Source organism: Melopsittacus undulatus, chromosome 4, assembly GCF_012275295.1.
Source record: "Melopsittacus undulatus isolate bMelUnd1 chromosome 4, bMelUnd1.mat.Z, whole genome shotgun sequence".
In the NCBI taxonomy this organism is placed as follows: domain Eukaryota; kingdom Metazoa; phylum Chordata; class Aves; order Psittaciformes; family Psittaculidae; genus Melopsittacus; species Melopsittacus undulatus.
Window position 1 is genome coordinate 74,871,252 of NC_047530.1, and position 72,089 is coordinate 74,943,340.

At 37.2% G+C, this 72,089-nt stretch overlaps 1 long non-coding RNA gene across 4 annotated transcripts; it reads left to right on the forward strand.

Moving 5' to 3' along the window:
* The first annotated feature begins 2,173 nt into the window (after nt 1–2,173).
* Nucleotides 2,174–41,670, forward strand: LOC115947298 (uncharacterized). Of its 4 annotated transcripts, XR_004081243.2 has the most exons (7): nt 2,174–2,218; nt 3,244–5,701; nt 19,700–19,761; nt 20,400–20,470; nt 24,324–24,439; nt 29,377–29,436; nt 31,358–31,458. It is a non-coding gene; the product is annotated as an uncharacterized lncRNA (long non-coding RNA). The 4 variants fall into 4 exon arrangements; XR_004081245.2 differs by lacking the exons at nt 24,324–24,439; nt 31,358–31,458 and adding an exon at nt 39,693–41,670; XR_004081242.2 differs by lacking the exon at nt 24,324–24,439.
* The last annotated feature ends 30,419 nt before the right edge of the window (nt 41,671–72,089 follow it).

Here is a 72,089-nt window from a genome sequence, read left to right on the forward strand (position 1 = left end):
AGCTGGACCATTTCTTTCTTGTGTTGGGGGCCCCAGAGTTGAATGCAGTACTCCAGGGGGATCTCACAAGAACAGAGTAGAGGAGCAGAATCCCCTCTCTTGACATGCTGGCCACGCTCTTTTTGATGCAGCCCAGCATAAGGTTGGCTTTCTGGGCTGCAAGAGCACACTGATGGCTCATGTTGAGCTTCTCATCAACCAACACCTCCAAATCCTTCTCCTCAGTGTTGCTGTCAATTCATTCTCCACCCAGCCTGTATTTGTGCTTTGGATTGGAGTCTCCTACATTGGAAATATTCAAGGCCCGCCTGGACAAGTTCCTGTGTGATGTACTCTAGGTTACCCTGCTCTTGCAGGGGTTTGGACTAGATGGTCTTTCGAGGTCCCTTCCAACCCTTGGGATTCTGTGATCCTGTGGGATTCTGTGACCCAGATGCAGGGCCTTGCACTTGGCATTGTTGGACTTCATGGGCCCATCTCTTGAGCCTGCCAGGGTCCCTCTGTGTGGGCTCCTCTTCCTTTAAGGGCTGTACTCAATGATACTTCACCAAGAAGATCCCTCAAGAGGCCAGAGTCCTCTCTTCTCAAGTCCAGGGTACTGAGCTTGATGCACACTCTCCTTGCCACCCTAATGACCTCACACTCCACCATTTTGTGGCCACTGCAGCCAAGGCTGCCCCCAAACTTCATATTTCCCATCAGCCACTCCCTCCTGATAAGGACAAGGTTCAGCATAGCCACTGGCTATCTCTTTCATACAGCTTTCCCCTAGATACAAGTGTTGAGAAGCTTGAAGAGCACAGCAGGGCTTTGCTACATCCTGTTGACATGCTTAGTTCAATAAAACAGATGACAGTAGATAAATATTGGCATATCAATGTTTGGATTTTGGAAAATGTGGCAGTTTCAGCTTTTGCTGCTTTTGTCGGGAAATTTGTCATCATTCTTGAATGGAATGAAACTTTCTAACTAAAAATGTCTACAAGATAGTTGGCACCCAATACTCATATTTTAAGGCTTGCTTTAGCTTGTAGGAGATGTACACTGTATGACACTTCAGCTTACGAGCAGCCTGGTCTACTTGATAATGGACTTGGGGGTGTTAGTCAATGAGAAAATGAACATGAGCCAGCTTCAGTGTGCACTCAAAGCCCAGAAAGCCAACCATATCCTGGGCTGCATCAAGAGGAGCGTGACCAGCAGGTCGAAGGAGGTGATCCTGCCCCTCTACTCTGCTCTCCTGAGACCTCACTTGGAGTATTGTGTGCAGTTCTGGTGTCCTCAACATAGAAAGGACATGGAACTGTTAGAACAAGTCCAGAGGAGGGCCACGAGGATGATCAGTTGACTGGAGCACCTCCTGTATGAAGACAGGCTGAGAAAGTTGGGGCTGTTCAGCCTGGAGAAGAGAAGTCTGCGTGGAGACCTCATAGCAGCCTTCCAGTATCTGAAGAGGGCCTACAGGGGATGCTGGTGAGGGACTCTTCATTAGGGACTGTAGTGATAGGACAAGGGGTAATGGGTTAAAACTTGAACAGGGGGAGTTTAGATTGGATATAAGGAAGAAATTCTTTACTGTTAGGGTGGTGAGGCACTGGAATGGGTTGCCCAGGGAGGTAGTGAATGCTCCATCCCTGGCAGTGTTCAAGACCAGGTTGGATGAAGCCTTGGGTGATATGGTTTAGTGTGAGGTGTCCCTGCCCATGGCAGGGGGGTTGGAACTAGATGATCTTGAGGTCCTTTTCAATCCTAACTATTCTATGATTCTATGATATATTTAAAATTGGGCCTGGCTTTATTTCCTGTTTCACAGAAACTCTAATGCTTGACATGTAAGATTTGTTTATCATGAAAGTAAGTTGTTACAATAGCAATGCTGACACACCTGTAGATGGACAACAGTAACTACTTAATATGGAAAATCTTGGATCCAGCACAGCATTTAGAAACTTGCTCAATGGTTTCTTCATATGAAAAAACCCTCATTTATTACCTACATGCTGTGAAATTGCTTCATCCTTATAGTGTGAGATCACTCTAGCAATGGAATAGCATCAATTTTTTATTGGAAAATGGGGCAAAAGAAAATAGTTTTCTCTCTGTGATATGCAAAATATGTTGTCTGCTGTTTCTCATAATTTACTTCCTGAATAAAAGTGTTTTCTGTGCTGCAGGTGGCAGGCATTTGTGGAGGCACCTTGTACTCCTGATCATCCAGGTAAATCTGTTAATGTAATTACTCATACACTTGACTTCTGCAGCTAGTAGAAAGAGCTTCCTTTAGGGAGAAAGTAATTTATTTTGTGGCCAACTAGTTTCCCTGATTTTTGGGCGCTTTAAGAAGTGGAGAAGAAGGAGTTTATGTTTGCATGAAGGTGGCTGCAGAGACAGTTATAGAGAAAATAGGCAAAAGAGTCATATAAAAGCCAGGTTGTAGTGCTAAAGACTTAATAGCTATAAACTGGTAGCTAGTAGCTTCTAATTGCTATCAAATAATTACTGAATAGAATAGTAAATGTTATTAGCTTACATATATATAATATATATTACATTCAACATAAAACATTGCTTCCAACAATAATTTACTCTTTGTTCAGCTTTAAAATATATGGGGCTACTTTGTAAGCATCCTTAATAAACGTGATTATTGTCAGAGTTCTGTGAATGAGCCCTATAAGCTGCATGCCATATTCTGCTTGCATTGAAGTTAAACTACTAGTCCATTTATTGTAGAAGCAAATTTCAATATTGAAAAAGAAAAAAAAACCCAACAAAAAAGAACAACAATAGGAGAATAGGTGTTAGATGTACAAGTATGGTACTGATTTCCAGAATTTAGGAACAGTGTTATAGCTCAGGTGTTACACGTGCTCTCTGCAGAGCTGTAATTTCATTTGCTGGCCAGCTTCTCTGCTGGTGATTTTGACTTACTGTCAAGTACATATCTATATATTAGCAAAAGGAGCTGATTAGTTTGTACTGACTTAGTGGCCTATTGCATCAATTTCTTTGGAGAGTGTTTAAATCTCTGCCTCCTACAACAGACACGGAACTAATTTTTTTCCTGGAGGAAAAAGGTTTGGGTTTTGATGTATAAAAGTTGACTATAGCTTTAGGAGATCATGTGATACCCAGAAAAATTTGTAACCTTCAAAGTCCCAATAGGAGGGTTGTATTTATAACAAATATTTATTTTCCATCAAATGTCCCCTTATAATATTCTTTTTTTTTATTTTTCTTCAGAACCATGGAATAGCCAATCATATAGTGCCACAACTATCAAATAATGGAACATCAAATAGTTGGTTTGGGTTTTTTTTTATGCTGCATCTCTTCTTATGTTGCTCACCTTTTACAGCCTTTCAATTCAGTACATTTTGTGGATTAAGTTTTAAAATTTCTATTTCTGTACATTTCATTCAGTCCATTTCTGGACTACTTAAATTTATCTTTAAACACTGAGATCTCCACTAGAACAGTGTTTTCAACCATTTCTTGATTTGCCAGCTCCCTCTAAAATGTAGATTTCTAATACACTGCTGAATTCTCCCTGTACATAATTTGGTTATATTCCTCAGCCTTTATAGTAACAGCCTCTTTTCTCATGTGTTTTCTGTTTTCACTTTCAACTAAAAGCATTGAGTTGATTTTGATGTATCTGTTGTGCCATTGTAGAGTCATGTGGATGAAGGAGGATGGAGCACTGTAGCTTTATTGTATTAGTAGAATAGACAGGGGCAATTCAGAAATTATTTCTTTCTCCTCTTCCACTGTCATCTAAACCCTGGTCCTTCACCTCATTGTTGTGCAGCATAAGTATATGTCTTCAGCTTATGGCCTTCCAATTTACATTTTATTCCTTTGCTTAGGGTATTTTGCTCTAGGCAAAAAAGATGTTTTTATAAATCCCATTCACCTTTTTAGCCAGACTTTGAGAGGCTGACATTTAATTTGCATAGGGGAAAGGGATCAGCAAGGCATCTTTGCATGGCGAGTTTACGCACATGTATACCTATCTGTTGCATGTAGTTACCCAGTTCCAATCCCCAGATTCTGCTTTATATTCATATAGGAGGCTGCCTACTCCAGAGCTTAGTGGGATGGGAAAGGGAAGAGACAAAAACAGGTACTAGAGCTCATTGCCAGCTCTTCTAAATGTAGCCCTTTATGCATTTAGCATACATTAATCTTGTTTTCTTTGATTTCGCCTGAGAGTGAGAATGGAAAACTTTTTGCTTTTCTATTTGTAATAATGAAGCTTTCCTGATGTGGACAATTAACCACTTTTTGTTTTTTTTGGAAATTATATAGGTGCGTCACTCAGCAGTCTGCACAGCTGCAGCACCAGCCAGCTCTGTGCCAAAGGCACCTCAGCTAGTTCGTGAAAAGAATCAACACATCTTGTACTTAGAGTGGCATTATTTAATTCCACATTTCTTTCTATTTATTTTCTTTTTTTCCTGTAATTTCAGCTTGCTCACAAAAGTGTGCACCAAGCAAGAGACAGATAGGCAGAGTGAGAGGGCAATCACGGCACGAGATGATGAGATGGGGATCTTCAGTTCTGCCAGAGCCCAGGAATCTGCTATTCCTTTTAACATCCTAAGATTTATCACAGGATTCAGTTTTTTTACAAGTATTGTTTGTCATTGAAAGAACTCGAAAGAACCATATTCTGAAAGGTTCTGGCAGACAGATTTTGGCCTCTAAAGCTATTTCAAAAGTGTGCAGAGAGACCAAAATCTGCATTTAAACTTCATATAATATTGTATATTCATAACCCAATCCTTCCTTCCTCCAGTGCTGGGTAAGTACACTGTTTCAGCACTCTACCATTTTTAAACTTCATCGTTGGCGATAATCACCTAAACACATAATAACAACATCATAGAAGTACTAGAAAATATGTTTGATATTTCCTTTTTATTGTAACATAAGATAGTGCTTCCAAAATCCTGAACTGAATTGCTTTTCAGTAGATAAGCATCAAGAAATACATTTCCTGCTTTCGGTGAAGGTGCAATAAGGTGCTATATCAGTGTAATAGTTCAGAATGATATGCTCTAGTAGTATTTTGATGAATTACATGATTATAGCTAAAATGAACACTTTCATCATGCCTGAATTAATAATGGTGGTATGATTTGGCAAGTACTCCTGCAGTGTTCTTTAACTCATCACTTCAGAAGACAGAGTTTTAGAGCCCATCCTTTGTCTCAGGGAAACACAGGAATCCTTTATGGTTTAAAAACACAAGAAGTAGGAGAAATGTGACAGCTTAAAAAGGGAAAAAGAAACTAATGCATGCGTACCTTCTCAAGCTCATCATGACTTAATTGGTTTATTTTTCACTGCCTTTTTCCAATGTCTAAGGCACATATGACTATGTCAAGAAAAAGATCACTATTCTTTCATGTGAGAATTGGGTTGGTGTATTCTATTGCTAAATGCTGTGTTTCCACATGATTCCAAAGGCCTCTTAAGAACATCATTTTGTCTTAAACCATAGATTTTACTTACAGCTTGGGTAATCAATATGTTAATTTCTCTGTCTTTCACATTATTTAGTATTGACTGATCCTACACCAGTACCTCAGCTATCTTGAGTGAAGCTGTCTATAGCTGTACCCATTTCAGGGCTCCTGTGGGTGGTCCAACCACATGCGTCAAAATTTCCCACACTGGGGGCTTCCATAATATTGTGAGTATGTGTGTTGGTACAGCACTGAGAAAAACCTGCACTGCTGATTGTGCTATAATAATACTTGGCTGGTAATAAATGATGGCTCTTAGTCTTTATGGCTGTCATCTAGTACCTTTAATGAGCATTAATTTCACTTGAAATAGTAAGAATAATCAATCTGCTGTAGGTAAGAAATGTAAAGTTCTGCAGGCTATTGTGAAAAATGGTGATGCACAGTGCATCAAAAACATCTGGAACAGATGTTTCTGTAATTATGATGCACATGACGATTATGCTGTGTTCACTGGCCTTTGCTGATACCCTCGAAACTGGGTGATGTTACAAGCTTGTGGTGGTGCACTGAACCGGAATAAAGCACTTAATGTCTGGGGCAAGAACTGTCCTCTCTGTTCTCCGAAGTGCTTTTTGCCCATTGAATTTTTGCTTGTGGTTAATTATTATCCTCCATGTTTGTATCAAATAGTAATTTCATGCCATGAAATATCTCAAGTCTGCTGATGCAGAAAGTCAAGCAAACATAAGCATGCTATTTTCTGAACCCAAGCTATAGAAAAGAGTAATATTTGGTGCAGATGAGATTATAAAATAATCTTGTGAGGTTCAGTTTAGTTATGTATATTATAATTATGATATTATGATCTATGTAGGAGTACATGATTTTGTATCTTTCTGTTTAAAGAGTCTTAGAGTTGAAGGTAAAATATTATACATGATTTAAGTGATCTGAGTAGATCACCTAAGATGAGAGCAGAGGAAGCTCAAGAGTGCTTTATGTATCTTTCCTCTAGTGCTGTTAGAAATCTCAGTGCAACCCTCTTTTGTGCCATGGATGGCAGTGACAAGGGCCAAGTACTTCTTTTCCTCGCTACAAGAAGAAGCATTTAACAACCTTTCTGATTTCTTGGTAGGACTACAGATAAGCCAGGTCGATGTGTTTGGTCCCTACAATATTACCCATTTGGAAGTGTGTGCTTGTCAAAGTCTGGTTTCTGTCCCTTATCCTCGGGTGGGTAGAGAAATGTCAGGCAAACTGCATGGCCTCATCTGTGGTCCACAGAAGCTAAATGGCTTAACTTGGGGTTATTTTTAGGTATTGGTGCAGGTTTTATTAATTTTTGGCACTCTAATAGTGTAAAATCTGTGAACAGCTTGCATGTAGAGGCACAGCCCCGATTTAGCTCCTGTTATGATGAAACAAATTGTAATTCTTAATTGACTTCTATGGAAATACCAGCAATATAAATTACAATGTCAGTAGAAAGGGGGGTGGGGGGATTGGGAGGATGAGAAGGGGGAAGCCCTTTTTACATGCCTCGGGATGAAAATTTATAAATAAAACTAAGAAGGCTTAATGAAAAATCCCGGTGGAATCTGGCATTAATAGCCTTTACTTTTGATCTGGTACAATAAATCTTGCAGCTATGTATCCACAACAGAATAATAGAAACCAGGCCAAGCTGGAGTAGGTATGGGGGAGTTGGAGAAAAAAAATGCCCTTTCTTTAATTAATAGTATATGGTGATTTTTCTGGTATTCCAAAGTCAACAAGTCATTGCTGCCAACATTCTGCCAATCAGTTTGCTCCAAAGAAGGGGTTTTTGGTTGCAGCATTGCCAAAGCTTCAAAAGCCACATGTTCTTTAGGATTTTCAATATTCATATTGAGAGCTGGTCTTCAGACCCCAGTGCTGTAATTTCATGAGAATCTCAGATTTCTAGCTGTCCTGTGAACTGCAGTGGTTTAAAAGGAAACCTAGGAGTCCAATATTAATATTTTTTATAATATTGTGAATTTTTGAGAGGTTTTTTTGGTTTTGCTTTTTAATGGGGTAGAGGATGCCATCAAAAATTTCTCCAGATAGAGGATGCAGTGAGTTTCTGCAGCATAAATGCTGACCAAGAGGAGAGTAGATGTGGTCTCCTCTGACACATGATGGTTGGTGGGAAGAATAGGATGTGAACAGGTCCTTAACAGTGTGCATAGCTGCTATCAGAATGAAGAAATTAAATCTACCACATATATTGCACAGCAGTAAAAGATTTTCATGGCCTCAGAGTATTGCCAACACCCTATATTCAAAGATCTCTTGCCAGAAATGAGACAAATCATGTAATGATCTGAAACTGTGATAAAACCCAGGACATATTAGCCTCTTTACTTGTTTGCTATAAGGATGGTCCTAAGACACTGATTTTCTCAACAATGATCAGGGCCTGGGTTTCAGAATTATTTTTTCAGAGATACTATCATTTTGTATAGCCTTGATTTTTTAAATTCTTGGTAACATAAGAGAGAATTAACTTTTTTTCCCCACTGTCATCATGGGGCATGATAGAAGCACTGACAAATCTACTACAAGTTTTATTTTTCTATACTGGTCTTTGACAACCTAGAAGCATGTGGATGCGGACATATAGGTTTTTAGGGTTATTGTTGCAGATTAATTTTTGCTTTTTTGGGGGTTTGGGGTTTTTTTGTCTGTTTTGTTTCCTGCAGAGAAAAGCCTTGCTCTGTCTACAGATTTTTTTATTTGTTTGGTTTTGGTTGGCTGGTTGGTTGTTTTGTTGGGTTTTTTTGTTGTTTCTTTTTTTCAAATGATGGTTGCTCCTTCCAGAATGTCCAATCACAAAGGTCCAAATTTAAGCCAGAGTCTTCACTTTTTTCATGAATAGTGACTTAGATTAAAAAAGCTGCCTATCCCTTTAAATACTTTTGTGCGATAAACTCCAATATTGTGTGCATGCACAAACTCATACTCTGTATATGCAGACTGTTTCCAGTACTTAACAGTTTAAATAGAAGATAATTTTCAAAATTAAAGTTCAACACTAAAATGATCTAAAAGTATTAAGTTTATAGGACAAATGAATGTAGTTGCTCCTCAAAGCAGAGGGAGAAATCATAACTTAGATTTGATAAATATTTCTTTATACTGAATTGTGAAATTATTTGCATAGTGTGACTAAGCGTACACATACACATACTTGATTCGATCCCTCTACACTGACTTAAGGATAATGACTTTGAATAAAACTGTAAAGCAAAGAAGTTCCTATCATGAGCTTCAGAGTTAGACAAACATAGATATTTGAGGTGGAATTTGTCCTGTTACTTGCATGTGAAATTCCTGTTAAGACAAAACTGTCCTCTGTGTATTTTTTCTCAGTTTATAGTGCTATAAACTATGTTTGGAATCACGTGGCTGGTTTTTATTGCATCTGATGACATATACTGAAGAATAACCCTGAGAAAGAGAAACTTTGTAAAGGAGAAATCTTACCTTCTTTTTGGGTATTTTCTGCATTGTAAATGGTATGAACATACATGGAGTATGTACAGATCTCCAGCATTTGACAGAGTGCCACTTGGTTTTAAAAATGTTTACCAGGGGAGTTATGCCAAGGCTTTTTCTGTGCATAGATTTCAATAACAGCAACTGAAAAGTGGCATAGACTCAAGTCTGTTCCTAAACCAGGACAAACTGAGAAACCCACAAAGTCAGTGCCTAGGTTGACTTTGCTTTCTGGAATGTAAAAACATCTGACCAAAATTGTATTAACTGAAGATTAAGTGCAAAAGTGAAATTTCACTCTTTTCCAGAGAATAGCTCTGCCAGGAGCAAGCATTATTCCATTGTCATGCACTCGGTGGTAATTGCCCATCTGACGGGAGAGCTGGAGATTAACATCACAGTTCTTAAACCATAGGCTACATATGCCAGACTCCAGCGTGTTGTGTCAAGCCACTTAGGCATGAACCATCAGTGTACAGAGTGTTACTAAACACTCTTATTTTTAGGTCACGCAGATGCACATCATCCTGAATATTTCTCTGGACAAATTGCTAATCGCCACCTTATTCAAAATCTGTTGGACATTTCCTGTGTGCTGCATCTGATTGCTATTTTTTTAAAAAGAGATACGAGCAATAATATAAAGCTCACTTATGAGGCCTGCATAATATAGTGTATAACAACCAAGTACAGTAAATTAAACATGATACTCATTACATAAATACAATTATATTTATCAGCCTTTTATAACCACACAAAGCATTTACCAGTAAGAGTTATTTTGGAGTAGATAATTCCCAATTAACTTTTACTACTTTATTTTTGCTAATTTAGTTAGATTTAATTTAAAAAAAAAAAGCTGTATCAAATGACATCTCTAACTATTACACTGGAGATGAGATATAATTAAAATGTTATGTATATGGATTGCAACTGATGGGAACCTCAGCTTAAACTCTTATTTTCGTCTTTATTTGATTGTTGCCTGCACTGCACTGCACTGCAAACATAATTGAATTGCAAGATAGCTGTGTGCCCATGGTGCCAGCACCAGGAGCTTGGAGAAGAGAGGGAGAGGAAGAGCTTGAAAGAAAAATTATCTGGAAAATCAAACATGTCAAGGTCTGGCCTTAATTGAGCCAAGGAATCCTGTGAGAATCCCTTCTCCTATGACACACTGTCTTTCCTCTGTGGAGCTGGTCATATCTGTGGGGCTGGGCATGAGGAATCGTGGATTTCCATGGGTCCAAGGTGAGAGTGGCAGAGATACTCAAATGCCTTTCTGCACTGTGGACTTGAAGTGACTCATGCATGAATTTTTCACCAGCCTATTAATAAAACTTGTGATTCCACTGGCTGGTTTGCTACCAAGCCTGAACATCACTCAAAGCTTGGCAGTATTTGCTCTATACCAGGAAATGTCCCCATATCTCAACCTAGCTGTCAGTTTACTCCTTGGAAAAGGGGAGTCACATAGAAAAGTTGAGACATAATGGATACAAGTTATTCCTGAGGATATTCCAGTTGGACGCAAGAGGAAAATGTCTCACAATGTGAACTATCAGCCATTGGAATAATCTCCCCAGGGAAATGGTGGACTCCCCAGCTTTGGACACTTTTATGATTGGGCTGGAGAGGGTGCTGAGCCATCTAGTCTAAGTCATGCTTTGCCTAGAAAGGTTGGACCAGATTATCCTTGAGGTCCCTTCCAACTTGGTATTGTATGATTATATGATCCCAAGAGACTGTCTCTCACCGCTATCCTTGAGAAAACAGTGGGCTGAAAAGAGCCTAAAAAACTCAAATCGCTGAGAAAGATACCTCACCGAAGTGAGCCAGCTTGGCTTGAACTCTACCTTTTGGTGTCAATTTTAGATGGAGTCTTCATTGACTAGTGCACTCTACCATCAGCCAGGCTGAGACATGAGGATGTCTCCTGGTGGAATACACAGGGAATCCACTGACATCAGAGTTTTGGTGTACTCTTAAAAGAAGTACTTCAAAGTGAAAGGAAGGACAATTCCAAAAAAGACTTCCTAACGACTACTTGCTTTTCTGGTTTTTGCTTTTCTGGTTTTTACTTTGCCTTGAGACATAGGGCTTCAAATCTGTAGCTAAAGTTGAAGGTTTTGCATTTAGTGATCAGAATCCTACAGATATGCTGGGTCTCTATTTCCCCATCTCTAAAGCTGTTCTTCCAAAGAATCCCTCTCTTGGCAGGGTTAAACATGATGATGGCTGTTTCAGTTCAGGACTAGGCTTGAGGGCTGGGGACGTTTCCACACCCCGGAATGTCAGGTAGACACAGTAATTTTTCATGGGGGAGGTGCAGTGGCAATGTATGGTATTATTAAACTGAACTTTTCTTAATTTCATCTGTCACTAATAATTAAAATGCAAATGCAGTGTTGCTAATTGTGTTTCAGACAATATGATTTTAAAAGAAAATAAATGTGATCTCCAAGTGTTCAGCATCACTCTAAGACAAGAATTAATGTATTTCACTGGGAAAGGGAGCCTTTGCTGATGGTAAGTATCAGAGCTATCCTTCTAAAGGCGAGGACAGTTATAGACCCACTGTTCATTACTTTGGATGTATCACATTTGCTAGTATGACAAGATGTATTATGTACAAGGAATTTTACAGATGGAGAGAAATATCCATGTAAGTTGTTTATTTGATTTTTTTTTCAATATTTTTCTTTCCTGTACTACCCTGTCCAACCTTGGGATAATGGAATTATTTTATGCCTCCTGCACTATCATCAGGCTTTGGATGGCTGCACAAAGGCCACTGGCAACAGAACAAGATGGCTGTAAAAAAATGCAAAAAATTGGGATAGAAAAAAAAGGTACAACCAATAACTTGCCCTTAAATTTAAAAGGAACTAAATGAGGAACTTCTGGACAATTTATCTTGCTGTTTACAGATAACAAGTCACTTTGTTTTTATGTGCTCAGTCTAGTATTCCATAATTTATTTGAAAGAAGATGAGAAATAATGTAGATAAATGATGAAGTGTCAGGGTCTGACGCTCTTAAATGAAGCTATTATGGTCAAAGAGAAAACGTAAAACCTGCGGCTCATTATGAGAGCGTTCTACTTGTCAGTTAAGTGAAAAGGCCTGGAATGATTTCCAGTTTATTTGTCATTGCAGTTATTAAAGCTGTCTTTTTGGTGCCATGAAAATGAATTGAAGACTTTATTCGAAGTAAATTTGTACTAAAGCTTTCAGATGTATCTTATGTGAGTTCAGTGAGGCAAGAAAACAGCTTAAAAGCTGAAATTTTACAAGGAGGCAACTACTGAAGTCCTGAAACGCACAAGAATATAAAGTCTGAGGAAGTTACACAAATAAATGAGGTATTCTGTCTCTTGGGAAATAAAGTTTAGTTTTACTATATTGTACACTTAGACAAAGAAATCAGCCCTTGTTAGTGGCAGCAAAATATTGTCTTTCACAGACTTGTGCCTAGTGCTTACTTTTTTATCAAGCTATTAATTTTGGGACAAGTTTTTCAGAGAAGTGGATCTTCTCTCTTTCAGTCAACATAGAACATCTATAGATGTACCATCTCTGAGTCAAAGAGTAGAGCTTGTATCAATGGCAAGATTAGGCTTTTTATGGTCATCTTGACTAATGTGGTTCAAGAGCAGGACAAAACAATGCATGGGGTTGGTATCATCCAACCAAGAGGATCCATTTCCCTAATTGAATGACTGGTCTGCAAAGCAGGATATCTGACTGCAGGGAATGAGAGATATTATTGACTTTTTTATCCCTCTTTAAATAGTCTTAAAATATTTCATAAACCTTGTACAGCTTCGAAATTAGGGTAAAATTTTAGTCTGCCATCAACTGAAGTCAAAAACCCTGCTACTGAGGTGGTCATTGACACTCACTTCATTGCAACCCCTTCTTAACATTATTTCTACTGAACTGTAAATCTCTGATTTACGCAGAGATGATTGATAGGTCTATTTTATTCTGGTTTCTCTATTGCTCTGGATTTCTGTTCCAGTAGTCGTGTTACCCACTACTACTTCATATTTGCCAAGACAAATTAGTGTAGTTATACTAGGTTTGGACTGTCCAAAAGGAAATTAAGATTCTTTTTTATTTTAAATTGAAAGCCATAGGAGCACTAAACTGAAAGCTTAACTCCAAGCTCCAGCAGTCTTACAGCAGTATAGTTGACACTTTATTGCAGTTATTACAAATGTTATGACATGTCTTCAGGGTCAAGTTAAAAACAAAAAGGGTTCCACATTCTCATCAGAAGTAATCTGTCAGTTTTGTCATCAGATGTGATAGCAGCCCTCAGTAGCAGTGTCACAGTCAAGGGTTTATCAGGCTCTGTAGTATACGTATGCATACTCTGATTTCCAGGGGTTTATATCTGCAATAAAAATTCCCTTTGGGCTAAAACTTGGCATTCATAGCCCAAAGGGATTTTTTTAATTAAAAAATAAAAGTATAAGTGAAGTCTTTCTTGAATGATAAGAGCACAGAAAATATCTATTCTGCATTTCTAGAATAAATCTTTTAAACTGGCAGACTTCAAATATTTAAGTGGCCAAGTCTCTTTACATAAGAGACTATTAAAAAGGACAACCCAGGAAGGGGGTAGGTGGCGGACTAGACAAGTGCTTTGTGCTCGCTGTGAGTATAAGTGTTGAGCATTTGATGAGATGTATAATTAGCCACACATTTCTAAAGCTCTTGGTGTCTCTTTCTATTGAAACTGTGCATGAGGGAATTAGGATGTCTGATGCACAAATATAAATCATTTCTTCCTCACCACCCTCTGGCATGGTCCTGCAGAACAGTGTTTGATATGGTGTATGCTGCTCAGATCACGGCAGCTCTTCTGATACACATATTACATCTGTTCTGTGTAGAAACAGAAGACTTCCATTTTCTATGGCTGCTGGTCTGGTACTGGTTTTGCTCCTATTTCCATTACAGTAGCAACCAAAATATGCAAAGCACAGCAGGGACATTTACAGTGAAATGCAGAAAAAAAGGTCACACAAAAAGAAATCCCTAAGCAAATAATAGTTATGGAAAGGATGCAAGTACTGATGGGTGAGTAGTGGTAGCTAAAACAATTTACCCTCAAAGCTCATTTATTGCCAACTGATGTTGTAGGGTTTGTCTTTGAATAACTGGTGAAGAAATTAGGAGCAACATATTAGATACAGAGATGTTTGCACTAAAAAGTGATGAAAGACTAACTCTTATCACTTTAAAAATTCTATCCTTTGCTTGGATACAAACCCCAGACTTTGTATGAGTATTTGCAAATGCTTTGTTTGGCAGTGTGCTATATACCTCAGGTAGCACAAATGTGGCTCATGGACAACAACAGCAAACAGGATATATTGAAAAGTTACCAGGGTTCTCCATAAAATCCTGGTAAACCAGCAGAAAACAGGCACTGCTGTGTAACAGGAAGCAAGGGAAACATGACTGTGGTGTATGTTTGCTGGTTTTTGTGTTGGAATTCACTGGAATTCCTAAGGGGGAAATAAAAGAATGTGAGTAAAGAAAACCAGCCCTGGGAGGGTTCCCTGCCATGTCCACAGGGAAATTGTTCTAAGACAAACCTGCACATTCTCCTTTAGTGCTCTCACAGAGGCCAACCTGTTGAATTAAGGGGAAAGCACAGCTAAGACCTTCCATTGGAAGAGTACAAATGGGCTCTGAAGGTTCTTTCTACTCTTTATGTATGAATTCTCCACATCTGAATTTAGTTTTGAGTTAGCACCACCCCTTTGCCACCAGGAACCGCTTCTGAAGAGAAGTTCTGAGACTGTTAGGAAATGAGGCTGATGCCAAGGATATTGTAATTATGGGGTGGCTTAATTAACCTTTTAAAAATGTTATTTATATGTGTTTGATAAATCTTTTGTTTGTTATCAAGAATTTAATTTTTTATTTTTCTGTGTGTTTCCACAGGCAACCAGACCAAACAGAAAGGTGTGGCAGATTACCCTTGATAGGGCCAGTTTGGAGACCTTAGAAACAGATGTTTTTTTCTTCTTACTCTGCAAGAGTTACAAGCCAATAGTGCCACAATCCAAAATTTTTACATCTGCTGTTGGATTTTTAAAAATGTCCTGTTCTTAGTGCCTGTGTTCTGGAAGTCCATAGAAATCAACTGAGAAGAGACCATCAGCTCTTAACCTCTTTCACAGAATTGGTTTGTCCATCCATAAAGAGTCTCAGTAGCATTTGTAGGAACTGAATGCAAGTGAGCATAGTTAGATATAGTGTTTTCACTGACCATCATAACCTATTTCTTGCATGATCTGTGGCACAAATTTCCCTAGTTTTGGGTGACAGCTGCCTGTGGTGTGTCATTAGATCTCAGGAAATGTCTAAGATTCTCTAAGTCTTCCTGAGAAGTTCAATGTGAAGGCTGCTATTGGAAGAAGATGGGGACTCTCTGAGTTGCACACTATCTTGTATTTGAAATCTGCATTGCTTTTCGTATTGCTGTAGCAAATGTACAGTTTAGTGCCATTCTGTGACATTTTAACAAATTTCCAGTTTCTGCATCAAGCAGACTAAGACTGATAGTGACAAGTTTGATGCCCTGTACTGGGATGTATGACTGGGGAGATGGAAAAAGAAAGGACTACCTCAAGGGAATAAGATGGTTGCGGTATAGGCCTGTAAATGCAAACCTAAATACTCTTTTTAGTAAGGCTGGTCTATTATTGCAACCTAAAGGAAGTTCATTTAATTAATAATTAAGGTCCTCATCTGCAAGATGCTCTCAGTATGAACTTTAGTATCAGAAATGGCCAGGAATTTATTTTATGGTGCAGCTGTGTTGAGAAAAGTCAGCATCATCAAAAATACAAAACTGCTGCCAAAAGCATATGCCTATCCTGTAAAGATTCATCAGGTCCAGTACACTGATTAAAGACAGAGAAAGATACCAGAATCCACACTAGAAGAACTGGTATCAAATAGCCACCACAATTACTCTTAGCTTTAATGAGACAGCATAGAAGTGATAATTATATTTTCCCTTAGAACCAAACTACTTATTGAATTGGCAGTATCTCCAAGTGCACATACTGCAATGAGAATGAAAAAAACTGTTCCAAAGTCCTTCCTGCCTGGTGAGTGCCACGCCAGAGCATTCTGGATGAACACTGTGACCAGCATCCCAGACAGCACTGGAGCCCAGCTGGAGCAATGGGTTTCCCTGTGCTCTGGGGAGTCACAGGATCAACTAGGTTGGAAAAGACCTTTAAGATCATCAAATACCACTGCTGCCCCAGGACTGCCAAGTCCACCACTAAACCATGTCACTAAGGGCCTCATCTACACGGTTTTTGAACACTTCCAGGGAGAGTGATTTTACCAATTCCCTGGGAAGTAGTGTTGACTACCTTTTTGATGAAGAAATTTTCCTTAATATGCAGTCTAACCATCCCCTGGTGAAGCTTGAGGCTGTTTTCTCTTGTTCTATTACTTGTTACTTGGGAAAAAAGACCCTTTAAGCTTCTTTTTCCTGTCTGCAAGCTTTACTGGTAATGGTTAATCTGCTAGGATTTTAGACATCATAACCAACAGAAACATTAATAAAGTCCTTTAGATTTTCTGGATTGAAGTTTCTACATAAATACAAATTGTTGATTATGTTGTCATCTGTCCATGTCCCCTGACCTCCCAATTCCTCCCTCTGCCCACATTTTCTTTTATATTTAACAGTTTAGGTGATTAAGAATTGATTCTGCATTGTGTTCTGGTTTAGCTATGCTCCTATTTTCCTCTCTCATGTTATCTGTTGTGCTATGGTTCACGAGCTTACTCTATTTACTCCTAAAACACTGGTTTACTTGACTCAAAACCTCTTTGAATAGCTTGCTCCATGTGGCAGCTGTATGCCAACAGAGCAGTTTTGCCTCACATTTCTATGTATCAGTAAACCCTTGTGTCTTTGGAATGCAGAAAGGGAAAAGGTTAATTTCTAGGCTCGGTGGTTGCTACTCACCTGGGTGAATATTTTGAACTGTAAATATGACACCATCACTGTGGAGAAAGTATTTCCATACTCTATAATTCACAATAATTAATAAATTACAATGTATTTTTATTATTATTATACACATATGATTTAGAAGATGCATACACCTTGTGATTTTCAAGCTCTTCTGTTGGGTGAAGCACTGAAAATCTGTGTTTGGGGAGCAAGAAACGAGTACTCAGCACCAACCATTGCTGCTGTGCTCTTGGTTTGATCTGGTGCCCAGAGATGGAATGATTTGTGTTGGCTTTGTATGCTGTTTGATTCTGAACAGTCTGATTGCACAATGTTAACAACTCAGATGCTGAGGATCAGGGTCAAGAAAACTTTTTTATTTTGTTTCATGATGTCATCAGAGATGGGCGATAGCAAATTTCTTTTTAGCTCATGCAGATGAATAAAAGCCAAATGGAAGAAGACTTGTCACATTGTAGAAGAGGGAAACAAGCCAGTAGTTCAGAGTAAAGGAGTAATAATGTGTAGCCTGTGAAACTGTTATGCTAGAAAATGGGGATAAAATTATATTGCTTATTATCTGCCTTTGCTTTTATTATTTTATAAACTTCGCTAACATCCCCACACAAATTATTATTATTCTGGGAAATTTTTAGCTGAATGGGTTGAATTCCACAAAGATCACTTTGTCCTTTCCATGATCACTCTTGGTAGGTAATGTTCTCAGAAATTTTGAAAGCATAATTTGGATTTTTTTCCTACCAAACTTCCCAGAAGAAATACATTCTGGATGGAGCATTGCAGCCTGCTATCTAGCATATGTTGTTTACTGCAGTCTTGGTGTTTTTTTTTGGGGGGTTGCCTGTTTTGAACTCCATGGTGTGGCTTTTTGCATGAATAGGGTGAGAAAGCTGCTCCTTCCCACGACAATCTCTACTGTCTGTCTACTGTTCGGTCTTTCTTAGACATGCCTTCTGGTTCAGTCTTCCATACCAACTACATTGCACGTGTACACAGGTATCATTAAAAATATAAGTAAGAGTGCTATTTAAGAATTTCTTACCTTTGAAAGCTTGAAAGTTCATTTTCTATGACTTTTCTTAGCACTGAAAAATTCACTGGTAGATTAGGTACCATTGTCTTTCTGCATCTGTGTCCCTGTATTTTTTAAACATAAAAATGCAATAATTTTTCAAAATTCTGTGCAGCTCTAATACACATTTTTAATTAAAAAAGCTAAAAATTCAACAGGCAAAAATTCAAGATAGAATGAATCTAAAATTTCCTTTTCTCATGATACCATTTCCATGTAGAAGTGGGTTTGCATCATGATAATTCACAGATAACCTTGTGAAGCAGGTAAATGCTCTCTGTGATTTCAGGTAAAAAATCATTGTTATTTCAACACACTGTGTACTGCTTCAATAGTGCTCACTGCCCGAAAATATGCAAAATTAATGGGGTGAACATCAGTAAAAAACAGTTCATGAGGCATCCAACCTACAAAGATAGAAACAAGTGAAAGATAAAAATCTGTGACATTTGACTGTTCTTTTTCCTTGCCTGATTTATCTATAATTCAGACTGCTTAACTTAACTTAAACACAGATACTGTAGTCATAGTATTTGTTAAAGCACTAAGTTGACAAGTATTGAGCACCAGCCATTATTTCTGTTTGAGAGTCAGAGGTTTGAGCTATTCATTTTGTAGCCCGACGTACAGCATCACAATTCCTTGAATTCCCAAAGCTTTTCATATGGCTTCCTCAAGGACAGCTATCATGTCTTAGCTGCTGCAGTGACAGATGGGATACAATGTGTCATGTGATGGATAACACTGGAGCCACAGTACTTAATCCTTCTAATACTAATAGCGGCATTATCATAGAGATTTATGAGAATGTCAGTTCCAAGTTCCCAGTTCCATTCATGGGTTTTTAAAACTTCAGCTGCAAAAAACATGCATCCATCCCATTAATTCTAATTATCATGGTTCATCTTCTTCAGCAGTTTTGTACTCCGGAACCTTTCAGTGCAAATTAACGTACCAAAAAAGTGTATTAATTAATATTTGTAGCTTTTAATTTCTGCAAGAGTGTTGTCTGGAAGCAGCTGGCAGTACAGGGCCGCTGCTATTGAATCTTTGCCAAACAAGTGCAGATGTAATTTTGTTATCTCTTGCTTAGTCATTTACGCAAATTAATTTGAACAATTAGCCTTTTACTGGTCCTTCATGAATCATGCAAAAGGGATCTGCCAAAAAAATTGCTAGTTGACAGAAAAGAATTGGTTAACATTGTAAATCTTACAAAAAGGTATTAGTATGTTTGGGATAAAGTACAACTTCAGAAAAAATTGTGTTTGGTTTGTTTTGTTTTGTTTTTTTTTTGGTGCCTCATCTATTTCACTTCACACTGCTGATTATTGTTGAAGAAAAAAATCAAGAAGAACAGTAAGCAGTAGAAATTTGGGAACTTCATTTTGGATGAAAAGCAAAAAAGTTGTGTTTCTTGCCTAAATGTTGTCTTGTCTTTACTGCTTGCAAAGCTGCAATGGGTTTTGTTTGAGAGGAGGTCTGTAGTGAGGTCGGGCACTATAAAGCAGATTTGCTCATTATCTGAAAAAACAGCCAAATCTTTAGTTTCTTTGGACATTGTTCTAAAGGAAGTCTTATCTTACCCAAATGTCTCTCCTCTTAGTAAAACAGACTTCTGCATATACGCCGAAGCCTTGACTTAGAAATGCTGGGATTCGTCTTCAGGTAACTCACAACATGCGTATTGAGCTAAAACTTGTATTTAAGTAATGTTGAGAATGCTAATAAGCTAAAACTTGTATTTAAGTAATATTGAGAAAGCCAACTCATACATGAAAGCTAGATTTAAATGGCAGTAAACTCTGATTTTCAAAAAATTGTATCACTGCTCTTTTCTTAAATATCAAACTTAATTTTAGTTAGTTAAGCCAGATAATCAAGCTTACCTGGGCTCAGTACCATCCAGAGTTTTTGAATAATGCTGCAACCGAAATTTTTTCTCTTTTACTGTTATTGTAGAGTAAATGATCTCACTTTTTTCATCAAAAATTTTATATGTAATTTTGGTTTAAATTGTATTGTATAAATCTGAGCTTTGTGATGCATATTCAAAAATGTAACTCTCAGGTTGCTTTTAAGATACGACTATGGCATGACAGCCAAGTTAATTGATACCTGTCCCTTTGATTGCACATTTGAGACATTTCTTGCAATTTTGCAGTGCAACTGGAAGTATTTTAATGTGCTCTAATTTAATTAAAAAAAATAAAAAATCAGTGGCTAGTGCTCAGTTGCATTGAGAACCAAGGGCATGGGAATGATCTTACTGATATATTTAAATAAAACCTTACAATTTTGTCTAGCCACTTCTGTTCACTCATCTTGAAACGATGCTAATACACTGCTGCTAACGTGGATTGGTCCTGCAGAACAGGTAAAGCTTTTGGGGCTTGTGGGAGTGCTAACAGTTCTGTTTTGCCGGGGGCTTTCCTGAAGCATTGGCTGTAGCTGTAGAAATAACTTCAGAATTAAATCTTTGTTTTGTGGAAATCACACTCAAGCTCAAACAAATGCTGACTCTTTCTTAGCTGAGCCAGACTGTCCTGTGCAAATTCCATCACTCTAGCAGGGTAAGGTATGGGTCCCTTTCTCTCTAATTGTTTTTTACAAGCTGTGATTTCACAGTCTGTATTGTTATTTCCATTTGTCCATTTGATTGCAGAGAAAAGAGACCAGATGTTGTGTGACAAATCATAGCTATTTGCAATCTGTTGGAATTCTTATAAATTGTACCGGGGATCATTTTCTGATAACTGATCCTGCAATCACTTATGCACGTGCATCACTTAGAGCATGAGATGTCCTATTGAAGACTGTGGATCTATTCATAAGCTTAAATTAAGCACGCATCATGCGCATTTGTGTAAATGTTTGTGTTGTGAAATATGCTGATATTTAGAACTTGCCTGTTAGATTCACCATTGCATTAATTTGCATTTAATCAAATCACATTATTATTACACTGTAAAACTTGAAATCAGTTAACGTTTTTATTATGTTACATATGGCTCAAAATTTGGCTGAAGTTTATCCTGCAGCAGAGATCCAATTCTGTTTACTAATTCCTAATTCACAACAAATAGTTCCTTCAGTAAAGTGCGTCAAACCCAGCCCTGTTATCCATCTTCTTTTAGGGTCTGTGGCTAATCAAGGAAGTGGTATCTCACTGGTGCACTGATAAGAATTAAGTTAGTTCCTCTGTAATTGAAAGTATCAGTAGTAAACTTGGCTGGAGCTTGATTAATGGTTTATTAAAATCAGAGTCTTCATAGTGAGTGCTAGATAAGGAGTTTTGGGCAAATTACTTGGTTACTGGGAAACCTTTAAATTTTAATCATGGAGACACTTCAGCATCATTAGGAATTGAAAAAGACAATGGGCACTGGAAGAAATTGATGTGCTTTTCAATCTCTTCTTCTGTGATGATATTGAGTGATGCATAGGCTGCAATCGAGAATCCTCTTGCTCCCCATGCCTTTGATTGCTGTTGTTATAATTTAATATTATACAGTTCTTTATGATCATGGAAATCAGATGAGTTAGTTGCAAAAGATGGAAGGTTTTAGTGTAAGAAAAATTAGTTAAACATCCTGGTTCCTCTATTCTGTTTTGTTGCATAGCAAAATGGAGGGATGCTGTAACTTGTATTCAGAACTAGTGGAAATAGAGAAGCAGGCTCTTTTACATACATTCATATTTTTTATGTGATAATGTTATAAATTCCAAAGATACATTTACACATAATTTTGAAGTCTATGTTTAGATAGTGAACATGTGCATATCTGTGACTTATATGGGTGCATGTATATAGCATCTATGATGTATCTGTATTTATAGAGATGTGAAGTACTATAATAGTGCATTTTATGAGGATATATATGGAATGTAGACATCTCTCCTGATGTAACAGATCCCATTCAAACAAGTATGAATAAAACCAATACACTTAACTCGTGCTGTCACATCTTTTGTTTCGGCTTGGGATTTACAAGAGTCTAAGCATGTCCCCAGCTTTTCCAGGTAAGCATACAATGGAACTGGGCTCACAAAGTGACCAGTCTAATTTAAAGTCAAGTAATTTTTTCTTCTTTTTTGCCTCCACTACTACCATGGGAGAACTTCTCTCCTGTCTGAAGATATCGTTTAGACATATCCTTCTAATAGTCTGAATTTATTTGTAGCTAGTGAATGCCTGTTCTTATTTGCACCAACATTGTCTAGGGATTTAAAACAGTCTTAACCCCCAGCCTTCATCCATTTTACTGGGCTAAGTAAATTTCTTTGTTTCATTCTCCTCACTTAAGAGAGGTTGGACTTTTGCCTGAGTATCCCTTTTCCACGTTTTGATGAGTTTTCCTCCTGTGTGTGAACAATCTGAAATGCTTGGTAATCCCAATATGGTGCTACACTGGGCTTGTACAACAGTATGAATATTTCCCTGTTTCTAATGACAACATTTACTTCCCTATTGTAAGATGTGCCTATCATTTGTGTTCATGGGTGCATTGTATCTGTGGTTAAAGTCAGCATATTGTCTCCTCTTTCATTGCCACAGAATAAGTTCAAGCTGTCAGAAAAAAATACTTATTATTCACCCCTAAATTCCAGAATGTGCAGTTTTGTACTAGTAAATGTTATCCTACTTCTGTCATTGAAGTCCCCAGACCATTTAATTTACCTGTCGTCTAATATTCCTTTGGGTTGGTAATGCCTCCCAAAATCATGTCATGAAAAAAAGTGTAATTGGTATACTAGCCTTCTCTGTCAAATTAATTATCAAAATCATTAAATAAGATCAGATCTGACACCTGAGCAACACAGGATTAAAAGCAATTTGTCCAAAGTCACATTGGAGAGCTGTGAAGAAGATGGTCTAAATCTCAGTGTGTTTGCTATATTAAACATTCATTGTCTTTCTGCAGGAAAATTTACTAGAAAACATGTACTAGAAATCTGTAAGCTGGGAAAAACATTTATTTCTAGCAAAAGCAGAGCTTGCTGCAATGCAATTATTTGCAGAAAAAGGAACTTTGTTTTGCAATATATGCATCAGTTATTGTAAGAGATGCTTTTAGGCTGGAGTGGAGTTTCCACTGTGCCAAAGCAAACAGCCTGTTTCACTGGCTTAACATCCAGTGCATAAGGTGTTCATATAGGCTGTAGGAATCAAATATCAAAGCTATTTGCCTTGAAAAGGTATTCTAACACTCTACAAGGAGGTCTTTCCCTGTGACTATCCTATTCACCCATTCAGTTGTTTTCTTGCTGATACAGCTCAGAAACATTTTTAAAAGGAAGAAAGTTTTCATTGTGCAGGAAATAATTTTCCATTCATAGACAAGAGGCTGAATTCCGGTCACAGAAGAGAAAATGACAAACCAAAAAGTGAGAGGGAAAGACATATCTTGGCAGGGTGATTTGTGCCTTTTTGGTTTGGTTTTGTTTTTTTTTTCTTTTAATAAATAATGTGTACTTAGGACTTGAGAATATTAGTACAAGCCCTAGGGGAAAATGGATTTAATGGGAGGGGATGAAGTTGTTTTGGAAACATATAGTTTATTAAATTTTCTCATTCAGGGGTTTATTATATGATTTATGATAACTTAAGCTGATTATGTGCCCCTTTTTAATTTGTCACATAATGATTATGTATATCTATACAGCCATGTTGTGAGTGAATTCATATATTCAGAACAGATAAAATGCCAGAAGAAGCCACTCTGATCAACTGATCTACCTTTATTTACTGTGAAACCCTTTAATTTGAACCAGTATCAGGTCATTCCATATACATACATTGCTGTATAATATAAATTTATGGTATGTGCAGCACCTATTTCAGAAACATTCTTGGTGTACAGGATTATAAAAATAGTACTGTGTAGTGTTACATGGATTTTTGTGTGTACACATGGCCAAATATGAATAGGACCATATTCTCAGTGATGCATAATCTCCTGTGATATCAGACACTTCATTTTATGTTTACCAGTCTAATTGTGAGCTTAAAACTGGAGAAATATTTTAGGCCTCTAATATTGTAATGCTTATTTAATGCAGCTCAGATTTGCTTTATCAGTCTTGTTGAAGAGTAGTCTCTGTGAGATAGGCTTGGGTTATTTATTAGGTTCAGACTGTTAATACAGAAAGATGTATGAAAAGTTGAAATAAGAGACAGTTGCATTTCAAAAGTGCAAGAGCTGAAATGTTTTTAATTGCCTTTGCAGCCCTTTGCACAGCTGAACCTGGAAGACACAGAGATTATGGAGGCATCTAAGCATCAAAATGTGCTTGGCAGCTTCATCTTGAAGTGTTGCAGCCAGTGTCCCACCCCAGTGTGAATGTGAGCCATGCATGGTTCCAGTCTGACACAGGGGAGGCTGCAAGGGATGTTCGCGGGGATGAGGGACAGAGTTTGCCTGTATATGAGGGATGCTTGGCAGCTACAGGCAGGGTCTAAACTTCTGCCTGGTGGAAAGAGACAGGACTGGAAACAAGGGGCCAGTCCATGTCATTACACCCATCCACTTCCTAAAACTGTGTAAAAGGTTTATGGCAATTCAGAGATAATTTTTAATTTTTTTTTTCCCTCTCTTCTCTCCTCTCCTCCACCCTTTTCTCCTCTCCCCTTCTGTCCTCTCTCCTCCCCTTCCTTCCTTCCTTCTCCCCTCCCGTCTCACTCCTCCCCTCCCCTCTTCCCTTTTCTTCTCTCCCCTTCTGTCCTCTCTCCTCCCCTCTAGTCTCGTCCTTCCCCTCCCCTCCTCTTCCCTACTCCTCTCTTCTCTGGTCTCCTCTCTTCTGCTCTCCTTTCCACTCTCTGCTTTCCTCTCTTTCCATCTCCTCTAATTTCCTCTCTTGTCTATTCTCTCTTTCTCTCTCACTTTTTGTTTATATATCTCTCAATTTCTTTCTCTTTCTTTGTCATCACATCACTGGGAGAGAAGAATCAGGGAAAGATTCTGATTAAAGATCCATCACAAATTAATGAACAAAAGTGCAATCCTAGCACTTCATGCTAGAATGGAACATTTTAAAAAATCATGAAGTGAAACATAAGAACACTACAAAAGTTTGGATTGAGGTATAAAAATTATTTGGTAGACTGTATGCTAATCAACAGTAAATGTAAGAATCGGGTTGATAGGGCAGTGAATGACTTGTATTTTTTATATTGGAGTTTTTCAATCAGCATTTTTTGAATGTAGTTCCTCATTATTATAATGATGAGATTAATTATTACTGTGAGAACAAGTGATAATGGTACTTTGAACTGTATTTGTCACCATGACACTGACTATTACTCGTTTTTACATTCTCCAGGATGTTTGTGAATTGAGAGATGCTGACTTTCTCATGGAACAATGGGCTAGCTGGGGAGGAGATGTGAAAGGATGACTAGCACTGACTGGATAGGATGTCTGCCCTTTCACAGAGTTATTATGTGGTTGCATTAGGATATCACCAGGAAAATCATAGAAATTAGTTCTTGGGATTAACATTTGGCTGCAGCAAATGCTTTAAGTATGATGTCTAAGTGAAAATACGTGATTACCTTCTAAGAAATAATACCCATACATAGATCATATTTCCAAAGGCCATTTGCAAAGCAATTACAAAATTAAGAAAGTTTCTTTTAGCCCATACTGGAAGGGGAGCATAAACCAGACTGGTGAACAAAGTGAGGCAAAGTAATGTGGCTACAGCGAGAAAGTGCATTTCTCATCACTGGGAATGCATCCATGAGTCTCAGATTGTTTCTCTGCAGCAGAAGCAGTGTGGAATGGCCAGCATAGGAAAAGACAGGTTAAACCCTGTCTTTTTGTCCACATGTGAGCTTCATCTAATGAACATCTTACAAAAGCATTTGAACAGAAAGTGAAAATATAGTAAACCACTAAGAGTGTTGAGAATTAGAAATGTGGGGTGGGATGTCCATGTTTACAACTAAACTGTTCTTGAGTCACAGCTACAAAATATGGATAATCCTGGAAAAAGCTAACTTCTGATTCTCCTATACATACCTAATGAGTTTGCTCACAAAAAATAAAAAAAAAAAACAACAACAAAAAAACCCCCACCAATCAACCCCCCCCCAAAAAAAGCACAACAAAAACAAAGCCAGAGACTTGTAAAACATACTTGAAATTTATTTTGAGTACAGTTTTATCCTACAGTATTCCTTATGTGAATTCCAGAAGCCATTTTTTATCTGAAGACCTTCCTGTTTGTTACAATTTGTTTTTCATGTGAATGATTACCCATACAGAATAATGTGCTCCTGAACTTCTTTCCTGGTAATTAAATTTATTCAAGGGATGTGTAAGCATTTTCTAGTGCTATTTAGTATCTCCTACTATACTAACTAATTAACGTATAACTGACATACATGTAGTCTGTTTTCATAATGTTATCCGATTAATAAGCAATAACCACCTCAGTAAATCAAAATTAAGTGCCTAGTTACAACAGTAAGTTTAGAATCTTCCTGCCTAGAGACTTTACATTGATTGATTCATTAAATGTTGCACTGTCATATGAAGATCAGTGAAAAACCCTTGTGAGCAGCTTTGCCTTTTGGTTTATATGTAAAGTTTTACACCAATGGTTCACTGAGGAAGTAAGAGTTCTTGGCTAAGCAAAAGTGTCTTGAGGCACTGTCAACATCAGTTGTCTACCAGGAGCATGCCTGACAGCTGGCTGTAGACAGGGATGGGATGTCCTCCAGATACAGTTAGAGAGGGAAGGAGGGATATCAGAGTGATATATCATTTCCATGAATTTATGAGCCCATTTTGCAGCTAATTAATGCTCCTGATAGAACTATCCAAAATCCTTCTGGTGATTTCATAAAAGATGCTGGAAGTTTGATTAGGGGTGAAGAAATAAAATATCTTCAAGAGGTTGGAAGAAAAGAAAGGCAGCCTTCTTTTGCAAAGGCAAATGCCTCTGGAGGAGAAATTTAAGCACTCACTTCTCAAGAAGATTCATGAAGTTCTGATTTTCCCATGGACCTCCTAGGAAAAAGTGTCAGAACGATATGAGAACCCTCAATTTTAGGTCACAGATGAAAACTCAATAAAAGAAGCAATTTTGAACCTGTTCCTTTTAGTGTGAAGTGTTCTATTCCAGCTATACTAGACTATTTTGGCTACCTTCCTGATGTCTAATAAAAAATGTAGTTGTTATTTATGTTTAATGAATATGTAGTTTTCTAGTGCAATGAAACTACCCTATAGAGAGATACACATATTCAGTATTATATTAATTTTTTGAAATACATTTCTCCCAAACTTCCAGACATACAGACAGCTTCACCACATAAGCATTAAATTTGTTAGCTATTCCAGTATTTTTCATACGTTCCAATTCACACTTTTTCTATTTTATACTCATTAAACTTTTGCAGACGTTGCACAGAGTGCAACTTACATGAAAATACCTTGAACAATGAAGGCCAAATTTATAGGGTGATTAGTTCATGGGGATGTAGGTGGGTAAGTGAAGGAATGTGAGGAAATGGGAAGTCAGATGGTTAGCATAATATCTTTCTTCAGTAATATAAATGGGTTTATGCAGAAAATTAGAAAGAATTACAGTGATAGGTATAGTTCTTCACCTTTCAAATGTAACAAGTTAAAAAATCAAAATGTTTTTTTACTGCCTTGGTTTCTAACATTTTTATATCTTGGCATTTATTTACAGTCTACTTTCTATATTTAGTATTTTTTTATCTGGTATTGAAAGCTATTCCTTTTGAAATAGAATAAAAATTAATGAAATAAAATATGTAAGTTGCATTTCAGGTCAGGGTAAGCCTCTGCTTATAGTAAACTTTTGTATAATAAAATGTGTTGGCCTTGAGCTTACTTCTACATTAATGAGGTTTTGGCTGTAAAAAAAAAAAAAAAGCTATTCTAAGGACAAGAATCTAACACAATGATTATTCTTTTACTTTACTGCAAAATTATTTTTTGTCACTGTGTTAACCTGAAAAAGATGAAGATACATCTTGGTTTTCCTTTAAAATTTTCCCTGTCATTTCTTTTTAACTCATTCTTACAATAGTCCGTTTTAAGCAACAACTCTGACAGCAAAACCTATGAGGGTTTTCAGATTCAATAACCAAGACTGGAGAGAAGGCATCCCTCATCTCAACTTTAGCTGAGTAACTGCAGATTCTTAACATTACCCTCTACACTGGAGGTCTTCAAAGTCATCAATCTGTTGGAAATATGCTGACAGCTCAGAGTGGTTCTGTAGTGTCTAAAATGTGCTGTGCTGCTCAAAGAGTGTAGTGTTCTTAGATCACTTTGAAAGAGATGACTTATGAAGCAAAGGTTGAGCTGTCTGTTTCCGCAGCACCTTACGCGTGTGTTTGGTAGCACTGTGTACATGGTTCCAATATACCATGCTCTGACAGAATGGTATGATTTTGGTTATCTCTCCAAGGTCAGGAAATGCTAGGTGAGAGGATGGTAGTGCAAGTGCACTGGTCACCAGTGAGAAAATTTAAATATTTTTTTAAAAATGTGTAAAATATAAACCTATATCCAAACCTGTACATCCTCTTTCTCATCCTCCTACACCTGCAAGAACACTTTCAGGATTCCAAGTTTCCTTATGTAGAGTTACTTTGAGATGGTTTGAAACAATTACTGTGTGGATTGTCTCTGGGTCTTTTATTGAACAGACTGAGTTGCCTGTCTTCAGTATTATCGTTTCTGTGCAGCTCTGCCTTTCCCTTCCCTCTTAGAAGGATTTTTCTTAACTTACAGGCTACTTGCAAAGATACAGGGATTACTTTGGAATAAAATTTCCATATTTTTGGAATGGTCTCTTTTTTGTTATTTTACAAAAATAGTTTTAAACAATTCTCTTAGTTGAAATAACTTCCTCATGTAAGATAGTTATTTTTAGCTATGCCAAAGAAAGTTGTGTACAGGTGCTCACAGTACACATTATAAGAATATATTGCAATATTCATATGTGAGTGAATTAAAAAGGTGCAGGATGTGTTCTGTAAAAGTGTATGTATCTCTCATTCCTTTGTGTCTCTAGCATATGGCATGGGTCCTTTCAGGGTAATAGGAAAAGGGGTTTCACTTAAAGCTTATCCCTTTTCATATAGCAGAAGTATTTAATTTGTTTTAAGTTCCACTTGTAGAGGAATCTTCTAACGATTCTTGTTAGTGCACCCAGCTATAAAAATATTTATGTATACACACAACATTGTTTTTTTGTTTGTTGCTAATCACTGCTTTTTTCTGTGGTACTTTTTAGACTAAGCTGCCAGTTGTTTTCCCCAGCAATAGTGAAAGACCTCTGGGTATTTACATTCTGGTAAGAGATACATTTTTTTTTTAATATACATGTGTGTGTGCGTGCATTTAGGTAAAGACAATATTGCCTCTTCTTCAAAGTATTTGATATAATAGGGAATAGACTGATATTTTTTCATGAAATAATATCTGCCGTTTTATATTCCTTACATGTAAAAGGCCTACATCTGCCAGGAGGAACATTGTTTGGTGGTCTCTTAGCAGAGGTGGAGCTCATGACAACAGAAAGAGCAGACCTGCATGAACTTTCTGTCCATGATTTCTACAGGTCAATGCAGTTGACAGCTTTAAAAGTCAATCTCATGTCAAAATTGATTGCTTGGTTGAAATAGAGTTAGGTGAAACAGGGTTCTATCCTGCAGTAATGTTTTGGCTCAAGGAGAAATGTTTCTGCCTGAAGTTCACCTCTTCCATCATGGTAGAGAGCCAGACACATATGGCATTCCTGGGGATATTTGAGGTAAGCTGCTACAGAGCTGTTTTCCTAAGCAGAAAGCTGATGAGCTGTGGTAATGGCTCCTTATCTCTAAGTAGGATCAAATCCTCATGACTAGGGCAGGAACTAGAAAACAGTTCCAGCTCTTGAAAGGTTTGAGTTCTGCATGTTCCCCAGGGAATGTGTTGATTCTTGCTAAGACTTCCAGATTAGTTTGCAGAGGAACTTCTTGCTATTTGAACTTGCTTCTTTCTTCTGTCAGCATCACCCAACATGGTAGTTGTATACATAGTTGACAACTGATCTTCATTAACTTCACCTTCATTACATCTCTTCAGATTATTTACGTGTGAATTTTTAGGCCTCACAATATCATCAGCTAATTGTCAGTTTTAAAAGAATGTTAAGATTCTTCATAAAAGTTATGTTAAACTGAATGGCAATATTCTTTCCACATGAAAATTCAAGCATATATTAGAATATTGCATAAAAATGCCTTCAGAAAGCAAGATGAGGATTCACCATGGGAATTTAAGGTTGTTCCTTTCTGAATATTGCACTCACAATGTTGATCTTCACTGTAGTATAGGATCACCTGCTCCTTTTCCACCAACAGAATATAATGATATTCACAGTTAATTGTGTCCATTTTTAGTTTGAAAAACAGTGGGTTCTCTGTACTTTAAAAAATCACAAGGGAAGAAAAAGCAATCTAGATTAAGCATTATCAATCTCAAAGTGTACCATTTAGTCCTGGAGCTGATTAATGTTTCTCTTGCAAATATCTGAAGGGGTTGCATTCTGATGTTTCTTACCTTGAAGACTAAGGCTAGAAGTCTAAAGCCATGTAAGTTAGTCACATACCCAAGAAACTTCAAAATGTAGTAGGAATTGGGTCTTTAAAGCACGTCAATTTCATTTTTCATTTGAGGCTTCTGCTTGATAAATTCCACCACATATCAATAATTTTTGCCAAACAGGAATACTTCTTAGGTTCAATACTTTTATGATATTTCTCCTCCCCCCACCCCCCACCTCGTGTCTCCCTTGCCTTTGGTGTCTGTCTTTAGTTTGTCATTGGCCACCAAATGTAGTTTAAGTTGCCTTATACCTGTGTCCTGCTCCACAAAACCCACATGTGCATTTTGGGCCAAATTCTGACTGCCCTAGGTTGAAAGTCAGATTTCCTATGTGCAAGACAACTGTTATTTTATGTCCTCTGTGTAAGGTCATATGGATGACATGGTTTTGATATGTTAATACTATTCTCCAAGTTAGTGGAGCTTCTCCACCAGAAGCTACAATATGTAAGTAAGTGACACACTGCAGAAATACTGGTTCTGACCCCAACTCTCCAGTATTAGTTGCTTTTCTGCAATACCTTTGGGCAAAGCTATTCAACCGTATCACAAACAACTTGCTTTAAGATGTGTGCATACTGTTTACTATATAATCCTCTCTAATGCTCTCTTTTTTTTTTCTTCAGAAAAGATTAAAGGACAGAATTACACTGGAACTGGTGGAGGCATGATCCATGCCCCCTTGATTATATGGAAACATTAAAATATCATCAGCATGTTAATTTTATCAACTGAACTGTGTGAGATTTATTCATACCTCTTATCTATTACATTAGTCTGGAAATACAATTTATTCTGATGGTGGGAATGTCAGACAGAGAGACCAAAAACATCTGGACTTCTTAATATGAAACAAATTTTCTAGATGTAGATTGCCACTTTAAAATTAATTCTGCTAATAAGGAGACAGAAATTTCACAGCCTATTGATCTTTCAAAATAGGGCCCTAGCCCTTTATTTGTGTAAAACAGGTAGATGCAAGAAAGACTCCTTTGAGGATCTGTAGTTCACATGTATCCTGTTACATATTTGAATATCAAATGCAATAGATTATTTTAGCATCCTAATATGAAATAGATAACAGCAGATAAAACCCAGCCATTGCAAACTACAGGATTAATAAAAATCGAAGAAAATTCTCCTAGAAAGCAACAGATCTTAAATATTTTCCAGGTCTGAGTTGGTGTATTTCCTTTATAAACATGTAAAATCAATATTAATTAAAACCAACCATAATAAAAAGCCCTTGCCCATTGAAAGACAGTTTTCATTAAAGAAATATATTGCATTGCATAACCTAGATTATCACAGAACCTTTTCAGCCATGGAGAAGGGTGAGTAACATTTCTCCTCTGATTACATGATACTTAGGGGTACTTGTGCTGGGAAGCACATGGAAGCAAAAGGCATACCTGCGGCTCTGTGCCTGACCAGCATGCTCTGATTCCCTTTTTACTTAGAGCACTGAGGAAAAAGCAGAGCAGTGATCTGTAATTCAAAATACCCCTTTTAGACTGCTCTGGGATGACTGCTTTTACATGCAGCTTCCCTGGAAGTTCCAGGCTAGCCCATAGCAATAACTTGATAATTGTTCTGGGAAGAGACTCAGAAGAGTTATCTTATGCACAAGTAAACAGGCATCTATAAGATTAAGAATTATATGCCAGGGCTTTGACACAACAATCAGTTATGCCAGATGCAAATAATTTATTCTTTGTCAGTTCAAATATACAATCTTGTTTGGATGGCTTAAATTTATACTGGCACCAAAATGCAGCAAACATTATTATTTGTGTGGTGTTGAAACCACAGATATGCAACTCAGATGACCCAAAAAGTGGAAGAAAAATGTTAGTTATATTTTCTGAGAGTAACTCATCATGGTTATGTAATAATAGCTGATGTAATAACTTACCCTTGTGGACTAATATGACATCAGATGTTTGGAGATGTATCCTCCTTGACATAAAATCATAGAATCCTTTAGGTTGGAAAAGACCTTTAAGCTCATTGAGTCCGACTGTTAACTGAGCACTGCAAAATCCACTTTTTAAACCATGTCCCCAGGTGCCACATCTATGTGTCTTTTAATTGACCCCAGGGAGGGTGACTCCACCACTTCCCTGAACAGCCTGTTCCAATGCTTGATGACTGTTTTGGTGAAGGAATTTTTCCTAATATCCAGTCTAAACCTCCTTTGGTGCAACTTGAGGCCATTTCCTCTTGTCCTATCACTTGTTATTTGGGAGAGGAGACAGACTCCTACCTTGCTACAGTCTCCTTTCAGGTAGCTGTAGAGAGCAAGAAGTTCTCTAGAATGAAGCCTCCTTTTCCCAGGCTGAGCAATCTCAATTCCTTTCCTCAGGTCTACAGACCTGCTTGGTCTCTAGATCTTTCATCAGCTTGATCTTGTCTGTACCTGCTCCAGCACCTCAATGTCACTCACCTCATTGTTATGTAGTGAATGAGCAACATATTTGCCAACTTCCAGTCAACTGAGACCTCCAAAGTTAGCCAGGACTGCTGATACATGATGGAAAGCAGTTCAGTGAGTACTTCCGCCAGCTCCCTCAGTACCCTTGGGTATATCCCAACCTGCCCTATTGAGTTGTGTGTGTCTATGTGGGGTTCATTCTGTTCCCCCCATCCCTGTCTTCCAGCTTAGGAGACTGAGTACTTAGGGTACTCAGAGAACAATTTCTCTTACTATTAAGGACTGAAGCAAATAAAACATTAAATACTTCAGCCTTTTCCTCATTCTCTGTCACTATGTTTCCCCTCATGTTCAATAAGGGATAGAGATTGTATTTAGCACTCCTTTTGTTGCTAACATATTTATAGAAACGTATTTATTGTCTTTTGTAGCAGTAGCGATGTTAGGTTCTAGCTGGGCTTTGGCCCCTCTAATTTTGTCCTTGCGTGGCCTCACAGGATCCTTGTAGTCCTCCTGAGTTGCCTGCCCCTTCTTCCAAAGGTCATAATTCTCTTTTTCTCCCTGAGTTCCAGCCAAATCCCTCTGTTCAGCCTGGCTGGTCTTTCCATACATGGGGACAGCCTGCTCTTGCTTGATTTTCTTCTTGAAGAATGCCTGGCCTTTCTGGAGTCCTTTGACTTTCAGGATTGCGTCCCTAGGGACTCTGTCAACCAGTCTTCTAAACAGGCCAAAGTCTGCTCTCTGGAATTCTGAGGCAGCAGTTCTGCTGACCCTGCTCCTTTCTTCTCTGAGAATCAAATCCTATCATTTTGTGATAACTATGCCCAGGAGGGCCTCCAACATAAATGGTATCCAGGCATTAGCAGGTGCTATTGCTATCTGTGATGACTCAACAGCAAAAGGATTGCTTCTCCTCTGGCCTTATTTAAAATACAAAGGAAGTGACAATAACTGACAGATACACCTTTCTTCTTTTGTTTTGACTTTACTAGTTTTATTTTGGGGTTTTGGTAGCTGTTGCATCAGCGCTTTTGGGTATGGAGCATCATAAATCAAGGAGGCATTTACTTTTGGAATGCAAAATTGTCAGTTTAGGTTTTCCAAAGAAAAGCAAAGTATATAGAGAAAGAGCATGAAAGAAATTAAGGCAGTTGCTATTGAAGAGCATTTTACAAGATGAAGCTGTGTTGGATACTCAGTTTGCTTGAAATGTGAAGAGGTTGCTCTGATGTTGGCTTAGCTTTGCAAAATGGGAGGATGTAGAGATGTTCAGCAAAAATATATGGAACCACTTAACATTATGCACAGTGAACAGTCTAGTGTGTAAAGTGAAAAATATCTGCAGGATTAAAGCCTTCAGCTTTAAATAGTACCTAAAACATTTAGTTTATATTTGGTGAGATAGTAAAAAAAATTGCTCCTGTGGCATCAGCTGAAAGTTCTGCTAATTTTATAAGGTTTCAGCTTACATGGATTTAGTGGACAACAAAATAAGTGAAATTTAAGACACACATCTTAAGCTGAGTTCATAACGGCCCACATTTCCAATAACAAAACTAACAGTGACAGTGATATATGGCTTTTTTTATGAGACCTGATAACTGATGGATATGTGATCTTATAAATGCTTAGACAAACTAATGCACATAATTATATTTTCCATTTGAAGTCTATTGCTAGGCATTCTAATACAATATCATTAGTCGAAATGGCCACAATGATACAGCTTGGGCACTTTGTCACAGTAATTACGGGGTGATTATTTTTGACTGGAATAAAGATTTCAGTTTTAGTATGGTAGAAAGCATAATCACAAATTAGAAACAGTATCAGAATAAAAAAAATATCAGGGTGAGGGACTTTAAATATGGATTATAGTGCAATTCTAAAACAATTTCTTTTAAAAAGTGCACTCATTTGGCTGAATGTGTGACTTTTTTTAGGTTTATACCAAGTTCCTGCCCAGAAGGATGACACTTAGCTAATTAACAGTTCCAGTGCGTAAGGTTTTTATAAAAGGAAAAATCTGTGCATCATGTGGAAGGCCTGTCTTATAATTTACGTAACAGCTAAAATAGGCTTTCTTTTTTCAATCGACAAAAAAGTAGATCATTTGTCTTCACCATTTTCAGGATGGTTGATTAAAGTAGACAGTGTCCTAACATCTGTATTGAAAACTATATTAATCAATTGATTAATCACAAGGCATTAATCAAAATCTTCCTTAAGTGTTTTAGTTTTGGAGCAGCTCTTCGTATTTTCTATCAGATTCCTTTTAAGGTGTCCATTATAAAGATTAAATTTGGGTGGTAAATATTGAGGGGTTGAAGCACATGTGGCTTTCCACTTGAAGGTCATAGCCATTGCTCATTAGTGTTACTTTTAATGGGATAAGAAGCAAAAGTTTTTAATATGTGACTACATCAATTAATCAAATATGCATTTGATTTCCTTTCCAGTAAGCAGTCCATATTTTCAGCATATGTAAAGAAATTGCTAGTGATATAAAACCTTGAATACTTCAGGCTGTACTGGAGAATATTCCATGTATTTAAGGAGCTTGAACATGCAAATACAATGAACCGATGCACTAACTATGATTTTGTAAATTATTCTATGCTGTTTTTAAATACTCTGCTTTGCAGAAAAATCATTTGAAGGTATTAAGTTTCATTAAGACTGTATTTAAATAGCCTAATTTTTCCCATACAATGAATGTGAACCTTCAGACTACTGTTACAAAGTGGTTTAGAATGAGAAAGTTGTTTTGAGTATTTAGTTGATTCGAGTGAACCATAGAGGACCTATGCAATGAAGCTGATCATCTGAGAGTTTAACTCTGAGTTATTTTGTTTTGTTTTTTTTTCTCATTCCTATTTGTTTTTCCAAGCTGAAACATTAAATACTGGTACTCAAGCAAATATTTTTAGGTTTGTTGTTTTTTTGTTGTTTTTTTTTTTTTTAAAGCATCACTTATAGTACAAAAGAAAATCACTCACTACACATCTCTTCATGTCCATAAAAATGTTTCATATCGCAATCCCTCTGTAAGGGATTTTTAAAGAGAGATTTTCTGAAGTCTCATTGTGGCTGCTCTTATGACAGACTAGAAATACTTAAACTTCTACTAAATGCTTTTTCCATAGGGGGAGGAGTGGGAGGAAATACCAAGACCAAGTAAACGTTACTTGTATTTATTTAGATTTTAAATTATACCAAAATAATGTGCATCTGGCATTCACATCACCTTTGGCAAAAGTTTAAAGAAACAAGAAATCAAAGCACAGCAAATTAAATCCTTCAACCACTTCCCTGTGCCTGAAGAAGCTGCCTGAAAAAAAAATCACACAAAAATGCTTTTCTAGGTAGTCCCATTTTTTTTTCAGCCTGTAGATGACCAACTATTCATTTTATAGTGCACCTAACTGTTCATTTTTAAGGTGATGTATTTAAGGTGATGCATTCAAGTTGAACAAAGTGCAGGCAGAGGTCTATTAGATCAACAGCTCTTTATTTATTTGAACAACAGAGGTCCCTGAGGTTGTGCAGCATCAGGAACCCCTTTGGCTGGTGACTCCAGCAGGAGACCCTGCCTGGCCTTGAATTTTGGTCTGCAGGGGCAATGGCAGGTGAAGATCCCAGCATGCCACTAGGAAGCCTGGCCAACCCAGAGATGTGCACCAGCCAAAGGAGTGGGACTGGGAACCAGCTCTCTCCCTGCTTAAATGCTCTGAAGGCAGAGCATTTAAATCAGCACTTCCAGTCAGATTAAGGAAGCCAATCACTAGTGATTTGCACTACCTACTGATTATGTTATAATTCTTAAAAACCACTTTGATGTGTGTTTACCAGTTTCTATATACAGCAGTAGAGTTATGTATTTAAAGCCATTAAAATGCACGAAAAATTTTGTATGCCTTTAAAAATGATACTGGGCTGCTTGTCATATAATTATGTAAAAAAGAAACATGTGTCTTAAAGTCTTGAAATAATCAACAATACACAATTGGAAATAAAATAAAACCTGTGTTGTTCTTCCACAGCTGAGTTCTGTTTTCATTTTGCTATTGATGGTAAAGGTTGGTTGCCTTCAGCAGGAAAGGAAATACAATCTGCATAATTCCCATTAGTTCTTCATTGTGCAAATATATACTGATAATAATTCTGTAGTGGGTTAGTTTGTGGCTAATCATGTTTATACTTAGCAGCAGGTGCTGTGGTGGCATTGGAAGAAGTATCATGCATTTTAGAAATTACTGCTGTACAATTTATCTATAATGCACCTTTCTTTTTAATAGAATTATGTTCAACAGTTCATCAGTTTAGCTCAAGGAGAACACTACTGTGTTCTCCATGTGGCATGTAGGCTTTATCAGTATTTTATTACTGAATGCCACTGGAGTTTTCTGGGGGGGTTTGTTGTTTGTTTTGTTTTGTTTTTTTAATTTTATTTTATATGGAAACGTGGTCCACAGAAAGGAGCTACTGAAATATGTGAATAAAGTTAGTAGCACAGGCTATTCTGCATTTTAGATTACAAAGAAAATATATATGAAACAGTTTCAAATGAGACTGAGTATATGTGTGAGAAATAACTTTGCTGTTTAAAGTCAATATGGTTCGCTCAGAAAAAACCTGGGAGGTGAATATAGGCTTGTGGAGAAACAGACCTGATCACTCCAATGCTGTTGCTTGGAATAATTTGGAAAAGAGAATATTAGACAAATTCTTTCATCAAAAGCCAGTGGAGTGGTTTAATAAAATCACAAAGATCATATGTAAATTCCCCCTTCCCGCCCCCCTCGCCCTTCCAAAATTCTTGCAGTGCCTGCAGTAATCACTCTGGAAAAATCTGGAAGCAGTGCAAGACAACTGAAACTTCTCATGTTGCCTGAGTTATGATTTACAGCTCTCCTCCTAAAACACAAGCTGCCTTCATTTCTTCTTTGCTTTCTTCCCCAAGAAGACAGCAAGAGACAAATGAAACTTAACCTGAGCACTGTTTATGACAAAGGAAATAAATGTGAAAGAAAAAAAGGAAAGTGTGCATTAAAACATTTAAAATACTAGGAAATAGAAACATACAATAAAATTGAAATAATAGTCAAAAGAAAATATGCAAAGGTTTTGGGTAATGAAGTGCTGGGTAGAGGGGAGGCAGTAAGAATACAAAAAATGAAAAGATAAAAGAAGATTAATTAAAAGTGTTAAAAAAGAGAAAGGTGGCAAAAGTAGTGGGCATAGTATGAGTTTAAAATTATTTTTAGCAGACCTATCAGCAAAATATTTTTTGTAACATTAAAAAACTCATCCTGTTGCACTCATATGCAATAAAACCATGCTGAGTCTGCATAAAGCATGTACCCTTCAAAACTGAGAACCTGGAGTTAAACAGTTCCATTTTGTTTGATGAAAGTTGGACAAATGCAGTTGTATTCAGAAAAACTTGCCATAAAATCTAAGCAGGTTAGAAAAATCTTATTGAAAGTAAGTTGCTTGGTTTTAATTATCGGAGTAGAAAATTTCAGCTGTAATTAAAATACTGTTTACCTAAATTGAAAAACTAACTCAAAAGTAAATAAAAAATAGTTTTATATTTTTTTTTGTTTAAAAGTATTTTTGAATGAGAAAAAATATAAAGGAAAACAATATCATCTGCTCATTCTTAATCTTCATTAAAATACAGTTTTGTATAGAAAACAATTGTAATAGAAAGTACTGACTAGTCACTGAGTACATTTAAAAATTATTTGATTTCTGAGATACTGTTTGATGATACCAGCTGCAGGTGGGGGCCTTGGCATTTCTGAAATCCCAACTAGATAATTTGATAATCAAAATAGATATAGAAGCCTACATTTTGGCCCCAAAGTGGAAAATTTAATTTTTTTGTATAAGTTATAGATCAACTGGGACCAGTTTTATGAGAGATCTTGCTCTGAAGATTGAAAAATTATTCATGTGTTTTTTAAGAACATAGTATTTATCTAAAATTTTATCCTGAATTGATTTTATTTTATTTTGTCATGCATTATACATTATTCTATTCTCTTCTAATCTAATCTGATATGATCTATTCTTTCACGTGGCTTTAAAAATATATAATTATTATTAGACTTCATTCTTTTAAATTGCTTTTAAAATATTTGCTTTTAAAATGTTGCTTTTAAAATATTTGGCCATCTCTGTTTGCAGAATGCTAATAAATGTACTTCTTACTTTATCTGACATAATTCTGAGCATTTTTTTATTAGTCCTTAGCACAAAGCAAGCAATGTGGTTTAGGGTTGAGGGCCTGCATCAAACAACTGTTGCTTCGAATGTCTATCTCTCGGATTCTTCTTTTGCTCTACAGCTAACGAAGATATGTTCTTTAACAGCAGTGATATTTATTTAAGCCCCTGTTTTTTGTTGTTTTTTTTTTTAAGGGATCAGAAACAATATGGGATGCTTATGTTTGAGCTAGAAAATCTCAATGTAGACTGTAACTAATGTCATATAGCTAATTTAGGTGTCTCTCTGTTTAGGTCTCTCCTTACTGAAAAGACAACAACAGAGGAGGTGGAGATGCTGTTTAGTGGTGTTGATAGAACTGCTGACATTTTGTGGGATAGACTGTTTAACCGGAATATTAAGATCAATTGCTATTACCCATTTCATTAAAAGAAATAGGAGGAGAGGAAAAAAGGAAAAAAAAGATGGGCATGGATGAAATGTGAAAATTCCCTGTCTATGAGACAACATATGCATAAACCGAATATTTTCATATTACCAGCTGACTTCTATGCAAGATTCTTAAAAGAAGTAGGTGAGGAACTCCATGTGCTTCTACGGACAGGGTGTTAAACATTTTTCAGTGAAGCCAAAATGAAGAAAATATGCTTGCAAGCAAATTGGGCCGTCTGGGACATTGCCCGGACTCTTTGACACAGGGACTTTGAGGCCTCCCGGGAATCTGACCAACCAGCTGGTTCACATGAGCCCTCAGGAGAAACTTACTGCAATCCCTGAATTACAAAAGGGGACTATCACCCAGAGATAGCAACTGATGGTAAGGGGCTGCAGGGCTGCTCTTTTATTTCTAGTGTCTGCACTTCCAGGAGGAACATGAACTTGCTGACAAGAGTTCACATGATAACTACAAATACAAACAGTTTTATTTGAGAATGAGCCTCACGATGTGAGATGTAAGGAGGTCAGCCTTCATGTCACTGATGGTTTGGAGGTGACCTGTGTGCCTTCTGAGCTGCTTTGGAATGGAAAGATACTGACTGCTCTTGGGAGGTTTTGTTTGTTTTTCTTTTTACTTTGAAGACAATATTGGAAGTTGAAGTTAGGCCACCTCAACCTGGAATTGAGACTCAGCTTTCCTGGGGAAAGAGTGACTGAATCGCAGGGAGGTGGTGGACTATTCTTTCCTTCACATCCTTAACAAGAGTTTAGTTGTTTGTTTTGGGGTTTTTTAAGATAAATGTTTAGTTCAGTTTCTACAGAAAACCCTAAGGCTGGTGTTTGCAGAAAGCTAGTTGTCCTACCAGTTGATCACTGTCATTGCTGTGATGTGTGGAGTAGGTGTTTAATAAGTGAATCCAAGGTGGGATTAAGAAAAATGGGAAGTAAGAAAAATATTGTATTTATATTGGAAAATATTTTTTTTTGCATTGCCACTGCATATCAGGCCTTGTAAAGAACTGTTGGGTTTATATTCTTTGTAATTCTTTGTAAGAGAGAGATGAATTTCATGGAAATCAGTTGCATTTGAGATGATTCTGTAACTATAAATCAACTGCCTGACCCAGACTGATGTTTAATCTGGTGACTGAGCAGTGGGGCTTGCCAAGCTCATGTTGATGGAAGCTCAGACCACCACAGTCCTCAGTTTTATCTCTATATATATTCATAGAACCACAGAATCATAGAATGGTTAGATGAAAACTCATTGTAGTATCCACACTTGGTTCCTGGTAGGCTGTGCCATTTCTTCCAAGTTAAGCGTGGACCAGTGTACAGACATGTATTTGCAGAATGGCTACAATATTGAAACCCCAAGTAAAATTTAATTAGGACATATGTTTTGCAGAGGATATTTATTTTTTTCTTGAAGTGGGTTATATGAAGATAGCAAAAGAATCTAGAAATGGGGCAAAGACCATCCACACCACAATTATAAGAAAGCCCCAAATAGCCTAACTGTGTTTATTGTTATTTTTATTCGTAGTGTAACTCATAGGAACCATACCATTGATACCAGCTAAGGACCCTTCCTGCCCCTGTGGTCCTCTTTCCTCCAATATCTAGATGAGCAGAAGCATTCCTCTGGATGTCCTGAATGCTTGTGTGTTATTAGTACTACTATTATTGCTAATTATTTTAGAGTACTTCTATGGGATTATTTCAAAGTTTGATCTAGCTCAGCATCTTCTATGGCCAAAAGAATATACCAAGGGAAGAATCTATGAACAAGGCAACTGTATACGATACTATTTTTTACCCATTTTTAAAATCCAGAACAAACAAAAAAAAAAAAGATTTTTTTTTTTTTTTTACTGCTTAAAAAAAAAGAAATAATCTAGGTGTGTGCCCTGTTTCAGCCTGGAGTATCTTTAAAGCAAAATTATCAAGCCTTAAAAATGAAGACCGCAAATGAAAAAAAAACATGGATACAACTTTAATAATAGCATGGGAAATGTCAGAGGAATGATAGAGCTACTGCATTTGCTATAGCTGCTCCTTAACTGCTCTTCTTTATTGACATGTGTGCCTCAATTGTTCAAAATACACAGTGTCTGAACATTGATGTCATATTTTTGTTATTTCAAAAAGCCTACATTTGACCTTTCTCTGTAATTGTGACACTAGTTGAATTCTGCTTCAGTTCATGGCAATTTACTAAATCCTTTGAGAGTTCACTAGTTAATTATTGCCAAGTGAATTTTTAATTTGCTCCTATGATTACATTGGTGAATACAGTCATTAGTGGGAAATTTATTTTAGAAATTGGCACTAGGGGGAGCTAAGTAATTGTATCATTTATGTATCTAGAAAGGGAAAAAAAAAGAACATTCATTAAAAACTTGCCTTTTTCTGAACCTGCTGATTTTACAAATATGGCAGCTATGCCTCAGCAAATTATAAGTGATAATGAATTAGTTAATTTTCCTTACTGAAAACTGCTATAGTAAGATTATTAAATTACTATATTTCTGTTTAGTGAAACTAGCTACCAGTCACTAAATTAGGATTTCTAGGACTCTTTTGGGAGGGGGAATTTTTTTGTGACTATTATCTTTGTTTATCATTATTTTGGTCTTAACAGAATTAAAATGCTCACAGATACCCTCCTGAAGTCTAAGATTTTTCCCAAATGCATTGCAGGATGGATGGCCTTGTCAGATGCTGCAGCTCTGTAAGAGGAGCTGGAGAAGGTGCCTGCAGTGCAGACCCTGAAGCCTTTCTGGACTGTGCCACAGCTGTGTCTGAACACAAAGTGCTGTATTTTCCAGCCCAATGTCCACTTAAATCAGTAATCACAGGAGTCCCATCTTTATTTAGTGACAGCTGACTCAGCACATTTATCTTCATAGCTCACAGGCCAGCCTCGTGCTGGACCCAATCCCTGGTGTACTCCCCAGACCTGCTGGGTGTGTAGGTTTTCCTGGAGTTCTGAAGATCCCATGATTATCCCTAAATTTCCATGCTGCTTGTGCTCCACAGCTCTGTCCATCTGAAGGAATTGTGACTTCTTAGCATTATATAAATCTTCTGGTTCCATGTGAAAAATTGATTATTTGACCAATTTTAGGTCACTTGGAAGCCCCCTGTGCTTTCTGGATTACAGCTGAATGACTTCTTGCTCCCAGTTTTCTACACCTCTTAAAGGAAATAAAGCCCCTCTATTTCTCTGTAGTGGGATGAAGCCCATAGGAAGGGAATCACTTGTCTCTGCCTTTGAGGAGCACATATCTACTTCTTGCTTCCCTTCCATGAACCCATCCCTAACATGGGAGCACTGTGAACAAGTGCAAAGGAATAGTTTACTTGCTAGTTCCCAGCTTGCTGACCTTTGTAGTGGCTGTAAGTGTGAAAACATTGCAAGAATTGTCCATCTCTAAGAGCTGATGCTTTCTTTCTTTAAAAGAAAGTAAACACAATACCAAGTAGACAGATAGTAATGCAGACAGTTGATTAAAATAGATGAAAATACTGAATCTGAGATATAGCAACTGGCCTTCTTTGACCAAGGAGAGCAACATCTGGCCTTATTGTGAAATATTGTGAAATATCATTAAAACAAATCTGAAACATAATATCTTTCTGATCCCACATCTCTTTATTATTTATTCCATGTTTTTTTCTCTTGTCATCCTTTATTCAAGCACTGAGAAAACATTACCCCCACTACCACCACCTGGATGCAACAATGGTTTCACCTGCTGAGCTGACCTAGCCCTGTCGGGAAGCATTTGTGCTACTGCTTACAAGTTAGCCACTCTACCCATGGTGTTTTGTTTCCATCAAGGTATGGGATTAGTATGCTGTCCAAGTTGCATTCAATGATGCATCCTCTTTCTTATACTGACAGAAGTAGGTATAATTGAGGTCATAAATGAGGATAATGTCCTAATTTTTTTTTATTATAATTTTTTCTTCTTTTTTTTTTTATTTCTTTCATGGAATCTTCAGGATGTTCTGCACCTGCAAAGCTGAATGGGTATGGTTTGCCATTCCTTTTGTCATTTACAAAATCTGGGCTCTTGGGTACTGTGAATATTTTTGCCAAATTCCTTATGCTTGTTGTAGTACATTTCACTGTGCATAATGCTTTCTTGATGTAGTGATATGAGCTGAAGTTGCCTGAATGAAAACTCATCATGCTTTGGAAGTCACTTCTTGAGCATAATGTCCTGTGAAATCCTGTGAGAATTAAACACCACATTTTATACTTTTACACTAGATGTGTTGTTCAGTAATTTAAATTAATGTAAGTAAAATCACCAATACAAGGCTTTTTCTTTTTTTTTTTTTTTTTTTTTTTTTTGTGTCATATGTGCATTATAGGCAATCAGGAAAAAGATTTGAGGTCCTATTGGTTTGGGTATCTTTCCCCAGTGATGTTATTTTCATACTTGGCTAGACCAAGACATCTTACCTTATGCTTCTCAGATGTGAACTATGGATTAGGTTTAGACATCTGATGTTATTGTACAATAACAGGGTCCCAGAACCAATGCAAATTATTTATATCCCCAATAAAATAGTTAATGTTAGTAAATATCAAGTGATTTCTGTCTTTCTGCCTCTTCAAGCAAGTGCAGAAGTTGTGAATTTATGGTGGACTAAAATCTGTTTCAGGAAGAGTAGTGCTGAAGGCATCTGTACCATCTATGAAAGAGTTTATTTCTTAACTCCTTTGCTGTAGCTTTATTCTGTACCGAAGGTCTGTACTATGAAGGTCAGAGATTATAAGCAATACGAATAGAGGGAAGAATATTGTCCTTCTGGTTTCTTGATAGTAGCAATGGCTCTGGAAAAACTTTGTAGCACTGTGTCTAGTTTGTGCACTTTTTCCAAATTTCATTTGGAAATGAGGGAATCTTGTAGCATCATTTTCTTAATTTTTCATAGAGAATCTCCCAATAGACATAAACATGATATGCAAGTATGCGCATTGCTAGAAAAATTATCTTTATTTCCTGGCATTAATCAGGAACACAGAGAAGAGTTGTGGAAGCTTGTATGGGCTACGTATGTGCTTCATATTCTGCACAATTATTATGAACTACTCCAAAACACAGAGGGCAGCTTTCTGTCAACCTAGAGATGGAAAACAAGTGCATTAAATCCAGCCTGGGTGTTTGGCCTGCCTGCCAGGTGTGTGTGAAACTGACTGAATTGCTGAGAAAAAAACATAGCACATGACTGTTCAAGGTGTAATCAGCATCTGATGACTTAGCAGTGGTGTTCCTTTGGGCGGATGCCGGGGCCTGTGCAATTCTGTAGGTGTTGTCCACACCTGGAAGATGACATCAGGTGCATGGAGGCTCCTCTCAGAGCTTATCCACTCTTGCAGGTTTTCAAAAATCATCTGTTCTAGGTTCTCAGAATGTGGGATTTGGGGGAGTTTTAGAGTTTTTGGAGTGAAGAAGTTATGTGAGGTGGAAAGCATGCATGTGCCTGTTCTTTACAGGCAGGACTTAAGCAGGAAAAAGGAAGACTTTTGTAGTTTAGCTAAAAAAAAAATAATCATAAGAGATATAGATTTTATATCATTTCTGAGAGGACAGGAAATAAAAGGGTAGTATTTTGAGAGACAGGTTGAAGGAGGAAGAGGTAGTAATGATGTGGAGCCATCTTTCCTATTACTTGCATTACTAAAACTAGTCAAACTGATCATGCTGAAAATGCTATGTTGTAGCACTCTTGTCACATGGCTGTTACTTTCCTCAAAACAGGACAGCTTGGTTTTTATTGATCTACAGCATAAGACCACAAAGCCTGATGTTGTTTCTGTACATAATAAATTAACTAGCTCTCTGTGTCCTATCATGCTCGGAAGAAGCATTCCTTAACTTTTACAATCGTATTTCAAGATTTTCCTTCACATCCTTACTTAAAGCAGTACTTTTCCTAGCTTATAGAAATGGCTAGGGAAATTTAATAAAGGTTAAGTCTGTCACATGTATACTACTGATGCCTCAGTGTAGTTTACTGGTTTACATCCAGCTGTACACATCGCTCCCTGTATTTTTAAATAGGGACTGTATTTTATGTTTTATTTCTACAGCACCCAACCTAATGGAACACTAGTCCTCATGCAAAGCCTTGGGGGCTTTGGTCAGGAAAATTACCCATTAAATATGAGAGTTATTCAAAGTAACTGAACAGGTCTATTTGTTACCTGTTACCATAACCACTATTTAAATGCATTAGGTGAATTTAGTGATTTTTTTTCAGTAGTTAAAGTTGAATAGTTTTGTCTTAGAAAAATAAATAAGGCAGAAGTGACAGAACAGGTATGACTTCTTAAAACATGATAGTGGATGAGGCATTTTATGCTACAATAGTAATGTTGGCATAACAAATAGGTTAGGAGTTGGAAAGCCAAGGTGAGTGTAAAGGGAAATAGATAATTGAAATAACTTTTGTATCTACTTGGCTGTGGATAAATGCTGAAATTTAAACAAAGAAAAGCACTTAAGTAACAGCAGAGCTGTGCTGAACTTTGCTTGGGAACTGAACTCTCCTGATTTCAGATGGAGGCATCTCCTGCTGATTCCTCATGGTGGACTGCTCCTATCCATAGCTGAGTCAGACTCAATTTTATTAGCAATAGAAACATTTAAAGATTAAACTATTGCAATATAGCAACAAAAGTGTGACATTACTTTAGATTAACTTCCCCTTTTCTGTAGCATTGACTTGTTTCATAAGAATCTGAACTGTGTTTCAACCTATCTGTAGGCACTGCCAAAACTTTTTTGTACCCTGTATGCCCTGCTGATATTTTGAAGGGTATTTTTACAGCTGTGTGGGCCAAAGATATGCAGGTGGTAGTTTGCTTGGTTTTTTACTTCCTTTGCCCCTTTTCCCCCCACTTTTTTTTTTTCTGTTAGGGTATGCTTACATTGTGGGGCACAAGATGGCAGCATAAGGAAAATTTACTAATCTCAGAAATAAGTGACTTGTCTAAACTGCAGAAGTGTGTGAGTACTAGTTTAGTTTTTAAAATGATTTCTTCAGATTTAGAAAGATTTAATGAAACTTCTTACTAAGACAATCTATCACTTGATCATCTTAAAAAATCCCCCCTCTCAAAGCCTCAGTGAACTCATATCTTATAAAAAATTTGCTTTCTTAACTCAAATGTCATTTTTAATAAACATTTTTCCTGATTCCTCTTCCTCCCCCCCCAGTTATTTATTTTTGTCTGGAGTAAGATCTGCAGGAGACTTAGACTTTATAGACTTTACCCAACAGCATTTTTGTCATAAAATGTCCTCCATATTCCCCTTTAGTATGTACTTGTCATGGCACAGTGTGCTGCTTCAAACAGAAAGCTAAATTATGGGAAATTAAACACTTCCATGTTAAATTTAGCAGTGTTAGTCTCTGACTTTGTTTAACAAAATATGCAGCTTTCGTATAGCCTTTGACTTTTTCTGGGTAAAGAAAATGTAGCTCTTTACTTTCAATTTGCTTAATTTCTTTTGGCTTCCTAGCTATGATCTAAAATATAGGGCTTTACTGTGCATTTTCATGCCTCCAATATCTGCAGCAATGTGTTGAGCTGCATTTTGTTTCACTTAGAATATATTCAAGGAATAAAAAATCAAAATGAAAAATCCAAAGAAAGTGATCCATATTTCTGTTGTTTATACAAGTGTCTATGTATGTATAATGCCATCTTCTGAAGATGGGATCTGTCCTATTAACAGGTTTGGGATATTCCAGAGCATGCTTTCATTCACATTGCTTTTTGTGGCAGTGGGGTTGGAACTAGATGAGCTTTAAGGCCCCTTCCAACCCAAACCATTCTATGTTTCTATGATTCTAGGCTCTACCCCACTTCATTCCAGCACAGGCAGCTCAGCATCTTTGGCTGATCCGCATTTCAAAGAAAGAGAGCATATATGCTCAAGATGAATGCATTTATTCCAAACACTTTGATTAACAGAGTTCCTTAATTTGAACGATCTCCATACTTTATGCTCTATATGCATAGAATGCAATAAAATGATACAGGAGCATCAATATTTCATGTAGAATACTTACCCCCTCCTGTCATCTTGCAGAAACTTTTGTCCCCTTGTCTTATTTGTATAACTTCTATGGATGCAGAGTCCATAGTTCACTTTCATGCTTGTAGAGATAATTTAAAAAGCACTTTCCCTGATGTCCTTTGCTTTGCTCCTTGCTGTACAAGGTCAGAAGCACACCAGTATCCTAGATGTAACTTCAGAGGTAAACAGAAGTGGCTTCTTTTTTATGAAGCAGTTCACTACAGTCCTTTTCCTTCTCATCTACCACTTAGACCTGTTAAAATAAGAACCTGACAATGTTCTTTAGATTTAATGTATAATACTGCAGATATCTGCATGTATTCATGGAAGATATATATAGAAATAGCAAAGCTTTATTTCCTTTTCAATTAAGCCTATGCCACCCCAAATTTTTTCTTGTTTTCTTTTCTCCCCAACTTTAAGGCATAAACTGGGCACTACTCATGGATTTAGCTGAGTATCAGCAGCATAGCCAGTGAAAGAGCTGTAACAGTGACGAGAATGTACGTAGATGAGACTATGCAGCTGTTTCATTTAGTATTTACACTTCCTGTACTGTTTTTCTGTATCTACCTATGTGTCCAAAAAATAAATGTGTGTGTCTGTGCATTTATACATATACAAAGGATACTCCTCCAGATCCAAAAACTCTAAATTTTTTTTAGGGTTAGGGAAAGCTGAGCTGCTGTGAGGAGTTCACTGAAACCAGAACCAAGCTGAACATAATGCAGAACTTGGTATGGTTTGGATGAAGTGAGGAATTAATTAATTCCCATGCTGATCTACATTTCCTATGTTGAGATATCTTGATGTTTTGCTATCTTTGGTACAGCTGGATGTAGGTATCACCTGAATTTCAGAGAAATCTCTTTGATATGATAATGAGTGATGACTCTAATAAGTGGCTCTCCATCTCACTCTATTGACTTGTAGGTGTCTATCTTTAGCAAAATTGCACAGATATGGTTGGGGTTTTTTTATATTTTTTCCTTTTATGACCTATACAGCAAAAAGTAACTTTGGTCTTTCATGCACTAACTTTCAGCATGATGTGAAACACAGACACTGATTTCCTATGATGGAATTATACGATTTTTAATTTTTGTACAATGCATTTTTTATTTTTAGCTTTTTTCAGATACTTTGTATGTTTCTCCCTTCACACTAAATGATAATATTTATTTTTGTGGTAAGCAGCCACAGTTGCTTAACTGTGTTCTTTCAACTTGGACAATCATCCAAAGTTTAGAGTGTTATTCAAAACTATCATTACTAGAGAGGGTGATTTGAATATGGAGTCGAAGACTTGCACAAGTCTTAACAAGTAGTTAAATAGTAGTAAATAACAGTTACCCTCAAAATGTTAGGAGATCAGACTTACTTTTGAAATATGCTTAATTTGTTATGCCATTATTATTCCAAGTTTCATTGTTTTGCGAAATGCGCCTTGATTACAAATCCTTTAAATATAAATGAGAGAACTTAAATACAATTTAAATACTTTCTTAAGTACTTTTTTTTTCTTTTTAATTCTTTTTTTAATACTCAATAGATTATTGAGTGCTTTGGTAGCCCTTTTAGCTGATACAGAAGAATTTGTATCTTTGGGCAAATTAAAAGAGCTGCTTCCAGCAATGAATCACGGTTGAAGTAATGTTGGGGGGAAAAAACATCCCTGTGGCTCTGGGTTATTCCTGTCTACTGCTAGAGGGGTTTATTCCTATCTGTACATCCTCTGATTTTCACGGTGAATGAAGCACCCTGCAATATGAGAACTTTCCAGTGAGGCTGGAGATACATTCTTCCCCTTTTAATTAAGAACTGTACCCCACTACTATGCAGAAATTAAGAATGTTAACATGACACGGTGAATCATATTCTGGGGCATTTTGGCAAATGAACTAAACTTCAGCATGTTTGGTATCACTTTAATGAGCATTAGTCCTATTAGTCCTGTGGGTACTTGAGGCTGCATCTACATCTTTGGCATTTTCAGATTAATTTGGGGTTTTTTGGATATTCAGGTGAGAGATGTGGTTGCTGCTGCTCAATGGATGTGCTTCAACCACCTCCAAATATCTGGGATGAGCTATGAAGATGGCTGTTGCAGATGCTCATCAGGGTGAAGGAGAAAAGTTTAGCGGTATCAGAGGCAATTGCTGGTGTTTGGAGCCCCCTGTTAGAGGAGTTTATTAATAGAGGCAAAAATACCTCCTTCTATTCAAGGCTCTGTTGAATGGAGGCTTAGTAAAATCCGGCTTTGGTGTGTGGAAACCAAACTCCCAAGTCTCAGTGTAAATAATGACTTCAGTGCAGCTAGACTGGTGTTTACCCATTCAGTAAGACAGCTGTGATGGTCTTTTTATTATTGTTTTAGTGTATCCAGCATATATGGGCACCATGACTATAGAATGATTGTTGCCAGTAATTTCCTCACGTGTGCGTGGGTTTGTATTCATGGTGTGTGTTCAGATTCACCCCATTTTCATTTCTCTTGAAATGCACCATCATTAGAACTGCTTTATTTGAAAATGGTAAAACAGTAATCTCATAATGTAATCAACAACACCTTTAACCAGCAAGTTAATTGTAATTTATCTTCGAGGATCAGAGAGTAATGCATTATTAAATACCTAAATGTTCTTATCAGCGTCGATTGTTTTAGCAGCTAATTACTACAGAGATTAACTCTGGATTTCATGTTAAACTTTGTATGTAAAATACATATGAAATTTGAACATGAGTTAGCTTATGATATATTTCAATTTAAAACTGAAGACTGAAGTTCCTTTCCTTACAGTGATTAAATATACTGTCTGCTCACAAAATCTGCATAGCAAGTTCCCTTGCTACACTTTCCAGTGAAAACTAGAATGGTTTTTTAATCTGTCTCTCTCTTCTCTCTCTATTTTTTTTTTTGAAAAAAGAAAAAGAAAGTTCTCTCATAGACTCTTTCCAGTTGATGCTCCGTGTTGTGACATGTCATGTAAAACTGCATCTGTTATGTTGAAATGAGAACATAAGAAAGACACTTTGACATGATGAATCACAACACAACTTAACAGCAGGAACATTAAAAACGCAACACGGTTGTGTTGTCAGTAACCTCAGCCCTGATAGAGATGAGGTATTTAGCTGAGCTTCCAGCTTCACTGAATATCTGTTTCTTCCCTAATGAATTTTCCTTATAAAGTCAGGCCCAATCCAGCCATTCTCATAAGCAGAAACTCCTAGTAACTTTTAAATATTGAAGTTAAGGAAAGTTTTGCCTGAGTTGAGACATCAGGATAGGGCCCAGGAGTTTTTACTGCCTGTGAAATATAAAATAGACTCAGATTAAGCTAACAGACTTGTTATTTGACAGTTTAGAAAATATTTTAGTATCTTTTTGGCAGTAGCAGTTTGAATGTTGGCAAATGTACACATTGCTTGCAGTTACAAAACCTTGTAATGAGTATTTTCCACTGTAATAGCAGTGAGTTGAAATTTGGATAAACCACTTAGACTTGTGAACTCTGACATGCATAGTAACTATGTCTTTGCAAAAGAATTTTGTCAAGTATTGGAGCTCCTACTAATAGCACATCCATCTTTCTGCACACTATAAATCTTAAGAAAATTTCTATTACTCTGCAATTTGTCTGGCTTATGCTATTTATTAGCCATTTTATTCTGCTGCTTTAAGAAGTAATGTGATGTTCATTTTATTGCTGGTTCAATAAATTGTTAATTATAATGCAGTGATTGCTGCTGACGTGATTTAAAAGCCACATTAGCACTATAGCATTAAGTTTTAACTATTTTACCCTTCAATTCCCTGTTTATATAACAGTAAAAGGAAAATAGCCTTAGACTAATTTAAAAAATGAAGGTACTTGTATCTATTGATCACATGATATGCTAGAAACTTTTGTTTGTTTTGTTTTTTTTGTAAAGGTTACATGCAGGTCTAAAAATGAGAAAATGCATCCACTGAGTGTGGTCTTCAGCAAAAAGTGTTCTTAAAGCAAGATTAACCCCAAAGTTAAATTAGCAGAATTACTTAGTTGAATTAGGACAATTGGCATAATATATTAAAAGAACAAAATACCCAGATAAATCATAATCATTTTATAGTTACGCATAGCTTCTGGGGCCCATTTTGTATAATAATAGAGCGTAAGGGAGAATAAGATTGGAAAGCATACCTATTTTCTTCAACAATATTGTAAATGGGATTGGGAGAAATCTCCATTCTGCTGATTTAGAGTCAAATCTAATTGCTGCAAGTATAATGATATATTCTTGGCTGAGCAAGTAGAGGCACTAGAATTGACTGTATCACAAACCACGCACAAGTATTGTGCAGGATGGACAGAACCATTGAAATACTGAATCTGGAGTGAAGGGGAACACTGATTGCCTGTTGGAAACATGTATTAGTATTAGTGCAATACATCCAGATGTACAGACTGTAGTTGAAACTTTTTAACTTCTTTAGTTAAATCATATGATTTTTTTTCCCCTTAGTTGAGCAAAATATACTTGTAGAAAAATAGCGAAAAAATAGAACAACAATGGAAACTGATATAGAGAGATGTTATATTTGCACATACACATAAATGTATTTTTTTATGTATATAAATATGCTTAAATGGAATTATTGGACCTGAGTGTCCCTGTAATGTTCCTGTGCCTTTGCACTTCCACAAACACACCACCACCAAAACTAACGTGTAGCTCTCAAACACTGGAAGCTAGAAACCATTAATTAAACCAAAGCCATTTAAATACATAAAAAAATGAAAATTTTAACTGCTCAGTCCATATGAATTTTCTGACCCTGCCATTTTTTTCTTTGGAGGATGTACACCATCGCCTGCTGTCAGATGGTCAGTCTTTAAGGATACGGTGGTGTTAAAGCACCATGTGATCCTGGGTTCTTGGATAAATAAAGACAGGCTTAATATGTAATTAATATTACAAGGAAGGAAAAAAACCAGGAAGATGCAGTTTTGAAATCTACCTGGCTTGAGGTTCCCAGGTTGTTCCTCCTCTGGCCTTTATTGTGAGCTGACATGATCTGGTGATAGACAAACCAAAAAATCACAACAAAAAGGCTTTTTTACTGCTAGTTAGAGATTTGTTGAAAGAAATTAAAAACTTAAACCTGTTAGAGAGTCCTAGGAGAGAGAAATCTTATCTTTAGATATCTAATTGTATTTTAAAATCTGTTTGCAAGGGACCTTCCTGCTCCTTGACTATGTTAGAGATAGTTATATGCTTGATGATACCTGTTTTCAAAGGTGGACTCCTTTGAAACTGAGAGTGGGTTTGTCATAAGAAAGGAGTTTAAATTATTTTTTTGAAAAAAGGGTATTTTCCCAAGAGGGAATAGTTTCTGTGAGGACAGTTTTATTTAAAAAACACCAAATAAAAAAAAGAACAATGAAAAAGAAAAATATAAAAAAGGCAAATCAGCAGGACACCCCACACTTGAATTTTAGTAAATTAACTTATTTTATTTAATTGTCCCTTATTTGATTTGTATATAAGACACAGTGTGAACTGTTTTCAACTAACGATGAGTCTTGGCACTGGTCATGGTAAAAATTGCAGATATATGTAAAAGTTTGGCAGCTAACTAGCTCTAGGATTTCAGGCTCTGGGAGCAAAGATCTGAGCTAAAGGGACTGATAAAGCTTACTGAGCTGTCATAATATACTTAAAATCATATACTTGACTTAGTACTGCATGGCATTTTGATACAATAAAAAATTAATGTAGCTCATATTAAACAGATTTAAAACTGGTAAACTAATTGCAAAAAGTAATTGGGATATTTTCAGCAACACGTCATAAGGATCCAGTCATCACGTAATGCATTTTCACTATGTGAATAATGACCTGGAAAAAAATCCCTTTCCTCCTAAAGCTTGCAGATCATGGAAGAATTAGAAGAGTGTTAAATAAAGCGAACAGTTATTTATATAATAAGTTAGATAATTTTGGAAGAAAGAGACTTGTGATCAGATAGACCTTCAAAGGTGACTTTGTGCTCCATCATTGCACACTAAGAAACCAGTGGGGAAGGCAATAGTGCTATGAAACCAAGCCAAAATCATGTTCGGAAGCCTTCTTATGGAGCAAGAATTTACCCATCTCTGTTTTCCAGAGTGACAAGAGGCTCAGGCCTAGGGCAGCAGCATGGCCACTGCTCTGGAGCTTCAGATTTGGAATGCTCAGGGACTTGGCATTAATGCCAAGCTGGTCTAGGTCCTCAGCATCTCCTCATCTGCCTGAATAGACCAGGCTCCCTGGCAGCCTGCCGTGTGGGTTTTTCGCTTCAAGCTGGTTTGTGTTAAAGCCTTGTTTAAAGCCCACACACTTGCAGAGGCAGTTTTGAATTTGTTTGAAGAATTCTGATAAATTCTAGCTGTACCAGAGTCAAACAGGAGGTTGTGGGGTGGGAGGTGGTGTGACAAGCATGAGGTTTATAGTGAATGTAAATTCCAGTCTGGAATAAATCCCCACCCCAGTTAATTAATGCTGTATTAAATGAGTGACTGTGTAACTGGGAGACAGCATATCACCCCTGTGATCAGCACCAAAAAGCTGATGAGTCCTGTTGTCTGCATTTGCAAGGTGGTGGTTGTGTTTGCAGAGTGACAGAGATCGCTGCTAACAAGGGATTCATAAAACTTGATTAACAATAAGGGAGATCTTTTGCTAAAAGCATCAAGACTGGACAAAATATAGCATACCTAAAAGCTAAGGGATAAATCAGATCTATTCCTAAGGTTAGGGATTCCCTACATCACTTATCCCTAAATAAAGGTGACAAATCAGGCCTGAACTCATGAAACTCCAGAAATGCATAGCTCAGTCCCAATACAGAAGGCTGAACAGCCTGTAATGGAGAACATAAAAGAAGTGGTTGAAAACGTAGACTGAAAAGCAACCATTTAAGTTTACTGAAAACATCAGTTTCTTGCATGCAGGAAACTATCAGGAGAACAAAGAGAGGGGGGACATAAGTTGACAAAGCCAACAAACGTGTGTCTGCCGTAGCTTTTGAAAAGTGTTCAAACTGTGACGTTGGAAATGCCGATTTACTGTTGGCTCTAAATAGCATGTATAAAGTTATCCACAAAGCCATAAGAGAAAAAGAAACTTCTAATGAACTGTGAAACCAGATGCTTTATGCTGGAGAAGCACATTCTGCAGTCTGCATATTATTATTTTGTTTTGGGAAATGTTGCAATGTGCTAGGTAATTTCAAATATAGATGCAGGCACAGTTTGTACCCTGAAGAGTTTATGTTGGGAGGAATATTCCTATTCATGGCTGAGGGGGTGAGATGGGTATACATTCAACAGAAACAGACTTATGAAAAATAAGTCTATTTTTCAGACTGGAACAGCAGTTTTGTTTAGAAACCTCATACGGGATATTTTTGCATGTTAACACTCAGCCACCATCTACTAGAAACAATGTGAGTCTCTACAGATGCTGTAAGGGGTTTGGGTATAAACAGGGTTCTGATGGGAGCAATAAAGAAAATGTCTGGATGGCCAACACAGATCACTGTCTGGGCTGGACTGGAATCAGAGTCTTTTTATTCCTAGAAATGATTAGGATAAATAATACACTCACATGGTCAGGCTGTAGTAGTCATTATTATGAGAGATTGAAGTAAAGCAATACTGACAATGATGTAACAAGTTCTGTACATAAACATGAAGTAAATTTTGCTGATGACAAACATTATGATCACCAAGAATTTTGAGAAAACTCTGAAGTAAGTAAAAAACAAAAAGTGTGTCTTCACTATATATGATTGAAATACCATTATGCCACAACTGAAATTTCTTGTGGTTCTTGGAATTACTTATGACCCAATCACGTGCTTAAAACAGGCAAATACGGGCAATAAGGCCAAAGAAATACATTTATTTAAACAAGGAAAAACAATTTTATGCTGAATATGTTGAAGAGCTGAGAGGCAGTGAAAACCTGAAGTAGAGATGAATCACAAACTACAAAAAGAGCTACATGAATTAACTGTAGAGAAGAAAAAATGTGATACAGAAATATGTTCTGATTAATAAGACAAAGTCGAATAGTACAAAACAGATATATGGCATTCCATTTTTACCTTATTATGTATGTTGTCATGATGAAACATTGGGATTTTTGTATTAGGTGATTAGAAATCAAATCTTCTTAACTTTTTCTAAACTTCAGCTTAAACTATATGATTTTAAATACTGTGTATAGTTGGCTCCAATGAGCATTTCCTGGAGTAAATTCTGCAGTGGAAATATTAGTAAGAAGAGGAACTAAAATGAAAACATAAGGCATTTTTCTGATGTATCCAACGTATTCTAATTTTTAAGTCACTTCTGATGTGTAACTTCTGTTGTAGACTGTGTTTCAAAAATGAGGAGTAATAATTTCGTTGATTTGTTGCTTATGTTCCAATACATTGGAGTATTTGCAGTAGCAAGCTAATTTGAGGAAGGATGAGGTAGGTACAAAGAAGGCGGATTATGTAGTATGTAGAAATAACAAAGGAAATCTAAATATAATGGTGTGTACAATTTAAAAATATTATTTTTACATTGGTGGAAAAAATGAGGAAGAAAAAAATGTTCAGCACTAAACGCAAAATGGAATGTGTTTGTCAAGCAGAAAAAAATCTGAATGTGAGACAGGCTTTGAAAAGCCTAGAAAGGAAGGATGGAGAGCTTGATTTGAAGTAGTTCCAGCTGAAGGAGGTCTGTGTGGCTAGGACTGCATCATTAAAGTGCCATTAATTTTATTTTATGCCAACACTTTGGGTAGCTTGGAGGAGCATAGACTGAGAATTCACACAGGCAAGAGGGACAAGGTTAAAGAAATGATGATAGGAGGTTTTGAAAGTGCTGTGACTATTTTTGATTTTGCTGTAGTAGGGATATTTGCTTTCTTTGCTGTACTTGAGTACTGGGCACTTCTATTTCTGGAAATGCCTCAAGAATGTAATTCAAACTATTTCAAAATTCAGGAAAATTTCCTATGTAGTTTTTGATTTGCATTGCACTTTCATTTGTCTCTCACTTCCAAGACTGGTTTACCCATCTTTGATAAATGCAGTATCATGTAGATAAATTCATGTGTACTCTTCATGGAAATTAAGTTTGTCCTTTGAACAAAACCACTTCATTCATATCTTTGCGTCTTCATTTTAATCTTCAGTTTAAATTAGGACCTTAGCAAGATTTCCACATCCCCACACACCCCCCTGCATCATCTGAAAAATCCAAAAAAGACTGTCTGCTGCCAGTTTCATTTTGTGTTTTAGTGCTTCTGGCATGTGTCATTTACTCATTCCAGTCAGGTTTTATTCAGTTTTAATTCGTCATTTGTATGTCCCATTGAAAAATGTTTATTTTAACATGGGTGTTATTTGCTAAATGAAATATATATGCTTTACTGGAGACTGTAATTTTTAAAAAATACTTAGTGATTTCCTTGATGCTGAAGTGTTCAGAAAACAATATGAAACCCAGGAATATTTTTTTTTTTTGTGTACAGGTTTAAAAATACAATACTATTCTCACTTAAGTCACGGTAAAAACAAAGTATGAATTAACAATACAAGTAGAGAGGGAAGACCATAGATATTATAGGAAATAGAGCTGGGAGGCAAGATCAACTATACCTAAATCGTTCATGGCAGATACTTGTCTAACTTGCTCTTCATATCTTCAGTGATGGTGTTTTCACAGTCTCTATAGGCTCTTTCTGATAATATCTAATCAAAATCTCCCTCTCAGCAGTTCAAGCCTGTTACTAGTTATTCTTTTTGAAGTGGACGAACAAAATGTCTCTGCAGCTACCAACCATCTATGTACAAATTTACCACTGCTTATTCTTCCCTTTAGGTTTAACTATCTCAATTATTAGAGTTTTTATACAGACCATGTTTTCCAGGTCAAACCAGCCTTTTGTTTCTTATCTCAAGGGTTAAGACAGGGGAAGAATTAATGGATGAAAAATTATGTAAAAATGAGCAATGTTTGAGCCAAGTAAATATTTAAACCACAAACAATCAATTACAATAATTTGAAATGAATGCTGATATTTGGGGTTATTTCTGTGAGGGTGTTTATTAGCTTTTGCTCTGAATATGTAGGGTCCAATATCATACCCCATTCTATCCTATGATAATGTGGGACAGGGATGGACTAATTTGAAAGTGGGGATAGTCTTTTATCTTTAAACCCATTGGTTTTACTGTGAGAATGACACTTGGCACAGGTTATCCAAGGAAGTTGTGAATGCCTCATCCCTGGAAGTGTTCAAGGCCAGGTCGGATGGGGTCTTGAGCAACTTGGTCTAGTGGGAGGTGTCCCTGCCCATGGCAGGGGGGTTGGAGCTAGATGATCTAAATGTCCTTTCCACCCCTAACCATTCTATGATTCTATCGGCAAACTCAATGAGTCAGTCAGCAATCAAATAGTATTTCTAAAACTATTCTAAAACAATTAATGTAAACTGATTTTGCGGAAGTCAAAAGGGTCTTTGCAGCAAAGCAAAGTGCAGCACACTAGTCCTTTTTCTCCTGCTTTCCCCTCTCTTGCCACTTTGCATAGGAAACCATTACTAGTGGCTGAGACCCATGTTCTAAAGAATATAATAAATATAAGTATATAATATAATAAATTTAAATATATATAATATACTATATATAGTATATGTTATTCATATTATATATAAATGTAAGTAAATATAATAAATATATAAAGCCCATAATTTTAGGATTTGACAACTTTGTTTAAAACAGAAAACAGAGAAGTTCATGGCAGAAAATATCTTTTGTACCTTCATATATATGACACAGACAATGAACATGAAAAACAACAACAACAACTTATCCAATTTTAGATCTTAAGGAAAAATAATAAGCAATGATTATTGTACACATATTAATCCTGGAAAAATTAGCTCGTGAGGGAAAGAAAAAAAATTTCATGTACAGTACTAGAAAGAAAATAAGATTCATTATTTTTTGTTTATGTAACACACACATATTTGAGCTACCAGATAAGCACTTAGATGTTGAGATAACCTTTGTTAAATTATTTTATTTAAAATAGGGTTTTGGTTAGGGTTTGTTGTTTGGTTTTGTTTTTTTTTTTTTTTTAGTTCCCCATTCCATCCACCATCTATTTTTGACCACTGGTTTTTATTTAAATTTAGGTTTTGTTGTTTTTATTGAATATAATATTTGTATTGCTGCCTCTTGTAAAAAAAGTGTGGGCGTCTAAGACTGACAGTGTTCCATTTTGGAAAATCCTGAACAATTAGCAGCACTGAATTTACCAAAAGTACGTGTAAGTAACTGGAAAGTTATTCTGTTTTATTTTGCAACTTCAGAATTATGCCTTTCAGGGCAAGTGCCACTTCAGTAAGGAAACCCAGCTTCTGGGACAAAAAGGCCCTGCAGCACACTCCTGGGCTGGCAGGGAACAGACTTTGACTTTCCAGCTGTGGGCAAATTCATCTCCTGATGCAAGAGGATGGTTTCCCCACCATCACATCAGCACAGCTTAAAATTGTGTCCTCAAAAATCTGTTTACTCATCACTTTAGTCTTCCTTTAGAAAGCAAAAAATAGATTATCCCCAGGATAGGATTTGCCTTATCTGACTTCTGGTATTTGTAGCACAGACTTCTACAGCCAAGCTAATCACCCAGCTGCCCTCCTAGTCAGGCAGAGAAATGGGCACTCCCTGACCATGCTTCCAATCAGCTTTTGCTGAGATTTCCTCTTAGACTCCCAGCTATGGTTACAATATGAGGACATAAGTTTGGATTTTTGCTTACTTGTTTTAAAGCAGATTTGCAGACAGGTGCTGACCTCATCTAGTTCATCTGACTTCATCGATATATGCACCTGAACACTGTTGTTGAATATATAAGCAGAACAAAAATTTGTAACATTTCCTTCATCCAGGAGTCAATGGCTGTATTTTGGAGTTTTCCCACAAAAAAAAGAGAGTGCAATGTTCCATTTCCCATGTTCTTGTATACAGCAGGTTGTCTTTAACCACAAATGCCACTAAAATGCATTAAATAAGCAAAGTTCAATTGAGTTCCAATTTTGGATGTAATTTCTAGTAGGGTGCAAAACCTAATGTTGGAGCATAAGGACTACCTAGGAACCTAACCTAACCTAGGAACCTAAGGTTCCTAAGATTGCTTTACCTTAGGAAGAGCAACCATAAATCAGGCTGAAGCTAAAGTAATTACCCTCTTGCAGTGCTAAAACTTTTTGGACACTATGTGGTTCCCTGTTCTGCTCTTCAGGACAGTAATGCAGTTAGTAAATGGGATAAATCCCTTTGCCATTGCAGGCACATTACCTTCTTATTTCAGTCTTATTGCCTTCAGGATAGGTGAGTTTATTTACTCATTTCCAGTTAATAAAATATTTTGTTATTGTTCTTAAAATGCAACTACTTCATTTGGGTGGTAGTAATAGACCAAAAACATTACAGACAAAAATGTCTATATAAAACTTTTCTAAGTGTTGTTGACCCTCAGAGGTTTATCCATTTATCATAAATGGCTTTGTCAATATGTCATCACCAGCACTTAATCTTGCGTTTGCTTTAATGCTTTGTTCAAGGCTGTAGCACAACAATAACAATAAGATATAAATACTTTATAAGACATCTATTGTCATCTCTTTATCATTTATAACACACAGCAAAAGCATTATAAAACATTTATTATTCATTTGTAGGTAGAACTTTGTCACTAGCACCATATACGCAGGATGCAGTGCTCCTCTGACAGGCTGGCAGGTAACCTGCCTGCCACAGAGGGACTGAAGGAAGAAGATGGAGAGCCCAACTGCAACAGGGTAGCATTGCAAGGCAGTGCCACGGAGGGGAGAAGTGAGGGGCTCTGGGTCCATCTTAAAACATGTAGATAGAAGGAGAGGTATCTGTGAGAGATAAGATTTAAGAGTAATTTTCAGCATGAAGCACGCTTTCGTTTTGAACACTGTTATGGCAATGATCCTGCTCTGTGCAGGATACCAGCACAGCACTCCTGCTTGTGCAGTGGCTGCTGGGCTTTGCTCTGGCTGTGCACAGGACACTGCTGTCACAGAAATGTACTCAGGAGCTTTGGGAAGCAAAACTCTGCTGCCATTTGGTCAGGAGAGACAAATAACATTTGACTGCTTTTTCTTATTTGCACTGCAGCTGTTTCTTCTATGAGACATGGTACCAAAGCACTCCTTCAGAGGAAAAAAAATCCCTACTATTATAATTTTTTCATTACATCTTAAACATTTTCAGTTAAAAAAAATATGCTTGATCTGATTTCTGATGCATTTTGTTCAGTGTTATGTAGCCACATTTTTCTGTAGGAAATTTGATACATTACTTTAAGTTAACTACATACAAGAGAATACTAAATAAATTCACTTTATGTGCTTTCCTAATTAGTTTTCAGTCATGTAATTCTCTTCAATATAGAGCTGAGAAATCCCCAAGTCTACCTTGATGTAGTTAGTGTCACATACACTGATCATGTGAAATTGAATTTGAATTTACTACTAATATTTAAACACTAAAGCTGACTTGAACCATATTTCCCCCTTGGATAGAGATGTCACTGCTCTCTGTAATGAGTAGCATTATGTTGAATACTTAAGCCAAGAACAACCAAGTTACAGGAACAGGACATTAATCTTAGGAGAACTGTAGAATTTCATGCCTTAGACAACACAGTGTCTTAGCATTACTGCTTATACTTTAATTACTCAAGACAACTATTTTGCAGTACGCATTGCTTGAATATATGTTATGTAAGGATGGAGTGGGAATACAGACATCACCAGGATCTCTTGGATGACTGTGTAGACTGACTGTATGCACAGAGCTACAGGATTTGTTGCCTGTAACCTTCAGCTGCTGAATGTACAAAGCCTAGAAAGTTTTTGTAAGATCTCCCTGATTTTCCCCCCAGATCTGTGGGTGTGGGGTGTGTTCATGCATGTCAGACACATGTTTGGGGTAAAAGGGAGATGCTGAGGTCTTGCTCCCTGCACGGCCTGCTGCCGTGCGCTCCAGTGTCTCTCTTGCAATCCTTCTGTATTACTCAAATAATTGCATGCTTTAAAATCTGAAGCTCACTTTCACCTCTGGGCCTCTCCCTAATCTGGTGTGTGGAGCAGCTGAGGCTTTAGGGAGTCCATCAGAAGCCATCTGCAAAGACTCTGACTAAAACAAACTTCTGGATTTTCTTTCCACAGCCTCTGGGGTGCTGTATTTGGAGAGATCGGATGGGCACTTGGCACTTGTTGCCTGACTCATGCTGCTGCTTGATTAATTCCTTAACTGAGTGGACACAAAATACCTGGATGACTTTAAAATACTTTGCAGTACAGAATTTCTCAGCTGTGTTGGTCTCAAGGGCAGACCAGAGCACCAATAGGCAAACTGCCACATGCTTCAGCTGCTCAGAAAATTTCCCTCTGACTTTAGCAGAGGATAAATGAAGGAGCTGGATAGGCTGATTTCTGTGGAGATCTTTACACTTTTCCCTACACTGATAAAATAGGAAAGAAATAAAGACACAGAGGAAATCCTCAACGAACTATAAAATGAAGAAGAAAACTTTCCACTGTATGTGCAAAAGGAAAGTCAGGAGATGGGTCTTTTTTTCATGTATTTTTCTGTAATGTGTCCTTAGAAAAGCAGAGCATGTGTTTATGCATATAAAATATACAAGGTATTGCATCTTTGTGGGAAATATGTAGCTGAACATGTTTCTTTTTCCCATATGTGGTTGTGAAACTGATGATTTTCTCTAAATCTCCAACAACAGGCTGATGCTGGTTGCATTAACTCCTTGATTAGAAGCTGCTCTTACAGAATCACAGAGTGGTTTGGTTTGGAAGGGACCTTTATGATCATCTAGTTCTAAACCCTCTGCCATGGGCAAGGACACCTTCCACTAGACCAGGTTGCTCAAAGCCCTGTCCCACCTTGAGCATTTCCAGGTGTCCACAACTTCTCTGGATAACCTGTTTCAGTGCCTCACCACTCTCACTGTAAAAAGTAATTCCTCTTACAAGTGAAATAGGGGAAACTCATCTGGCCCCAGCCAGTGGAAGGCATAGCATGTCTTGCTAAGATCCTCACCCTGTATTTTTTCTCCCTGAGACACAGGGCTGGCCCGGGCTGGAGCCAGGTTTCCCCTCCAGGCATGTCCTGCTGCTGGGCCTAAGAGCTGGCTTTCGTTGTCCCTTCAGTGCATCAAAAGGAAGGCTGATGTGCAGTGAAACAGCTTGGGATGTTCACTTTCTGTAGTAGCCCAAACCCCTAAAATTTGTTCCACTCTGAATATCATTACCAGACTACTGGTACTAGTAACAGTACTACTGTAGGTAGAACTAATGAGAAAGGTGATTATTCCTTCAGTCATACCTGGGAATAAAAATGTACCACAGTGGAATAATTCTTTTGAGAAACTAATGTAGAATACATCTACATAGGCTTAATGAAAACAGACCATAATAAATTTGTGTGGTTTGCCAGTCATTTCTCTATCCTTTCAGATTCCCTCCTTTTTCTTTTGTTTCTTTTTTTTGTTTTTAAATGGGGCATGATAGATTTGTTTCTAAATGCCTTGAGTTTGCTTATCTACTTAAAGACTTTTAAGATGTTGTTTACAAACTAATTTACTGAACCTGCATGAGATTAATAGCATAGCCTCTTTGCATGACAAATCATTAACTAGTGACAAAAAGTAACTGCTAAACAAGTGGATTGTGACATGTTCATGGAAACCCCCATCTATATATTGATGTAGATTTTGTTGCACTTGATTTCAATGGCTGAAGTAATAATGGCCCTTTGTCTCACCCTTTAAGGAATGAGTTTGTCTGAAATCAGAGAATGAAAACAATTCAGCTGTTTTCTAAAGAGGAGCAAACTCTGAATGAAGAAAGTTGTAGTTTTCTATATTAGGGCTGCATGACTGCCTTCCAGGGTAACCCAAGAAGTTGGTTGGTGAAGCAGGCTTTTACCACTTTTGAATGGATGAACTTCTTCTGCTCCTGTTTTCTCAACAGCAGCTGTGCTGTGGTGTCTGCAGGAGGAGGATTACACCGCATCTGGCAAAGGAAATTATGGATTAACATGTGCATTATGTAGGGGAAACATTACAGGAAAACTGTGATTTGTATTTTACAAGGAAGTAATCCTTTAAGTCTCTTAGGACTGAAATAACTCCTTAGTTTTCCTCCCCTTTTGGAATACCCTGTGAATCCTCAGGTCAGACTTAGTAAAATACAAAGCAAAGATCAGAAAAATCTGAAACTCTTTTAAACAGAAAGGCCAATACTATAAAAGAGATTGCAGAAATATTCTGGCAGTGACCAAAAAAAAGCCCCACACAGTTGGATGCTGAGCTTCTGGGCTGCCTCCCTCCCTCCCTGACTAAGGCACTTGGATTTTGGGAAGTTATACTCCGGGTGCTGAGTACAGTCTGGGTATATCAGGATGCCTTTCTCCTTTACCATAGTGAAAGCATGGAGTAATGACAGAGGAGTTATATTGGTTGCATAAAACCTGAAAGAAACTGGCTTATAGCCCACAGGTTCAATCTATAATTTTGATCGTTAATACTGCCTAAGAGGAGTGCTGCTTGGAGGTCAGGAAATATTTTAGAGCTAGATGTACTGAAATATCCACTCACTGTTGCTCTCCTTAGCTCCTGAGGCAGTTTACTATTTCCAAATCATTGGATGCTGCTGCCCATAAGTGCTCGGGTTTGCAGAGAGAGGATCTTGCCTTCATCACACAATTTCTTAGATTTGCTCAAAGCACCTCTTCTTTATTTGCTTCCCCTACATGTGGATTAAGGTTTTTTTAAAACTGCAGTCAATGAGTAGCAGTGGGAAGTGCTGCTGAAAAGAGCCATGGACAGTTGCTCTATTCAGTCCTTGCTGTGCAACTGTCCAGCATCAGTTGAGTCACTGCTCTGAAACAGCTTGTCCCTATGGAAATAGGACGCTATACCCTGATGCAGAGCATCCTTCGGGGAGCCTTTCTATGGTGTTGTGGCTTTGCTCTTCAGCTAAGATGTCTCTGTAGCATTTTCCCTCTCCAGGCTGGGCACTAAAGGAATGGTGAAATTCTACAGCTGTACAGTGCTTGCTGTTCTCACCTATGTGCCATGTTGTGGGATCTGTGAAAAATTTAAAATTAAGAAAATAATCTTTAACATCCCCAGAAGTGACAATATGGCCTCATTCTTGAATGGGGACCTCACGGACAAATATTTTAACATTAAATCCAAATCTCTGCCCAGCTCATTGGTGAGGTTAGGTTTACATGTACTTACTGCAGCTGCTTGAGGCTGCCACCTCATTCCAAGAAAGCACCAAGCTGAAAGGTAGTTCTCAGAGAATACCAGTTGTCAGATTGGGCCAGTGATCTAAATTTCAGTATGTCAGGTAGAAAGCTGACTGGCAATGCTGGTTCGACTAAAAACACAACACCAAAAGATGTTATTTTCACAAATGCAGCTTTAAGCAATAATTTTATTTTTTGAACAAACTCTACTTTGACTTTTATTTTTGGGGGGTTTGCCTTTTTTTTCTATTTTTTTTTTTCTTAAATTAATTTTTTGGCATCTGTTTTCCAGCCTAACAAGAAACAGTTAACTGACTGAATCTCAAAGGTTTGAGTACTTCACAGGGAGGAAAATTAATGGTTCTCTGTTAATGACTCATATTAGTCCTCTTTGGTGGTCCAAAGCGATGGATTATATTTCCCCTCCTCCCCCCCCATTTCTTCCATATGCCTGTCATGGGGCTGCTTTTCTGATTGCTGGTTTTGTTGTTAAAAATGTCACTCTCTTTATTCGCCCTTCTCCCCATAGAATCTTTAAAACTAAACGCAGAAAAAGTGGAATATACCTGTCATTTAGACCAGCTAGAACAAAGGTTGATAGAAAATACATTCCTAGTTTGAAGAGGCTTCCCTGCTGATTTTGTTTATCAGAAAATGGCAAGTTTTGTTCCTAATGGACTGAAATTTAAATAAAATCTGACTCTGGAAATAAAAGCAGCCATTATGACAAAATAAAATTATATATTTTATTGGAGAAATTGAATTAAAATGCTGGTTTCCTTTGGTTAAATTCTTTTACATAAGGAAATGAATAAACGAGAGAGTGAAATAGAATGAGATAGAAAGCTGATTGTTGAAGTAAGCTTTTTAAAAATCAATAATCTCTTGTAATTTATATTTTTGAAAAAACTTTGAACAGACTTCCATACGATATCTTGAATTATAGCTGCATTTTTATGTTTCCTTTTATTAGAAGTTGAACTAGGGGTTAAACAGTGTTTTCCCACTGGGATTTCAGGTTCTTACCAGGCTGTGGCTTTGGGCTGCAACCTTCTACAAAAGAAAAGTCTCTCTAGAACCCTGGTTAATTGAACAATTTTATGCTTTAATATTTAATAATTAATTAAAAAAACAGATTATTTTGACTACCAGAATGGGAATATAACTGTTATGGGAGATGGGGAAGCCAAGTCAGGGCCAGGGAAGGTGATGGTTGCAGGCAATCTACCTGTTTGAGACTTGGCTTCTAGGGAGGCAGTTCATCTGGTTTCAGTTGGTTTAAAATTCAGATCCAAAGAAATAACAATTAGAACTAAAAGCAACCTATATACACACAAGATAACTTAGTTCACTGCTGTATGCACCCACAGCAATTTTGCTACCCTCACATTAGCATGGCATGCTCCGAAGACGTCCTTGCCCTCCTTGCAGATATTGAGATTTTTGAACACTGGTACGGTTTTCCCTAAAAATACATGGCTGGGGTTTTGATAGGCACAAACTAAATTACTAATTAAATTTAAAGGGAAGACTGGAGTTGTATGAACAGTAAACTTGGTGGAAGTATGTTCCAAGGCAGGTCATTACCCTAATTTGCAGACTTCTCACAAGAAGTAGGAGGTTTTCCAGGCCCAGAGGTAAAGAGGTTATGGCTGGTAGTGAAGATTTTCCCCTCCCCTTGATGTCCCACTTGGCTCCTAGGTGAGAGTGCATGAGAAATAAAATCCTGGGGTACTGCATATCCTAATTCAGATTTGAAAAAGCATTAAAAATCCCAAAACACAGATTCTTGAATTTTCCACTGTTCCTTTAACAACCTGCTTACCCCACAAATTATGCCTTTTTACCAAGTGTAGCATTTCCCAGTGGGAGGATGAGAGAGGTCTGAGAGCACCAAATGTTGGTTCCCATGCAGCTACTTGGAACTATGGGGAGAACCACCTGTTTTCATTGCACCTTGGTTTTCACATCTGTAAAATGGTAGCAACACAGCTTGTCTGTGATGAGAATGGCATTGTTAATCCCCACAGAAATCTCTACCACCCCTGAGTGTGAGCAGGGTTATAATTATTGTCTTCTTTAAACAGTGGCTGGGGCAACCTGTTAGCAGATGTTTTAAAAGTGCTTTGAAGATGAAAATATCTAAATATTCTTGTTACTATTATTATTACAGCTGTCCACAGTGATTACTGTGATTACACAGTGCCTTTCTGACATATCTTGTGGGCTGTGACGGATTGAAAGCAATTCTTCTGCCCCACAGGAACATGCATGTAAGGACCCAGTTTTGGGCAAATCAAGCCATGGTGCAGGGCTGGTGGTGCTGGATGGCCTCAGCCTTATTTCCCCCCAGTGATATTTGGGAGAATGGAAATCTGTGTGTTTTTTATCCCACCAATTTTCCAACCAGTGAATCTGTGGGATGCCATGGCTGTATTTCTGCTGTGTCATGGCAAGACTGTTGGCTGGCACTGGTCATGTCATTGCACCAGCTGCTGCCCAATAATTCCTCCAACAGTGCAGAAATACAGAGTGCATCAAAGAAATTGTAAAAAGCACACTGAATTCTGTAATGAGGAGTAATGTAATAGCACCTTACAGGACCTTACCTTAATTTTATATTTATTTTTTTTTATTATTTCATCTGACCATGGATGCAGTTTAATAACTGGCTTAGCTATTTCATTTCCAGATGAAGACTAGGGCAAAATTTAAGGTCTCAAAGCTAAATTTAGGTTTCCAGGCCTTTATTTATGCCTTTGAACTGAAGTGGTATGGTGCCCCATCCTGGCACTCTGGTGAGCTTCACACAGCACCCACCAAAACGAGCAGGTGTGCAAGTGCAGTACACCTTTCCAGCTCATGTCTTCCATTAAGGATATAGGGTTTCAAGCCTAATTTTAGCAAAATGAGTTGGAGAATTTTGGTTCTTTCTTGCTAGTAGTTGATGTGGAAAAAATCTGTTCTCTGAGAGATGAAATTTAACTTCATTTAATGAAGGATTGGTCTGCAAGAGATGCATATGTGACATAGATTGGTGTATTCATGAGTTATTTCCGGATGCAGTATTTCAGAGCTCCTGGTAGTAATGTTGAGATGAGGGGTGGGGGAGCTCCTTTTATAAGTGGCAGAAGGCACTATCAAGGTACTATCATGGCTGGTCTTTCTCCATCTCAGCTAGAGCAGGGCAAGGTCTGCTGCAAAGAATGAAGAGCAGTGGCATTGTGTAGATCTGCTTTCCTAATGTGGAACATTTTGCTCAGGACACCAGTGGGAGAGAGAAAACAGGACAGCTGTGTACCTGGAGAGGAACATCCAATTATGGCACCTTGTATCCAGTTTGGGGTAGGATTGATTTTGCCAAATGGACCAAAAGAGAGCCAAGGATTCTGATTTGGACATCTGTGCATTTTCACGAGATATATAGGATCCACTGGGGCACTTCTAATGTTATTCTAAAGGATAACTCCTGGAAGCCAGCTTTTACAGGGATAAGCCAGCTTCCAATGATGTTGCTCAATGTGCAGGATGTTGCTTGTACATGGGTGGGAATATTTCTGCAGAAAGCTCTATACTTAGTGGAGGACAGGAAGGTCCTTGTCTGCTGTGCCTGAGCTCCAGGAGTTGCATGCTTCCCTCTGAAGCTCTAAATCTTTTGAAACACTTCAAATGCATTCTGTGGTCTCTCCCTCGTCCAAGGATAATCAAAGCTGGATGAATTGTTTACATGCTCCCTTTCAGAAAGGTTCATTTCCTCCTTGAAGATGAAACAACCCCAAATAACTAATAGCTGCCATGTAAGCAAGTCGTAAGTGTGTGTTTGTGTGTGCACAGCGTTCATCAAACGCATCTGCGTGGTGATCAGAAGATACAAAACTCCCTGTATGTTTGTGGGTGAAGTCCAAGTACAAACAAGGGCCCTGACAGTGTTTGCAGAAAATAAATTGCTCATGATAATCCTGTTAATTCATCTGCCCGTTTTCCTCTTTCTAAACAACCCTGCACAACTGAAATCACTTGTATGTAACACAGCCAGTTAATACCCTGGTTATATTTTAACTCTTTCATTGAGTAGGAATCAGTTTCCTCTTTCCCATTTGGATTTTCTGTAGTTATTATTTTATATTTGATTACATCCTCTTGTATCTGATACTTACCAGAATTAAGCTCTCCTTGCCATAATGAAACCTCAGTAAGCCTAGAGTGCTTTGGCAAAAGTAACCTCAAGCTTGTCTGCTGAGATGGTTTTGCCAAGCCCACACAGCTCTAATTACATCTTTTCACTGGCCTGTTTTAAACTGTCCCCTCTTTCCGAAGTCTTTTGTGTGTTATTCAGAAATACATTGTTACAATGAATGCAGTATGTTTAGAATAAGTTTAATTGGATTTGGTAGCCAAGCAATTGTACGTTTTTATTAGAGGTACTGAAGACTTCCAATGGAGATAATATTTATACAGTGGTCCAGAATTGTTTGCATTTAGAAGAATAAATAAAATGAATAATATCCAAACTAGATAATTAAAATGTCAGTTACAAAGTACCTTTAATTTGTTTTGGCTTTTGATTTGCATATTCCTTCCTTTACTTTGAAGACAAAGAAATACACTTGATACCAGTACTTCAACTCTATAATATATCGTGTAGTAGACAAGTAGCTCCCTTTTGGACTGTATTTACAATAAGATTGCAAAAGTGAACTCCAGTTTGCATCTTTGACCAGTGTTTTTCAGGGCACAAACATTTTCTGTTTGGATTTATCAGATGCTGACTTCCATTTTTGTTAAATCACAGTGTTGTGGATGTTCAGAAAAAAAAACAACAACTCAACCCTCTCCCCCCCCCCCCAAGAAAACATACAAACTCTTAAAGTTTTATGTGATGCTTGTTAAAAGCTGTGAGGGTAGATAATTGTGGAGAACAGTATTCATTTGCCACTGAAGTGCCTTTCTTTAGGTACCCATATTTCATTAAAAAAAACCCCGAACACACAAGACAAAACAACCCTGTTGCTATATATGAGATACTTAAAAGTATCACAGACACGGATAGTTGGGTAAGTATGTATGTACATGTATATACATAGAGAAGGGGGTGAGAGAGAGTAATCTGTTAATCATAGACATTTAAGGCCTGTTGACTTATCAGCTATTGAAAATTTTCTGAAGAAGTGGACTTTGTGAAAATATAACACCATTTAAAGTATATGTTTGTAGTTTACTGGCAAGAATAAAATGTCAGAAATTACAATCAAAACATTTTGAACCTGTTGCTTATTCCATACCTGGAATTTTGTCTTTATTTACTACATGTTCAGCACTTCTTTTCAAAATGTGTAAGTTTGCAATACCGTGGAGTATGTTTGTGGTTTGAAGTATCAAATTTTTTCTCCTATTTCATAAAAATGTCTATTTTTAAACAAGCTGAACATTTTTATGTCCCTGTTGTTCTTTTTTTAATCTCTTTTTTTTTTGTAACTGCACTGTCTATGCTATGAATTAATTCTAATTATTAATTATTGTTCTCTATTTTGATCTTACGTATGGGTATTTTGCAAATGTGTTGGGATTACTTGAGGTGAAAGGGTTGCTATGTAAATATGAAATCTTATTGCCTAGTTTTTGCCACTAGTTGCAAAGCACAGATTTTAAATGATCAATTGTACAGCATCCTGAATAAATCCAGTTGGTGGCTAACACAGTCTGTGTGTCTCTGAGATGAGTAGAGAAAGCAAGTTAAGCTTTTTGGTTTTATATGTTATTTCTATTCTCAATCTTTTTCTGGCATGCTTTGTTAAGTAGATCTTTATTTCCAGAGACTGAAACATAACTCCTCTTTTTTTTTTTCCTTGAAAATTAAAAGCTTCTACCTTAAAGAGTTGAATGATACATTATCTCCTATCTCTAAATTGAACCCATTTGGAGCTATTTGCATCCTGTAGAAACCTACAGCTGAGTGCTGTGCTCAGAGGTGTAATGACTGGTTGTCACAACACGCTGGAGGTGGCCCCATAACAAAATGATCCCCTGTCAATCCCCTTGCAGGAAATGCATTGGCAACCTGTAATTCAGCATCAGTATTAACATCCTGCCTGGGTTTAGTTAAATAGCACTTTCTAGGAAGTAGATCTGCTGAACTTCTGCTTAATAATATTTTAAGGGGAATATTTGATGGAAGTTTTAGAAAGCATCACATGGGGTTAACAGTGATTTGTCATTTGTTTCTAATTAAAGGACTTAATCTCTTATCACTAGAACAGCCTATTTTTTTAATACTAAAGGCACAGATGTGAATGGAAACATATTAATGAGATGTCATACTACACAGTCATTTAGTGTTTTGTTTAACTTAAACATAGCAGAAAATGTGTATCTAAGTAGACACATGTAATGACATTGAGATAGAATTATAATTTCCTACATTTGCATAACCTTTGGCAGCATCCACTTTAGATCTACCTTGCAGTGGTTATTCTATATTCAAAAATTGATATTAGTTATAGTAGTAAAAAGGTCTAAAATCACACAATTATTTTTTTTCCTGTCAAATAGCCTGTTGTTTTCCTTAATCTATGTATATGTCTGTTTGACTTTGTTGGTTCTTGTGAGAGAAACAAAATCTGTTTAGTCTGACAGTCGTGGTTATTGTTCTTGCAAAGTGATGAAAAGCAAAGGCTAACTGCATCCATAGGTACCATAGCAGTTACTTTCAGGTACATAACATCCACTTTTCTCAGTTTTTA